The sequence below is a fragment of the Ptychodera flava genome, chromosome 1 (genome assembly GCF_041260155.1).
Source record: "Ptychodera flava strain L36383 chromosome 1, AS_Pfla_20210202, whole genome shotgun sequence".
Classification (NCBI taxonomy): Eukaryota; Metazoa; Hemichordata; class Enteropneusta; family Ptychoderidae; genus Ptychodera; species Ptychodera flava.
In genome coordinates, this window is record NC_091928.1 from 39,428,776 (window position 1) to 39,500,864 (window position 72,089).

At 37.5% G+C, this 72,089-nt stretch overlaps 2 protein-coding genes across 3 annotated transcripts; one reads left to right on the forward strand and one right to left on the reverse strand.

Moving 5' to 3' along the window:
* The first annotated feature begins 7,131 nt into the window (after positions 1-7,131).
* LOC139137292 (uncharacterized) lies at positions 7,132-59,534 on the forward strand. Its single transcript, XM_070705305.1, has 6 exons — positions 7,132-8,438; positions 9,266-9,762; positions 12,654-12,791; positions 15,396-15,500; positions 20,309-20,571; positions 58,852-59,534. Exons 2-5 carry the CDS (start codon positions 9,375-9,377, stop codon positions 20,359-20,361), a joined length of 684 nt encoding a protein of 227 aa, XP_070561406.1. The 5' UTR covers positions 7,132-8,438; positions 9,266-9,374; the 3' UTR covers positions 20,362-20,571; positions 58,852-59,534.
* Positions 29,985-34,698, reverse strand: LOC139136981 (uncharacterized). Of its 2 annotated transcripts, none has more exons than XM_070704864.1 (4): positions 34,448-34,698; positions 33,327-33,399; positions 32,396-32,456; positions 29,985-30,230 (listed from the first exon to the last, which is right to left on the reverse strand). In XM_070704864.1, exons 1-4 carry the CDS (start codon positions 34,578-34,580, stop codon positions 30,129-30,131), a joined length of 369 nt encoding a protein of 122 aa, XP_070560965.1. In that variant the 5' UTR covers positions 34,581-34,698; the 3' UTR covers positions 29,985-30,128. The 2 variants fall into 2 exon arrangements, with proteins under 2 accessions (XP_070560965.1, XP_070560971.1); XM_070704870.1 differs by having other exon boundaries at positions 30,042-30,230; positions 32,382-32,456.
* Positions 59,535-72,089: the final 12,555 nt, after the last annotated feature.

The following is a 72,089-nucleotide window of genomic DNA, read 5'->3' on the forward strand; positions in this document are numbered from 1 at the left end:
ATGCTTTAGCATCATCACCAGTTCTGGCGGTTCCGGACTATAATTAGCCGTTTGTGGTGCAGACAGACGCATCTGACCATGGTATTGGTGGGGATTTGTGTACAGTATGATGACCAGGGAGAAGAACATCCTTCAGTATATAAGCCAAGAACTCCTCTCCACGGAGAGAAAATACCCAACTATAGAAAGAGAGTGTTTTAGCCATTGTTTGGGCTGTGGAAGCCTTGAATCCTTACTGGAGAGAATTACGGTTCAAACAGATCACAATCTGTTGGTTTGGTTAGACAAATATGTAGCAAAATCGTAGGTTGTTGTGATGGAGTTTAATACTGCAAGAGCATCAATTTAAGATTGAGTACAAAAAGGGCAGCTAAATACAAATGCAGATTCATCGTCGCGAATGTGTAGCTTGGACGTACGGTAGTGTGTGAAGGTGCCTGAATGATGTTGTGAAAGGGCTGTAGTGACCTGATATACACAAGTTTTCAAAAACAGCATGTTGAATTTTCAACCTTTATAGTAATGGTGTTTGCCAAGGCTGCTGTACCCGACTTAGACAGTAGTTTTTTGTCATGTACTTTCTTTTAGATTCAGTAGTATAAGTATTGTATTATTTCATTTTAATTTTTGCTGATTTTCTGAATAATTTTGCTGTACTAGTGATTGTAGACTCCCTATCTCCATCAAATAAGGAGGAAGGAATGTGACAAAGTGTCATGTCATTATTATTCATGAGCTGTCATTACTATTCTTTAGGGCATGTTTTTCTGTCTTAAGGTAGTATGCACCTCGAAAGTAATAAACGACTTAAACTTCTGCTTAAACTTTCCTCAAGTGAACCTTAAATCATTCCCTTTTAAAATCAAGAATAAAAATCAGGGGTTCACGGTTCAAAATTCGGTACTAGAGAAACACATTAGCCAAGTTTTACCGATATTTGAAATTCAAAATGGCCGCCATTCCTGTGTTAACTCCATGAAGAAAAATAAAAATTTTCGAATTTCGAAAAACTAAGCCGGTGAAAAAGTTTTCTTTCACAAGAGCTTTAAAATGAACCCCCACATTGGTTATCAGAAGGGAATTGTAAAAGTTTGAGCGTCCGAATGTCTGTCCCCGAGGTGTGTTCTACCTTAAGGCCCATGTGTACTCAATTCAGTCTCCGGCCTAGCATCACTCTATGTGCGTAGCTTAGAGCTTAGTGTACCAAGTCATTGACAATGACATAGTCCCCACTTGTAATAGGAGTATTAGTCTTGATGGGACAGGGAATGTGGTCATTAAGAAGTATCACTGGAGTGTATATGTTGAGATCTATGGGCACATAGGTCTATGTCGTTGTACCCAATTTGAAACACATGGGGCATGGTCTAAGTTATGGTTCTAAATCGGGAAAAAAGATCAGGACCTCTAGCTGTATTGGCCAGTTAAGAAATACATATGGCATAATAAATGAGGTACAAAATGTGACATCTTAAGGCAGTGTTTCAGCCAGCGTGCGGCATTGCGACATTTGACGCAATTTTTTTTGTTTTGTCCGATAAATAACCGTTGTGGGTCACCATGACGCAATCTGCGTTGGCCATGGCCATATGTTAGTGGCTGTTGAATTTTTAGAATATGCCTCCTCAACAGAAAACTACAGCTAACAGTAAAATGTTGTAAGATGTTGAAACAGTTTAGCCTCTTTCCTACAAAGTTGCAATGTATTGAAAGAGTTTACTCTCGTTTCTACAAAGTTACAAATTCCCTGCTACGTAAAACAAACTTTATTTGTTGCTGTTCGATACTACAATACATCACGGACGCACAACGTCCATGAATACACTGAGCTTGGTTCTGCATAGTGCCGCGTACCGGTCGTCCTTGAGTTCAAGTTTTACCTACATTGCTTGCATCAAAATTTGGCCTGCAGCTACTCAGTTTGATAGTAAAAACCATAATTTCTAAGGAAACTTTCACAAACAGAGTCATTGTACAAGTGAAAAGGAGAAAAACTGAGGTTTTCTGAAAGGTCAAATCTGGGTCATTTCACGTGATGTCATGAATGAAGACCCTTTAAGTACACAATTATGGTTCAAAAGAAACCACCTAGGGAGGGCCAATAGGTACAATCGCATGTTAAAAAGAAATTTCTTGGTGCCTTCCATTTAAATGGCATTTAGCTTGACTGTAGTTTTAAATTCTACTTATTAGAAGAGTCATGGCAAAGGGAAATTGTCAACAGTACTTGAAGTAAGCATATTCATTTTCAAATCTTCACATTTGAGAGCTTCAATTTTGCATGGTAACTTAACATCAAAGCAACAATTCAAAAGTAGAGCTATTAAAATTGTCCATTTGGCATATTTCAAACTGCTATAACTTATACAAGAAATGGTGTGATTCTGAATGATTTTAATATTTCTGCAGATTCCAAAGTTTAATGATATAATAGTGAACATCACTAGACATTTCTTGATGATATCAAAATATAAATGAAAATATTTCTGGGCTAAAATGTTATCATAATCTTTGAAACAATGATTATTCTAAAACATTGGGAAATTAAATGAACAATATCAATATTGTGTATTGTTTTACAGGATTTGGGTTTGGCCAAACCATTTTGTCTCAAGAAAAATACTTACGCTTAAGACGCTATCGAGCCTCCTTGATCACAACTATGACACAACACCAGGGCCTTAAACACCACAATAATTGTATCTACATTGCCACTATGCTACCCAATGCTTTCTTCTGCATGGAAAATTTTTATGTGTGTGGCTCACAAAATTTTCATCATGACTTAAAAACTGCATAAATTTGCCACATTAGGAGCTTGTAGCTTAATGTATTAAGTTGTCATTCTGTGAACACTGACAGAATGCTACAGAAGTATTCTGTATCTTTGGTAATATACACTTCACATTGCTACCTGATTTTTAGAATTGCCACCTAATTTTATTTCTGGTGGTAAAAGTTTACCACCAGAAATGAAAAAATATTTCTATCACTTTAATGTCATAAAAACACAGATAATTAATGCAATAAAAACTGAACAAATATTTCTTTAATGTAAAATACAAAACATTTTGATTTGAAAAATGAAGAACTCCTGAATACCAAAAAGTTGTTGCCACACTTGAGATCATAAACTGCCTAAAATATGTTCAAAGGGCTACAAGATTTTTGATTTGGCTAATGAGTTGGCTAATCATCTTGGTGACTTAGGGGGAGCCCTACAGTTTATGTGGATACCACATGGTAGCAGTAAATTTAATGATACTGCAAGTTTCATGTTGGCACAATTTTGCACAACACCATTGGCCTACTATATATACTTACCGTTAATGCACTCACCTAACTTGCCTATTGAACATCAAATATAGTACCAGCTCATAATGACACATAATGACACTGTGCTGTGTTGTTTTATTGAAATACATTACATGTCCCCCAAAAATTTAATTTGTCCCCCATTCAGACCTACTATGGGTCACAGTGTCCCCATGCAAGCAAAAGCTGGCTGAAACACTGCTTAAGGTCTAATATCCTATCAAACTTGGAGGGTATAGAACTTGTGGTTACTGAGTTATGCATATACATGTATAATCAAGGTCAAAGGTCATCGAGGTCACGTGACATTTTGGAAAAAAATTGTATTGCTAATTAATCCCTATATGCCAAAAATCAGACCTCTAGCTCTATTCCCTTGCCCAGAATTAGATATGTGCATAATTAATGAGGTAAAGCGTGTGTTGTCATAAGGTCATAAGGTCGCCCATCCTACTAAATATAAAGAAAATAGCACTTGTGGTTACTTATTTATAGACATAAACGTACATTTTAGGTAAAAGGTCATCGAGGTCACATAACATTTGTCAAAAATTTCTATCCTATAATTATCCCTTTATACCAAAAACCAGACATCCAGCTCTATTGGCTTGCTCAGAATTAGATTATGCATAATTAATGAGGTACAGTATGTGGCGTCATAAGGTCTCCCATCATACTAAATATGAAGGGTGTAGCATTTGTGGTTACTGAGTTATAGACAAATATGTATATTTGAGGTCAAGGTCATTGAGGTCACATGATATTTTGTCAAAATGTCTGAGATATCTGCGTGAACAGATGGACATGACCCAATCTATAAGCCCCCTGGACTTCATCCGTTGGGACTAAAAACTGTGTCACTGCATCCTTTTTTGCAATATGAATAGGATGAGAAACTAATTTTTTATTTTTCTTGCCCTTATACATGGAAGTCTATGGAGATCTGACTTATACATGGGAGTCTGTGTTGAACTGCCTTATACATGGAAGTCTATGGAGAACTGCCTTATACATGGAAGTCTAATGAGGTGTAAACTGAAAAGTCCTCTAACACGGTTAAATTTGATCGCATTGTAAAACAAATCAAGGTGCATCGGTATGGGGTAGGATATTATCCTCGTGCAAAGTTTGAAAGAAATTGACCAAGGCATGTCTGAGATATCTGCCGTGAACAGACGGACGCAAGGATGGACGCACGGATGCACAGACGGACATGACCCAATCTATAAGTCCCCCGGACTTCGTCCATTGGGACTAATTAAGTAGCACCTTAGATTTTACAAGTACTCACTGCCTCAAGTCCTTCTTGTTTCAATAATATGGTTCACAATGATTTAAGTATAAGAAAGAATAAGAAAAATTAATTAGTAATTACTTTTAACATTAGTAAGACCACAACGCATTGCTTAAACAACAAATTCAACCACCAAATTTACAAGGTCATTTACTGTGTGAACAGTTCGCTGTGTCATATCAGAGAAGGTACAGATTTTCTGTTCCATTTGTGAAAACGTTGTATAAGACATAAATGGTACTTTTTGTATGTCACATTTTGCATAACCATAATAAAAACTCATTTTGTTCAATAATGGACTTTTGTCATAGCAACTGTACTGACCAAAGTCGAGTATGTAAGCTGAAAAACTTTCTCCGTTAAAACTTGCAATTTGCATCTAGTTATTGTCACAGCAGGCGCTTTTCTAAATGAAATGTAAAGTTAAACCCAGTATTCTTAGCATGAGTCCTTGTTCATATGGAGGACATAAATATCTTTTTCCATTATTTAATCGTGATGGCAACAATATCTTGTATCAATGGCAAGGTTGAAAATAATATTAAAAATAGCGTCACGGACACTGAAGCTCCTCAAGTGTGAGGCCAATTGAAGTACTTGGTTGTTGGTAAGTAGTAATTGACTTGGAGGCATGGGGTTGGAATATGGGATACACGAGATTTGTGTTACATACATAAATTTAATTGTATATACGGCATGATTCGGCTCATTAATATAAGTTGCATGCTTAACTCCAATCTGTCCTGATGGAGTACGTGGCGGTTTATTATCTGGTGAGTTGTAAAGTGAGTAAGCGCCATTTACTGCATTGGAATGCAGGTGAGCCACCGTAATTTCTCTGTCAGCACTCTAGTCAAAATTGCTTCATTGTGTTTTTCAACATTACATTTGTAGTATACAAGTGAATTGCATTTTCACATTGATCTGCTTGACTAGAAAATTCGTCAGCCTGAAGTAGGTTTATATCTTCTTGTGTATATTGGCCAACTCTGAGACGATAATAAGTAATTCTGCAAATGTTTATCATCTTTCTGTCACATAATATCTGTCAGTTCATGCACTGTAAAGTACTCTTTCCAGAGGTTATTGATAAAGTGCAATATCCCTGGTCTAGATCTTTAAAAATCCATCCATCCATGACAGGTTTGAGTTGCAACATATCACCTACAGAGACTATTGACACACCACCAAATATCTTTATTTCCTTTGATTTCTTGAAGACGGAGATTAATAAAATTGAATAAACTGTTACCAACCATGCTAAGTTCATCAATGATGACAACTGATAAATTCATATATTTTGTTTGTAGAGTGTTTAATTTGTCAGTGTGTAATGGTTTATAACGAAAACCATGACTTGCTGGTATTTTAAAAGCAGAATGAAATATAGCTGCAAAGCTGCGATGACCGGGTTTTGAGACATCTCGGTGCACAGGGGCACAGAAATAAATATGCAAAAAAGATGAAAGGCTACAGTTGTATTTGTGAAATCGAGCTCAAAGGTCATCGAAGTGATGTGACGTTTTGTCAAAAAAAATTGTACCCGATAGTTATCCAAGACTTCTAGCTCTATTGGCTTGCCCAGAATTAGATATGTGCATAATTCATAAGGTACTAGATATGGCACCAATCATACCAAATATGAAGGGTGTAGTACTTGTGGTTACTGAGTTATGGCCATTTATATTATGTACATTTTGGGTCAAAAGTCATCCAGGTCACATGATATTTTATGAAAAAAATTGTACCTCATAGTTATCCCTATATACCAAAAATCACACCTGCCAGCGGTCGGTGTGAACTTGCTGCCGATCAAACTCTGTGGTTTATATTCAAAGTTAACGCAACTAGAAGACAATTTTTTTTAGGAAATTCGAGCGTTTGTGGTAGGGAATCAATGACCGTTGGCAATTTGAACCGAGCGTCATTCAAAAGCTTGCATAAACTCTGTTTGCAGGATTAGAAATATCTGACAAAAGGTTGAGATCAGTTTGTGTAATTAATGTTATAGAAATCAAATATTATACATCATACTTGCCCTGTTTGACTGGGAGGAGAACTCCACTAATACGAGAACCTGGGATTGAAAAGTGCAGCTTTAAAAACGGAGCGGTATACTTCCGGCTACTCGCATCTTAGTATATATTGCACCTGCGCATATATAGTAAGTGAGCCATTGGCGCAAAAATTATCTGCACATATGGTCTCTCGTTTGCCAGTAAACAACTGAAGCATCCAAAATCGCCTGTGTCATATCTCTACCATTCAGTATTAAAGCACTTTGCAATTGGTAAGTCACACGTACTTCATTAAATTCAGTTAATGGTTCATTAAACAGGCCTCCCTCATTCTACTCGCTCACACTTCTGTCAAAATGAAGCCGCTTGTACTCGAAACCCATCAGTGAGTGCTCTCATGATCAAACTCATTCTTTCAGCAATTCTTCAACAAGACATGATCTTTTTTTCCAGACAACACTACAAGAAATCTTATCAGTTTTTCCTTTTGTCTTTTCATAGGAGGTATTGATGTAAGAATGCCAGAGACGACTTCATCATGATAATGGTTCCTGCACGGCTAAAACTTGGCTTCTTTCTTGTACTCAGCTGCTGCCGATTGTTTGGCAACATTAACTCAAGCAGTCAACCAGGAGTTTTGTTTGTTTTTGATTCTTGGTCTTGTGGCAAAGGGGGCCTTGTAGCATTTCACAGAGATACAGTTACAAAGCTTGCATCGCTGAAAAAATACACAGTTTATTCAACAGTTATTGATGTTGAAACTGAAGACCAGATTAGTTGTGCAGATGATTTCAGCATTAGTTTAATTGCTCCAAGAGTTAAAAGCGACTAAATGGAGATGCACCAAGTGTACATCGTTTGATTAACCACGAAAGTTATTTCCCTCAGCTTAAAAATCTGAACATACATAATGTATCGGTTATGCTCCTAGGACTGCTAGTGCTTCGCTGAAATTCGTGACAGTCTATTTCCAAGGCACGTTTGGTTTTGATCAACATTTCATACCAGAGCACGACCACCCTTCATCATATGATATCGATTTACTGGCAACACAAATGCTTAATTGGGCACAGGAAGCAGATGCATTATTTTCCATTGGTCCTCTCATTCATGACCATTTCAAAAATGATATCGCATCAACAAAACGTTGTTTGAAAAGCTTCACAAAGAATACCTTCCAAGACCAGGCGATTCTCTCTTTCTGAACGAAATGATTTTGCCTGACCCAGAAGTTAATAATGTTATACTGACTTATGGTAAAAGGAATCTTGGGAAATCTTGTGTGGACGACGTCCTATTAAAGGCCGTCAACGAAAATGGAGAATTGCAGAAACAGATGTATCGTAAATCTTTGGTCTTGAAAGTCCATTGCATAGAAGAATACAGTGAAATAGGGTCTCAGTTAGAAGACATTAGGAATTCAAGAGTTAAAGTAAGCCTTCCCATTCCTTATTAGTTGCAGACCTTGTGCACCATATTCAGCAATCATATTTATGTTTGATTTCAAGTTGCAATGAAGATTATAGTTTTTATGGCCTTGAAGCTGTTGCAGTTGGATTGCCACTTTTGGCTTCTGACGACTCACATGTCGGTAAATATCTGACAAAATACTTTAAAAATACAGAGATTGGTGCATAGTAGCGAACAATATAGATAGCTGGACAGAAAAATCACACATATATTAAGAGACCTCAAAATTGCTTTTGATAATGCCAAGAATCTAAAAAGACTTCAAGGAATCAGTGGAAGTATCTAATAGCCATGGAAAGTTTGCAGCAGTTCTAAACCAGATGAGGGATGCGTCCATGCAGGTAATAGAGCTTTTGCTAAATGTTAAAGTTGTATGTATCTTGTATGTTCTTTTTCTTTTGACGTCATTATTTATTGACTCACTACACTCCCGGGTACACGAAAGATAGGTCACTTTAGGTTCACTATTTCACAAATACGGTTCTGCTATTTTACAAATATATACGGTACATTAAAGTAACAGCACCTACTAGAGAAGGTTATACACATGAATTGGATATATTTCACAGCTAATATATACTACGAGCTGCTAGGTGAGCGACAGAGCGTGCAAATGGTAATCAAATCAAGTGTATACCCGCATGTGAAAAGGGTAATGCCATAATTTCAACATTTCTTTTTCTGGCATTTAAAAATGTTAATTACTCCATTGAAATTTAACTTAAAAAGAATTCTGAGTGATCGGCTTCGAGCGGAAATTCATGCCAAGGACCAAGCACTTTTTCATGAGAGAAATAGGTAATATGTATACTTGACTATAGCGATGCAAGTGATGCAGGCAACAAAAAGTGACACACTGGTACGGCAAAACGCAAGCTTTAAGTGCTGCTGAGGCAGTTCTGAAAGCAAATTTTCTAGATATTTACAATGTATCTTTACTTATTTCTATAAATTGAATCGTGTTTCCGTGCTAATTGCTAGTTAATCCCTGCTTTCTATACCAGCTTGCTCAGGAATTTGCCGTCAACGCCAGTTAAGGGGTCCGTCTTAGAACTGACATATTATATAAGAGTATTTTACCAAATGCAGTGTGAGCTCTCACCCAATTATATATTCCCATTGACAAACTCGTTAAACTGATATAATATGACCGGGGGTTTTTTCACAGTATTGCCTGTCAGCATTGAAGTCAAAAGAAAGAATGCCACAGTGAATCATTCAAAAATATAAATTGCATTGACGAGACGGACCAAAACACATGTAATGGTGGAACGACCATGGAGAAAAAAACGCTTCCTGGGACACACGACGAATTTGACATTCCCCAGGAGATTTTGAAATTTGCGAATGATCTTCTGAAGAAAAGGATAAATGAGAAAGACAAGCACCTGTTGGAGTTAATTCAAAGAGCAGTGGAAAAATGTGGTGCTATGGTAAAAGCTGTCGAAATAGGGTCGGTCCACATTATATTGAGATTTTCAAACTTGTATAACCTCTATACATTTGAAGGAAAATGTCGATCGGGAACATTTACAGAACTACTTGAACCAGCTATCATAACTGACGAGTTGCACAGGATGGCTGCAGCTATCAACATGACACTAGAGGTGAAAGCTCTGTATAGCTACAGGTATTTTGCAGACGCCGAAGCCTTCTTCATAGAGCGTAAGTTTACTAAAACCACTTTTCATACGCACAGTGACAAAGAAAATTTCCTTGGCTAAAAAGCTGTTGTGTAGATGTCAATCATGGTTTCTCAGCTATTGCGAATCACTGTGCCAGAATAGATATAACAGCATTTAACCAGCTTTAAAGAGTACAACCATATCAATGACCTTGTATATTAAAGTTACTACAGTTGTATCTTTGGATAGAAACATGTTGTTTTTATAATAATTGTAGATGTCTCTCTTGAAATACAAAATATTAGTATGCCAAATATAACACATCGCGTGCACAATAATCATGTTATTGTAGGCAAAAAGATAGTCATATGTACACAAATTGAAATGACGCCGGACACAGCCTGTTTGGCAGGTTAAACACCTAGCATTTTCCATCGAGTTGGCAGTGGGCAAAATAGCGTGAATGACACTTTGTAGGGTGTTTATTCGATGGCAAACATTGTCTACACTTCTGGTTTGTCATTCTAATGAGCGTCTAGCAACAGAGTGTGCTAAGGGATTTTCTCATGCATCAAAAGCAAGGCAAAGTAGTAACGGTTGGCATCACGTTGCAATGGATTCGACAATATACAATATCATGAAACCTTGTACATCAAATTTAAAGACACAATCTAACTTACCGAGTAAAGGTGTCCTCCAGCAATGTTGCATTGCAAGGAACTAATGTACGTATACAATATATAAGCAATAATGTACCCCCTCCACTATGGGCTGGGAGGGGTACTTTATTGTTATTATGTTATAGTTTGGCAATGGCAATGAATTTGTAGATGTAGAAAACGAATAAAAAAGGAAATTTTAAACTGAGTATGATAATCCTCCTTGGCGGGTAACTACAGACACCATAACTGGTTCACTCAATCTATAACTTACAACACTTATTTTTGTACGCTTAGATGCCTGTATCAATAACCAAAATATCCAGCAATGATTTGAAATTACATCCATTGCTTTACCAAACAGAACATCATGAAATACATTATCAAAGGCTCCCTCTACATCTAGAGAGAAAGTATAAAGTGTCGATCCTCATTTGTTATAGTATGAAATTACATCATTTGCTAAGGCTGTAGCAGTGGCAGTTCCTCTACCCGGAACAAAGCTAAACTGTAAATCGCTAAATTCATGTTGTCAAAAAAACATCCAGAATGTAAAGTTCATGATTTTGTATTTGATTAATGCTATTAAAGTTTGTTTTAGCATTGTATAAACATGTTCCAGAAAACACCACGTATGCATATATTATTTGACAATTTTATTTGTTTATCTATTTTTTTCGAACTTCGACAAATATATGATAGTTCACATACTTCTGCAGTAGCATTTATTTTATCTAAACAGATCAGAAGTTGTTTCAGGACATTATGACTTATGTGGGGAATATCATTGCGTATTAAAGATTGGCAGCTGAATAAATTATAATAATCAGATAAAATTAAATGTGGATGCCAAACTCTGATTTGGCTGAAGGCTGTCACAATTTTTTACAACGTACATGTTTGCGACATTGACAGGAAGCGCGCAAGGTCAGATCAAACTGATTACATTGAACTTTCCTTTCCTGCGACAAAACGATCGTTCTTTATATGTTCTTTAACTCGACCCATTGAAACAAGTCGCACTGGACAAAATGCTTGATATAAAACAATATACACAAATATGATTGCGACTACAGACTGCGAATATTTGTGAAATACGTTAAGAATACACGTACGTATACTTGTAAAATGCACAAATACAGTGTACACTTGGTGTGCAAAGATCTGCTTTACGTATACTCTTGTTCTGCATAGATATACGCTATGTATATCAACGTATTGATATGTTCCATATGCAAAGATATACGTAACGTATACAACTAATTTTGTGTTCCATATACGTAAATATACGTAAATATACCGAAACTATATCAAGCATTTTGCCCAGTGTTGCCCGCACAAATATTGTCCCGATTTAATGCATTCCTGGGCAAAGATAGATACTATAAGCTGCCAAGCCTAAAATAAAATAGGAAAATGAGATCTGTGGTAAATTGAAAATTCGGAAAACGGAGGCCAGAGGGAAACTTTGATGGCTGTAAAGTGCCATCATCACAGAAGTGTATACCAATTTCCTATATTTCAATCTCAGACCAAAGATTTTAAATTAAAATTTGGAAATATGGCTAAAAGTTAATTAGCAAGATAATAAACAAAATTGGAAATTAGCTCCATTTCTACTTTTTGAACGTGCAAATTGGTTTATTTGTTGGCCGAATTGTGCTAAGGATTCACATATCATAAGAATAATCATAAAACATAGCTTAAATATTTCACCAAAAAATACGTTGGATAGCTTCTAGCCTGAGGAGGGCATAACCAAACAACTGTTTTCCAAATTACTCAACATGTCACGTATCGGTCATTGAGTATCTGTTATTATGATAATAATATGAGTTGTAAGGATTGACTTAGTTATTAGTGTCATGCACAAATCATTATTATTGTTAAGCTATCTCCGAATCGGGTAAATTAATATTATTAATGTCAATTGACGATCTTTTCAAGAGAGACTAAGCTTAAGTGCCATGCATTTAGTATCTGAAAGACGCATTTCCACTTCCCAGATCACTTGTCATAATTTCAGTTGAATGTCAGTAAAATGTCCTGTTACACTGTAGCTTTGCTTTTCTAACAGGTATATGGCCTATTTTGAAAACATAGAAGGTATTTAATGCGCAGCATTTTATGGTAAAACATATGCAAATGCAATTTCTATTCTTTTTTGCATTACATGTCATATAAATACAATGCTATTGATCATTATTTACAAAGGTGCTTTTGAACCACACAAAGCGAAATGTAGGTGAAGAACATATGTTTTTCTTCATAGGGGATGGAACCTTTGGTAATGGGGTCAGCGCAAGTGAAGAAAGTTCAGGTGAAAATGACGAAGCTCGAGCATTTATAGGAGAGATTTGTTTAACTGAGAGAGTTACATGTAATACTGATCACATCCAGAAGAGTATTGGTAAGCCATTCTTTCCGTATATTGTGCCTGTTAATTGTTATTTTCAGTAGGCACTACAGAATAAAAGAGTAAAAGCTATGAAACATGGTATCATTCACATATATATTGAGACAAAAGAAAGTGTTCCCCTAATAGCAATTTTATCACTCTGGTGTTTTTAGTTCCCACGGACACCGTCCACGGGGACTTATAGGTTTGATCATGTCCGTGTGTCCGTCCGTCCGTGCTTGTGTGCGTGCATGCATGCCTGCGTCCATCCATCCCTTCACGCAAATATCTCAGAGATGCCTGGAGCGATTTCATTCAAACTTGGTACAAGGATTACTTCATATGTCATACATATGCACGTCGATTTGTTTTGTGATACGATCCAATATGGCCGCCATGCGGCCATTTTGTTACATTTTTTTTCATGTACGGAGCCATAACTCAGGCACATCTGAACCGATTTAATTCAAAGTTGGTACAAGGACATTGACCTATATCATACATATGCACGTCAATTGTTTCCACGATATGATCCAATATGGCTGCATGGCTGCAATTTTGTTACAATTTTTTCATGTACGGAGCCAAAAATCAGGCACATTTCAACAGATTTTATTCAAAATGAGTACAAGGACATTGATCTATGTCATGTATATCCACATTAATTTGTTTTGTGATACAATCCAATATGGCCGCACGGCGGCCATTTTGATACAATTTTTTCATGTACGGAGCCATAACTCATGCAAATTTGAACCGATTTTATTCACAGTTGGTACAAGGACATTGACCAACATCATACATATGCATGTGAATTTGTTTCACGATATGATCAAATATGGTTGCATGGCGGCCATTTTGTTACAATTTTTTCATGTACAGAGCCATAACTCAGGCATGTCTCAACCGATTAACTCAAAGTTGGTACAAGGACATTGACCTTTATCATACATACGCATGTCAATTTGTTTTACGATATGATCCAATATGGCTGCACGGGCCTTTGTTACAATTTTTTCATGTCCTTAGCCATAACTCAGGCATGTCTAAACCGATTTTATTCACAGTTGGTACAAGGACATTAACCTATGTCATGCATATCCACATTGATTTTTTTTGGTGATACGATCCAATATGGCTGCCGTGCAGCCATTTCGTTACGATTTTTTCATGTACGGAGCCATAACTCAGGCACATCTCAACCAATTTTATTCAAAGTTGGTACAAGGACATTGACCTATATCATACATATGCACGTCAATTTTTTTCACGATATGATCCAATATGGCCGCCGTACGGCCATTTTGTTATGATTTTTTCATGTATTGAGCCACAACTAAGACACATCTCAACCAACTTTATTCAAAGTTGGTACAATGACATTGATCTGTATCATACATATGCACGTCCATTTGTTTCACGATATGATACAATATGGCCGCATGCTCCATTGTTCGGATTTTATTCAAAGTTGGTACAAGGACATTGACCTATGTCATAAATATGCATGTCAATTGGTTTCACAATCTGATGCAATATGGCTGCCTTGAGGCCCTTTTGTTATGATTCTGTCTTGTCCTGAGCCATAATTTGGATATGTATCAACTGATTTTTTTCAAAGTTGGTACAAGGACATTGACCTATCATGTCATAAATATGCATGTCTATTGGTTTCACAGTCCAATGCAATATAATGGCTGCCTGGTGGCCATTTTGTTACGACTTTTTCATGTACAGAGCTATAACTCAGACATATTTCCACTAGTATCATTCAAAGTTGGCACAAGGACATTGACCTATGTCATACATGTGCACATCAATTTGTTTAAGGTATGTAGCAGTATCATGTCAATTATTGAATTTTCGTAATTAGTCTGATATGTCAAGAAATACTGCATCAAATTTCATGAAACTTGGTACAGATGACAGTGAAAATAGACTTTATCAGTGTGAAGTTAATTAATGTGTAATTGCATATGTAATGAACTTTCCTAATTAGAGTGATATATCCACAAATACTGCGTTAAATTTGATGAAACTTTGTACAGATTTTGATCTCATAGTGTTGTAAATGCAAATCAATGACACTTAATGGTGTCATTTATTAATTGCCAGTTTGCATTTACATAATGGGTTTTTGTTTTTAGGGTGAGTGTCCAAAGTACAGCATCAAACTTTATGCAATATGGTACCGTGATAATCTGCCAGTGTTAGGATACGATGCAAAAATGTTGGTAGCATCCTGTCGATTAATTACTAATTGATTCATTTTAATGACCTTTTGTAATTAGTATGGTGGCTTACATTGGTTTCATGTTTTCACCACCATGGAACTCATTTTTGGCCATTAAGCCCCATCTGCACAGCAGTATTTTTAATCACAGACCTAATTAATGAAGACGACTCTTTCCTCTTAGAGGACTTGTAATTAAAGTACAAGTGGGGACTGTGTCGTTGTCAATGACTTGTTCTTCCTTAAAGAATGATTGTGTCCTAGGAATGTAGTACCCTAAGAAGAAATATCTAGTCTTTGCTGAAGTTTTCAAAGCAGATGGTACATTAATTGACTATATCTCAACTCAAATGTAAACAATGCTTCCTTGGTTTAAATTTCAGAAGACTACTCTCATGAACCTGAATTACTCTTCATTTTGGTTGCTGTGATATTGTCAGTTGTCTTAGCAAGATATTTTTGGCATAAAACCAACGGATGTGCTCCAGGTAAATAGAACTTTGGTATCCATTTCCTTACCAATAAGTAAATTCCTTTACAGTTTAGCAAGAAATCGTGACTCTTTTTTCAACACATTGGTTCATACATGCTTATATATTTTAGGCTGCTAAACCAGTTTGCTCATGCAATATATATGTAATTGATCTATTTTTCTTGTTCTTTTTCATTTTTCTCGTTCTATTTTGCTGTTTATTATTATTATTATTATTATTATTATTATTATTATTATTATTACAAGTTTAGGGGCTATAAGTATTATATAGAAATCTAATAACAGTTCATTGAAGCTGTGGGAATTCTGAAAAAGAGGTGTTGTTTATTTTAATTTTGTCAATAGGGGTGACTTCTAATTGTCGTACATATATTCTCTCCGCCCAGTTAGGTGTTCCTTTTGACATCACTACCCTTATGAATATTCATATACTTGCAAAAACTGACAGTCGCTGTGTCTGGCAGCGCCTGCTCACAGCTGCTGAGCTGCACAGCGTAGGCTTCGAATGCAGGCCCATCGTGGCAGTCGTGGGCATGTAGAAAACAAGGCACAGCCACTGTGGAGAGTCTATGCCAGTGTAATTGGCCTTGTAAACGTACCTTCAGCGTGGCATTTGTAGTTGTGGCGAAAACCATAAACCCTCTCCCTATGCTGACGTTGTTGGTTTTATTTTGTTCATGTGCATTAACTGTAAGCAATCAAGGAAGTTTTGGGATGGAAATAGAGCAAAGGCATGAGCTTCCATGAGATCTGTGCTACAAATATAACTTTACGCATGCGCACTTTTTTGCCAGCGTAATCTGCCAATATGAGCGTGCGCAGTTGAGTGAACGTGCTCGTGAATGTGTAGTCTGCACACTACGTCTCGTGTCATTCAGCTTTGCATGTTGACAGAAACTGGAATTACTGCAGAGAATACTTTTCAGGACATCACATGTGAGTCTCTAAGGTAACAAGTAGGACGTTTAGGAAATCTTTTCAGAAAGTTCACGCCGCCTGTGGCCATTTTGTGGAGTATAAGCTTATAGTTATACATACCTGGAGCGTATACAGTATTTCTACTGTACAGTGTACATATTGCCGGATAATATGCGATGGAATTTTGCGTTTCACGTCGTTCAATCATTCAGATGGAAATGCTGCCCTTCTCCAAACTTTGAAAAAAACAGGGTGACAGATTTGGAATGCTAACAATTGTATATCAAGAATGACGTAATTTAATGAGAAGACATTTGTATTCGAGCACGGCTACAGTTTTTGATTCGAGAACTCTCATCATGATGGACCGTGGTTGTATTCAACAATCGAGAGGGCAAGGGTTAGTCGAACTTTTTCCTATGTCCATGTAGCACTTGTGCAAAAATAAGCGAATCCACAGGCCTTTGGCGAATCAATAAATGCGTTTTTCACCAAGCTGAAAGGTTGAAAGATCCGTCCGTCACTTTGGGACGAGCTAGATAAATGCAGTCAAACCCAGCTGGGCAAATAATGTGACTTTGTTCTGGAAATTACGAAGACGACGTGCGGTGGAACTTTGCAACAAAGTTTCAATATCTGTACTGACGTACTTGAATGACTGGCACAGGAAACAATGGCCATAAAAACGCATTCTCGTTGCATTTTGATAATGTATCAATCACAATGACACAGAAATTATGCCTCCTCCCGGCAGAAGGGCCATGGCCAATTTTTAGCCCTGCTACAGTATGTCTCAGTGCTGAAAAGGCCATGTTGTTGTCAGGTTGTCATGGCGACTTTCCAATTTACATACAACTCTGAGAGTGAAACGGGTTATAGGTCACAGAACTTTTGAGTCCCACTGTCGTCCATTATACCTGTTTCCTTGGGTATTAAAGGTGTGCAAGTATACACATCAAAAGACTAGAAAATTCACTTCATGGGCAGAATCTCGTAAAGTAGCCTTTTCTTGTCTGGTTAACGAAAAAAGATACCCCTGATCTAAAATATGCATGGTTTTAAATAAAAAGCTGTGGTTACTGAAATGGTTACTATGGTAACACTAAACAAAAATGAACATGGACTTCATACTGTTATAAATACACTTAGGAAAGCATTTGCATAGTAACTGGGATTACTTTTAATGGACTTTGGACAAAAATTGAAATTTAAAACGCAAATAGGGTACTATGGAAAAAGAGGGCAGTAAAATGGATATCATATTTTGTCTTTCTAACCCGAAACAACCCTTTGGTATAATATTTCTGTTGATTACTGGATTTTTACACTGGATATTTGGTCTTTCTAACCCAAAATATCCCTTTGATATAACACATTCTGTTGATTCCTGGATTTTAGGTGGAATCTTTGAAAAACTGGTAATTTAACTCCTGAATGGTTGCCATGGAAACATCTCACATTAAAATGAGTGTAATTCTTTTGGTGTTCTAACCAGAAAAACTCCTATTATCAATTTTTACATCAATCAATAGTTCTTTAATAGGAATTAGGGAAAAAGTAACGTTTTCAATCCAATAATAGTTACCATGGCAACTCAAAACATTAAAATAAGTCTGGTTTTTGTGTTCTCTGACCCCAACTCCCCCCGCTAGATAATTTTCATATCAATCAAAGTAACTTTTCATTGGATATTAGAAAAACTGAAAATTTAACCCCTAAAATGGTTACCATGGAAACATGGGGCAGTGAAATCGATATCATATTTGGCCTTTTCGACCCAAAATACCCTTATGGTGAAATTTTCACGGAAATTGAACCTATTATTATTCGCGTTATTATTTCTATATAATACTTATATTAATTATTATTATTATTATTATTATTATTATTATTATTATTTTATGTTTTATGTGCGTACATTCCAAATTAAGAGGTTAAAAGAGCTATATAATGCATACAACAGGCGGATATATTATTATATATTATATATATTATACATAAATGTAGGTCGCTTATATCATAGATTGATATAAGAGTTTGCTCAAACCCGTTCAATGGACTATTTGCTGTTTGTGGATGTCATTCTCCATTTGCTCATTCATATGACGGCCAATCTTAACTAAGTTTATTTATAATGCTAATTAAATATATTCACAATAACTTACTGCAAGACATTGTTTTGCAGTCATGGAGAGCATAATGCTTATAGAAACTAATTTGTTTTGTGTATGTTAATATACATTTTATTCGAACATCTGGTAACTAAATTTCTCTAGTGTCTAGTGTTTACGGGAGTCTGTAATAATCCTGCCAGAGATATAAACTCGTGTATGAACTCACATTTTTCAATGTGGAGAAGACGACGAGACATGATTCTCTTCTATAAATACTTGAATAATCCTACTTACTACGCCCAAATGATCACATTGTTCTCTGTTGAATCACATCATTGATAATAATGTCATCGTATGCGTATAATCAGCGACCTAGGCAGGAACTCGTTAGCATTTGACCCTGTTGAGCTTATGTAATGAGTTGATTCAAATGTCGTGGGTCGCATGTCTGCTGTGCAAATATAATCATCGTCAGTCACAGGATACTGGAGTTATCCAGAGTTTTATGAAAGTTTTACCAAAATGTAATAATTCAATACCAAAATCAAAAATGCAACTATGCTTTTCAGGATTTCGGGACGTCCTTTCACCCAACATTGCTTTCCATTCATTATGTCAACCTACAGTGAGTCCATGGGCCATCTAGGCGAATTCTCATTCCTTCTGAGACTGTAAAGGGGTATAATAATGCACAAAATTGTTTTGCCATCAGCATGATGAAGTTGCAGCTTAACCGCCACAGTGCTTGCATTTGTGTCCACATAAAGCCAAAGATTATAGTTAAATTTGACACTCATTTGCCTCTCACCCAACTGCAGCCATGGTGCCAACTTTCTTTTTAAATTATAAATCTTTTTCTGTTGTTCCTTTCAGTGTTTTGATAAATTGCTCAAGAGGCACACAACGGGTGTATGTCAGTCTGTATGTCTTTCTGTCCACCGTCATTTGTCTATGTACGAAATTTCTGGAGCTCATAATTCAAAAATGTCACAGATGTGGCTTGCAGAATTATAAATTATATGATTTTTCATAAATTTAAAAACAATGCCTTGAATGAAAGGGTTAGTTCTATAATAATTTGTATATATTTTGGAAGGCACGATGCGTGTAACATTTGTTGAAATTGGCATAACATTAGCGTATTTTTAAGTTCAATAATTATTTTGGTCATATCTGTCAGCAGTTGTTTTGGAAAAAAGCTTTACTTTGAATGGTTGATTAACATACATCCAAATGATGATAAAATTTAAATATGTAAATAATTGCCCTAATTTTATCATCTTTGTCAAAACATCATATTTTACGGAATTTATGGTGTAAATAGCTTTCAAAGATACTCCTATCAGTGATTCAATGTTGCCATATGTAAATTGTAAAGATATTTGTCAGAACATCGTATGTTTTGATTACATGTTTCCAGTCATGTCTGTTTCTTGTTTTGTGCAAACGAAGGTGAGATTTACACTATAACAGTTTCTTTTTTGGCTACACTGTCAGGATATAACACTTCAGTTCTATCAATATTTTGATTTTTATGCGCCAAGGACTGGTAAAATTCCTGGAAAATATTTTTCAATGATCGCGTATAATTTTGTCATTATCTATGCTATATAACACAGGGATAAACATCATTTTGATTACTTTTCACACTAACACAAAAATAACTTAGTGACAGACATGCATCAATGTCTCATTGGTATGATTTATCATACTATAGCAATCGAATCAGTTGCAACTTTACTCCTTATTTATATCAATTATTTTTGTGCAGAAAAGGATCAGACAAAATTGTGGTACTTGGGATTGATCCAGCACTGGAAATAAAGTCATCCACTGAGACTAGTGTACGTACGTGGTTCAAATCTGAGAAGTGTATCAGACTGAATGGGAGCCAGTGTGATATGCTGCAAGTACTGACAAAAAATACAGACACAGTTGACCATATCCTATCCTCCAGACAGGAAGTCTTGGCATTACTTGGTGTTACACGATATCTCTTGACTGATGAAGCAACTAAGGATCTGACTACTGAGGGTAAAAATCACCTTTATTAAAATTAATCGTAGAAGATAAAGTCTGCATTGTATTACTTAAAAGTTTTGTTAGCAAATCTAAGATTTTACAATGGCACCCATTGATAACTTTGTGACATGTGTTTCAGATTTGTACAAAACATATGACAACTATTTGCATTGACAGCCAACTCTGAGTGGAACTGTCGATATTAAATTAGTGTTCAGTTGCATATGCATCAATGATTTATCTGCAGATATGCCTACTACAAAATTGCCTATTTCATATTATACATCTAGTAGAAAGGTTCTTGGTAGAAGACATAATTTCAATTTTCTCTTGTGGACTCACCGAAAATACCTTTGATTGTCATACAAGCTATACTGTCTGCCATTCTCCTATTGTTCAGAGTCTATACTGATATGAACGCACATTTTAACATGTCAAAGTCAGGGCTCGAAATTAACTTTTTCTCCTGGTAGTCCACTTGGGCTACAATTTTCTGATGTTGGTACCCCAGTGACAATGGCTGGTAGCCCCTGCATATTTTAGCTAAGGGATGTTTTTTTACATTAACCAGACAAGAAAAGCAACTTTTTTTAGATTCTGCCCATGAAGTGATTATTTTAGTCATTTGATGTGAATACTTACACACCTAATACCCAGAGAAAATATGTTTAAGGCCCCTTAAAATGTTTCTGCTCCTTGACATTCAGCAAAAGTGATGTGGCGACGCGGTTTTCTCCCCCCCCCCCCCCCCTTCCTTTTTTATTCCTAACAATGCTGGTTTGGCACTATTGATGCAACAGTTATCACTAGCTGCATAATACTTCCGGTTTCTGTTTAGCATTTTTGGACATGCAAACAGGGATCTCAAGGATAGCTGTACTGGTCAGAAGGCGTGCGAAATTCACGCTAACTCGATGGTCCAAGAGCAGCAGTTTTCATGCCAGTGTACGACCAATGCATAGATATTCTAGTAATACAGTGCAATAAAAGATGTATGAAGGGATGTTACTTTGGGGATCTGGCATTGTCACTATGAAAAATATGCAAATGTCGCGCTTTCAAAGAGTTTATAGACAAATTTCCATCAACTATAGATATGTCCAATTCAAGAAATATAGCATGTTGAGCAAAATATGCCCACATTTCAATTCGAGCTCTGCAGGATAAATTTGCTCATACGATCTACCAAACACTCCACCATCATTAGGAGACCCCAATGAACAGTGCACATCCATGAAATTGCCGAGCACGAGCTTTATCGGTATGAATGAGTTTTGACATGAATGTATACTCATCTCTATGTAAGTATATACTTGCCCAGAATGGCGCTGGGCAATACCCATGTTATATATATATATATATATATATATATATATATATATATATATATATATATATATATATATATATATATATATATATATATATATATATATATATATATATATATAACCTTACTCTCTGTGCGCAAGTTCAGAGGTTGCCATAAAGCCATTATGGTGATAACCGGGAGGGCACATTGTATACATTTTGTATATATATATATATATATATATATATATATATATAATATATATATATATATAGATATATATATATATATATATATATATACAAAACAGCAAAGAATATATATATATATATATATATATATATATATATAATATATATATATATATATATATATATATATATATATATTATATAGTTGGAAATTTATTATACAAAAATCGAACCTGAGAAAAATGAATTCTGGGTCTTTTACATTGACTTTTGTTCTACAGTATGTTACTTGCTACGGATTAATATTGCCCGGTTCAGAGTGCATTGCTTTCTAAAAGTCACACAAGTCACAATTAAGATGTACTTTTGCACACTTTTGAATTCATACTAAATATGTCAATAGTGTCATCAACAACAGTTGGAAGCTTGATATCGAACAACTTTGAATAACAATTTAGGACCAGATAATCTATAAGTTATATGTAGTTTCCTCATAGCTAAAATGTATAGTGAATCAACATTTCAGTGAATTCCAAAATCAAATTTCTTGCACAACCATGGACTTGAAACAACCCTAGTCTAATCATGAACATTAATACTAATAATTAGGTGTACATAAATGCACAGATTTACCTAGTTTTGTATTGGAAAACAATTATTCATAGTTTCCTCATAGACTGCCATGTATAGTGAATCGACATTTCAGTAAAATTCCAAAATCAAATTTCTTGCACAACCATGGACTTGAAACAACTCTAGTCTAATCATGAAAATTAATACTAATAATTAGGTTTACCATATACCCATGCCGACATTGCTACATCCTAGTGACGTTCACCGTAAAATATCAGCCGTGATATTTCACGGTAAACGTCGAGATATGCACGATGAACTTCATCAGTTTTAGAGCTTTCCCGAACTACTTTAGCAGTTTGTTGGTAAACAACGTAAACAACAAAATGGCTGCCGCTCCCCGCCTGCGAAGCGATGTCGCCGACGTAAAAAGTTGAAGGGCTTCGAGGAACACGGTTATTTCTGGTTGCAAAATACGGAAATAGCATGTTGAGTCTTGAAATGTTTTCCATGATATTTTTTTGGTCAAGTTTTAGCAAACATTCTGCCGTTCGCACGGCGACGGCACTGTGCACGCGCACGGTCTTCCCCGAACAGGAAGTGAGCGCGTGGCGTGACAGCGATGTTGCGCGTGCGATGACTGTTGACATGGCAACTCTCAGGGTAACCTAACAAAATGGCGTCCCCTCTCCGCGCAAGCTCCATGCCGCCGTACGACGATCGAAATCAGGATAGATTTAAAGCTGAGCACAGATTTTGATCTGTTACAATTGTAATAGCATATTGCACCTTAAAAAGTTAATCTGTATGACAATTTTTGCATCCCGGTGTCTTTCTTCGTTGGTTTCATTGCGATATGGGCGACTTGCAGTTGTAGCGATGTCGCGCGTGATGTTGATAGCTTTATCGTATACTTTATGAATGAAGCCTGTTCACATAAACATTCTGATATTTATGCGCAAGGCGTAATAAAGTAAAGCCTCAAAATTTAAGATTTTTCGTTCTATTAGTAAAATTATGGGCATGGGTATATGATAAATCGGTTATTACCCAATATCACCTGTTCCTGTGTCGTATCAGCATGAGTGTCATTTGTGCTGCGTCAGACACGAGACGAAGTCGAGTGTCTGACGCAGCACAAATGGCACGAATATTTGGTAATAACCTCTAAGTATATAAATGCACAGATTTACCTAGTTTTGTATTGGAAAAAATTATTCATAGGTTCATCATAGACTGCCATTTATAGTGAATCTGCATTTCAGTGATATGTCAAAATCAAATTTCTTGCACACACATTGACTTGTAACCACTCTAGTCTAATCAAGAACATAAATATCAATAATCAAGCATACATAAATACACAGATTTGCCAAGTTTTGTATTTAAAAAAATATTTATAGTTTCGTCATAGACTACAATGTATAATAGATCAACATTTTATGCGAAATTCCAAAAACAAAGTTCTTGTACACAGATGCACGTGTTACCACCCTCTTCTAATCAAGTACAATTATGTCAATTATTCAGGGTCCATATATGCACAAATAGTGCATATTTTTAATTGTGAAAAAAAAATTTTGACAGTTTTGTCATAGACTCCCGTGTATAGTGGATCAACATTTTAAACGCCAAATTCCCCTACAAAAGGGGGATTATGGTAAGACTATGCAGATGTGAAAAAGCCACGCTACGGCTAAGACGCACTCGATTTGCTCCGAGATTTCCAGAAATTCGACGGGTGAACGGCGTTATTTCCGTCCAATCTCATACATGACACCTGTGAATGTATAGCGACTGCCTTTATGTCGAAAAAAACGTTGAAAAACACTGTTATTTAATACAGAGAACGCATATTTCACAAAGCGTGGGTGCAGAATGTCCAAATGACCTCTGTTCTAAATGTTAATGTATGCTGCCAATCATGATTACTAAAATTCAAATTGCGGACTGGGCGATCTTGATCCCTGCGAGCATAACTAACAAAGCGTAATGACTTATCACTAAAATCACCGTTATGTACCTAAACATACGCATACACAGCCACATACAACGTACACGATAAGACACATGTAATGAACACGCAAGAAACGGCATTTTCTTTTTGGAGTGATTGGTGGTCTTGAAAAAAACGTTTTGTATGTGTTCCTGTAAAAAGTTATGAACATTGAGAGTCTTCACACGTCGTTTTGAAGGCAATCAAAATTTCATTTCTTCCTTCAGGCATCGAAACTGAATCTTTTCACTCACATTTTGAGGAAGTACCTTTGGCATTGTGAAAAGTTTATATCAGTTGATTCAATTCAGTTGAGCTGAGTGGAATTGAAATTTCAGTGTCGATTACATCGTTACCACTGTTACTGGCTACGTCAACATTGCGTTGTAGATCGATCATCCATACTCGAGTACTCATCGACGACGACCACGGCCCTGCACAGCTGTCCTGGGGGACTCATCAGCGTCATTTACTTTCTTTACCAATGTATTTCAAAATACTTGGCTGACAATTGTCACAGATTACTAGTAGTTTCCTTATGTTGAAGTTGCTGGCTTATATATCGTGAACAGCAAGCAGCGTATATAATATTCAAATATGCAGGCTCATCTATGGAACTACGGACAACTTTTCCACTACATCTCAGTCACATGTCATTTGCATATTACGAACGGTCGTCGATGTTGTCCGAGGTTACCTATCCGAGGTAACCAGATATGCAACCTGCACTTACTATACTTCGGGTCATGCTGTTGCATACCAAACTCTAAACTGGGGATTGTAACGTTTTAAATCAGTTTTACTCAAAATTCCTTCACCCTTCTCTGTGATTTGTTCGAAATACCAAAATTACACTGAAAATAAGCTTACGAATGAGTGAAGATTTGTTTTTCAAATTCACAAGTTTTTTATTCCGTTGCAAGCTGCGTGTAACCCGGCCGCACGAGTCTTTTACCAGACGGCTATTTACATACCGGCTATTATCTACATCACTGCCAACCAAAAAGCCATAAAGTTGCAAACAGTAGAAGGTTCTAACTTACGATTGCTTACGATCACAATCTGCTGCCGTCCTTAGAGTCTTACGGTATAATCTATTTGCTAGACTTTCCCCTTATTGTTTATATGTCTAGTTTGCGCGCTTGTACCGAGCACGAGATGTTCAGGGCTAGATTTGAACTCAATACAGTGCAGGAAATTCTCTCCTGAACTAAGTCAAGACCTTCGTTTTCTATCTTCCTTCCGAAGCTCGTAATACTATGTCCATTTCAACTACTGGCTTCAATCACAGCGCCTTCACATTCAAATCACCCGCTGCTGTTGTGAGAAAGTATCCGTTCCATGTTGAAAGCCGGGGTTGAAACCAAAGGGTTGAAAACCGGGTCCCGTTTGAAATCGCAACGGAATATGCACACATCTACTTAGACGCAAAAAGGTTAGCAGAAATTCAGAGATGTATTGAAAGCCATACATCGTTGCTGTTTATTGAATAAATTGTATGATGGAAATTCGTCTCCGAACTCGGCGATACATGAGCGGCCATTCTGTTTCATAACTTCCTATACATGTATTTCTATTGCATACCACAGCGGTCATCGCATCGCTGTCTATCGAACCACAAAACGACTGTGATTTGAATTCAGTAAATTTTGATTGGATTCGAACTCATAACGTACGGCATACAGTCACCTTAGTAGCGAAGAAATCACAGTCAAGGAAGGTCTGTCGACCAGACCACAGCCCCTCGACCACTCCACAAACCCTAGTTATAATGTAGTCTCGAATTGTGTGAACCCTTAGGCTACACACTTCCGCAATATTCAGGCAGAGGTGATAATCGGTAGTTCATGGTGTAAAAATAGTTTATGTTTCTCTGATAAGCCAACGACTAAGCAAGTGTTCACCATCCCGCCCAGTGTTTGCCAACAACCAACGTCACTACGACGTTGCCTATTGTGCGCCCATGGCGCTGGACTTTCCTCTTTAAGCGAAATTCCAAAATGAAATATCATATTCACATGTGCACTTGTAAACAACCCATGCTAATCAAGTATATTTATATCAGTTATTAAACATCTATAGATGAACAGATATTGCTAGTTTTATATTGGAAAATACGTGTTCATAGTTTCCTTATAGTCAGCTACCTTGTATAGTGAAAAACATTATCGATGGAATCTAAAAAATTACATTTTTTGTACACGCATGCACTTTTTACCTGCCACCTCAAGCAAAGTACGTTTACATGAATTATCACACACATATTATTTGATATTTTTTGGAAAAAGCGTTATATCGGCCACATTTTGCTTTCCTTTTGGGAGAGGGACTTCAAAAGTATAGCAAGTCAGAAGGGGGACTTGAACATCTTGTATCGGGGAAGTGTTTAATTATGGAGGTATGTGAACTGGTGGGGCTTTATATTCCCAACATACTTGCTTCATCCTTCGATAAAAACAATATTGGTCTATATAGAGATGACGGTCTGGGTGTAACAAGAACGCCACTGGCAGAAAAGCAGATAGAATGAAAAAGGACTTATCAAAGACGTTCAATGACCTCGGCCTGAAAGTAATCATCGATGTAATCAGAAGTATCGTGAATTTCCTTGACATAACTCTAAACTTGAGCAACGGCCAATACTATCCATAAAGAAAACCTAACGACAACACAATATATGTCAATAAGAAATCCAACCACCCTCCCTCCATAATTAAACACATCCCCGATACAGTTGGAAAGCGCATCTCCTCCATATCCAGCGATGAGAGTCTGTTCAACAAGGCATGCAGTGATATTTACAGTGAAGCACTTAAGGCCAGTGGGTACGATGACAGCTAAATTACACACGTGTTGACAAGCCAGTAAAGAAAACAAGGAGCAGATAGCGTAGAATTACATGGTTCAACCCTCCCTACAGTAAGAGTGTGAAAACCAACGTCGGAAAGGAATTCTTCCATCTCCTTGAGAAAAAAATTCCTCGACGATTGTAATTACATAAAGTTCTTAACAAAAATACAGTCAAATTAAGCTACAACTGCATGAACAGTATTATAAAATCACACAACAAACGGGTCACCAAGCGCAATGATAGAAACTCACTGACGTATGTAAGTGCCGCATCAAGACCAATTGCCCACTCCAGGGGCTTGCCAGTCGAAATCCATAATCTATAAAGCTACTGTTACAAGCGATGCCAATGAGGCGAAACATTACATCGGTCTAACTGACAACACATTTAAAACACGCTATGCAAATCATGTCCGAACTTTCCGAAGTAAGGCATACGCCAGCAGCACAGAATTGTCAAAATATGTCTGTCACTTGAAATCTCCATTTAAACCATTTGATATATCATGGTCAATCCTATCAAAAGCAAGCAATTACTCAAATGTGTCAAAGAAATGCAACCTTTGCCTTACAGAGAAGCTATTCATAATCAATGCAGATAAATCTAGCCTTTTAAACAAGCGTTCCGAGTTGGTCTCTAAGTGCCGACACGAAAACAAATTTTAATTTACTTGTCATTTTTTAATCCAACCCTCAACACCAAATGGTTTGACCCAACTTGATTCGTTTGGTTTCTTCACCACTGACATTTTAACACGCTATGTTGCTGACTTTGTCTACCTCGTCAAAAGAGCCTATGTCGATGTCAATCAAACATAATAACCATAGACGATAACCTCAGAGAAGTAGACTTCCAGTCATCCCTGCAACAATAACAATGTTTTGTGAAGCAGCATTAACGGGTTTATAATAAGCATAGACGATAACCTTAGATAAGTACAGTACCAATCATCCCTGCAACCAAAAATGTTTTCCGAAGCAACATTGACGGGTTTAAAGTTTATTATATTACCATGCCCTGTCCATTACGTTTTAATTGGTTGAGCTGAACCACATAATTAGCCACAAATGCACAGTAATGGCTTCTTTTCATGCCCGTGAACATGAATAAAATCGTAAACATAGTAACTTTACGCCTAAAAGAGCTATGTGAGAGGTCAGAAATCGATAGTCTGCGCCCCCAATCGGCGCTAGCGCATTTCAATCTGCGCTATCAATCGGCGCTCCCATTCTGCTCTATCAATCTGCGCTCCCATTCTGCGCTCTCGAACTCTCAGGGTACAGATCATGTAGTGAGTAGAATTCAAAGAATATCCAAGGTAAAAGGGACAACACATTACATTATTGTTTTGAAAACTTGTATTTTTGTCCATTACTTTTTCCCGAACGACTTTGCTCAAACTGTCTATAGTTAACTTAGTGGTACACTGCAAATTTTTCTGGTTTGCCGGCCAGCTAAATTCAAGCCAAAAATAAACCGGCTTGTTTGTCAGTAAACGGATTGTTTCGAGTTGTGAATTTTGGCTTATATTTGGCTTTCTGGCATGCAAAGTCTGGTTTCTGTGCATGCCAGTTTGGGTTTTGATACGGCATATATACATGCCAAGTAGAGATCACTTCAGCTTGCCAGTAAGCCAGTTAGCACTGAACAATGGTTTACAGGCAATCCACTCTTATCTGAACTAGGCTTGCTAGCAAGCCATGTTTTAGATACTGTGGCTTGCCCATATACCAGATAATGCTGAACAGTGGCTTATTTGTAAACCAATACCACACTTCTCTGGCTCAACAGTAAGCCAATTCTGGTTCCATCTGGTTTGAAGATAAGCCAATATTACTGCAATGTGGCTTACCAACAAACCAATTTCTGACTAATTATGGTTTACATGCAAGCCACTATAAGGATTCCTCTGGTTTACCAACAAGCCATTACAAGCTGGCTTGCAGACATGCCACTCTAGGGCTTTCGTATGGCTTGCTGACAAACCAGTTCAATATTAGCCATATTGCCGGGGGAGGGTAGGGTGGGGAGGGATAATTATTTCTGACCATCCTTCAAATTCAAATTGGATTTCTTCAAATTTTGCAGACACAGGGGAGGATTATCATACCATGGAATGGCCTATTGGGTCCTCTATGTGATGGAGCTACACAAAACAGGACTGTAAAATATCTGAAACACAAACAACACCTGAAATAGTTAGAAATCCTGCATGCAAGCTACATTAAAAAACAACAACAACAATCATCAAAATTAATTTCAGATAAACATTTATTGCAATTTACAAGAAATGAAACATTAATTGTTGCAACATAATTAAATCTAATACTTACAAGGGTATACTCCCTGAAAATGACATTCTTATGAATGCTACTTGTAAGATCATACTGATAACATAATTTGATGTTATAAAGTTTACCTCATGCATCTGATGCAAAATTGCTAGCTGTTTCACCGGGAAATCCCCTGCGCATTACAGACCACTCATAATTGTCAGCACATTTAGTTCACATCCCAGCTTTGTCAAGCCTGAAGTACTCTACAAATTGACAAGTTCCTTTCAGACATCTGATGTAATTAAACTTTGAAACCCTAGATAACTAAGCAAACCCAGCATAACATTGTCTCTTTCCATGCTGCAGAATATTACACCTTCAAGAAACAACACAAACTGCTTGCTCCTTCATAGACGAGCATACCTAAACAGGGCTGCTGCTTTGCATCTCTTCCTCGGAGTTTTCCAGTATCCTGGAATATAAAGATGTAAACATTTAAAATTTGAGGCACAAGATTAGATCCTGGTAAAACACTCAGTGCCAAGCTACTAGTACAATCAGGGCAAGGCCTATCTACTGGTATGTTTAGGGAATTTGTACAAGTATATTGGAATGTTCATTGGCAGCATTCTAAATTACAGTCATGTTCTTAAACACATATTTGACTGCAGGTACACTATTATCAAGTCTTTCTTGGTGCACCAATAATCTGACATGACTACTCAGGGTAAAGTCTCTTAGCATGAAAAAGATAGCTCTTACAAGTTATTGTCAATGTCATAGGCCTTGCTGCATCACTGCACCGGCAAAAATGTGTAAAACTATGGTTTGAATATCATGATAATGAATTTCAAATCCAGAATATCAAAATGAATATATTACAAGGCAAGATATATTAGAGTCACAGTGCAATGTGCTTTTGAGACTTGCAAAGAAGTTGGAAAGACTTTGAGAAAGCATTTTATCACTCTGGCTATGCAACAGCAATCATTGATGATATACTTCACATGTATATAGTTTGAAATAAGTAAATGAGGCTCCATTAACTGTAACTTTTGGCTACTTCTTCAGTATTTCACTACTGTTTATCATCTACAATTTCTTGGCCTACTTTCCTCAGCATACTAAAATGCCAAGTATTATGTTTGTAAACACAGCCTGTATTTTTATCATTTTTATAATTGACAAATGAATTCTTGTCCACCCCTAAATGAAATTTCAACAATAACAATGCTACATGTACATACTGTACTGAGTAGCTAAACATTGAGGATTTCATCATGTTTCAATGACTTGAATGGGAAACTGCAGTTGATAAGCAGAACAAAATGCTGGCAGAAAGCCCCCAAGTTGTGGCTAATGGAGATCACAACAACAGAACTAAGCCATAATCTACCAAGTAAACATATGATTCATGTGAATGAGGGTGTGGTTGATGGTCATATCAGCCTTTTATCTTGAAATAAATTGACAAATGCATATTTGGCATGGCCATGTCCTTGTACAACATCCTAGCACAGCTTTGACACTCTGTGTACCACCCATGTACCTGACAACACTGTAGCAGGGGTAATTTTATACACATCCCTGATATATGAATGTGTGCTGTAGGTATGTGACATGCCTAGCACTATATGCATGTACCAGAAGTGCTGATCACCTCCCTGTACCAGGACCTGTGTTCAGCATTTGAGGCACAGTGATGAGCACATCCAAATACCAGCTGTGAAATTTTCAGCCCCTTTTTACCCTTGTCACATAAAAGCTTACCTCCCTGTACCAGCCTTATTGTAAACACACAGTGCAATTGTGCCTATGCAGACATTCATGTACAAGTTATGTTGCAATTTGCCTATTACAGAACTGTACACATTGCTTCCACAAGGTTGATTTGGAAGAAAATTTTCAAGCTCATTTTTTCAAACCCATGTTGCATGTACTATTTGCAAAACTATTGTACAGGACTGTTGACACACTAGGTACATGGATGTGAAATGCAGCTGTGCTACTTATTTTTCTGACTATACTATACTGAGGATATTATTTTAATAGCTGGTAGTCTCTGTAGCTTCTCAGAGCTGGTACAGGTATGTGCACATCCCTGAACCAGCCCTCAGAATGTAACAGGGCTGTGAGAGATTTCCAGTGTAGGGTTACACGGACATCGTTCTACTGAATCTGACAGAAATTATAAATCCAGCATGATGAAATTCCATCAGCTGTAGCCTTTGGCAATTTCCAAGTAGTTTTGTTGTGTGTATATACTGCAGTTTCTTGTTCTACTTCTTAAGGCATAATGAATGTCTAACATACATTATCAACCCAGTTCATATGTGTACAGCATGGTTATTGTTAAAAATCTAATTTCAGTCTGGAATAGAATTCATTTGTCAACAATAACAATGGTTGTTAAGCATGTACACAGTACATTGTCAAGCAGAACACTGGTATTCAAGAGACTGTTATATAGCTATCAAAACTGCAGTTTGTACACACAACAATGAAGATTGAAAATTGCTAAAACTTACAGCAAATGTCAGAGCAAACTAGTCAAGGCACATTATGTGCCTTGACTAGTTTGTACTGAATCACAGTTACAATTTTTTCAACAAGAAATACTTACGTCACAACTGTTACCATTTTTCCAACTGCAGTTTTTCCACCAAAGACACTCTTGAGAACCAAAAATGTTTGATGCCTGTTTAAAAATAAGGGAAATGGCTAATTATGTTTTGATACACCAGACTAAGATTCAATATCATAAACCAGGTGCAAGCAAGTGGCTCCCCTCATATGATTGATTATAACAATAAAATGTTTAAACATGTCTGTCTGTTGTGTGACCACGACAAAGATAATATGTCACAGATATGTAATAACAGCTGAAATTTAAACAAAACCCAAAGTATTAGTGTAATATGTGGAAAGATGAGGAACATTCATGCCTGATGTAATTATTATCAATGCACATAACGATACTTGATCACCTTTTATAATCCGCTCTTTGAATTCCATATCTGAGGGCAGAGTCTTCATTCTGCTTACACATTGTACTCAGAGAATCCATTGTTAATTTGTTGAGCTGAAGGCATTTTCTGTATCAAGTATGTTATGTCCTGGACAATCTGTTGAAAAAGAAACAAATAATTAGCTATTACCAGTAAGTGGAAGTCAATAGTCACATTTGTACAGGAAGTTATTTGCTGAAAATGAATCAGTTTAACATTACCCGTCTTGAGTGACAAGATGGCTCACAAAATTTGTGTAAGCAATGTTAAAGGACCCAAGTTCAAATCATGCTGTGGAAACATAAATTTGCCTTGAATAACAGAATCAACCATTACATCTTTTTGGCCAAAGGATTTGTGAGGTATGTGTCTGTATTAAATCATCTAAGTTGCCAGTTTGAGGTTATATTATCAACATAAACAAGAAATATCATCCATGAAACAGTATGTTTGTTATTGAAAGAATGGCATGAGGATACCTGCAAATAAGCTGTGGCAAGTCAGTTTGCCTGAAAATCATACAGAAAGGTAGCGTGAAACAAATGTGCAGTTTTACTCACTTTTTCTGGTAAAATGGGCATCTCTTTACTGTGGCAATAGCTCTTGTTGCAGCTATTTGTTGGTGTCTCCGTCCTATACAATAATGACAAAGGGTTATTAAATGCAATTTTCCTGTGAACTGATGGATGACAAAATTTAAATGATTGCCATCTTTCCGTTCAGGATGGACAATGGCAAGGGGTTATTAAATGCACAGCGGACTACGGACGACGTACACCGGACGACGCATCCATGATCCACCTCTCAGAATAGCCCTGCGTACAGGTCTGTGTGTTCCCAGCGTTATAACTTATCCGTCACAGCCCTGCAACGGTCTATGGACATACATGTAACTGGGGTCTCTGCAGTCCGGATGAGGACTGCAACGAAAACGCTGTCTTTTTGGCCGAAATTCTGCTCTATCGGGGCAAAATCCTTTCCTGCCTACCTTAACCTCCTTACTGACCCACGGAAAGATGCGATTAACTCTCCTAACATCCAAAACCGCTCGTTTTCTGAAACATAACGTACTCGACAAGTTGTTTACCCACGGGGATCGCCATTTTGAATCTCGCTGCAACAACCCCAGTTATGCATAGACCGTTGCAGGGCTAGCTAGTGGTGGAGGCCGTATAACGCCGGGAACACACATACCTGTACTCAGGGCTACTCTTAGAAAAGCTCCTCGTCGCCGACCCGCTGACACAGTGGAGCTAAGAAAACACATTTGATTATTCACCCAGCACGGACGATTTCGGGGAAACACATTCATTCGCGGTCGTGAAAAGCCATACAAACACGATAAACATACGAAAGGGACAAGCACACATCAGTTCAGCCTGATACAGTGAAATTGAAGGCTAATTTGTTACATCCTTGGCAATGATCATTGATAATGTCAATGAGTAGCAAGCAGTGCTATCAATATTTTCGCTGGTGCACCCGTCCATGGGTGGCGGTATGTCGAAGACAATGGCGAATAGTTGTGACAAGGAAATTTTCACTTTTTCCGACAATATTCAAACGCATGTATGTTACTAAAAATGGTTCAAGCTAATCGATATGCTTAGAGGAAAAAACAAGCCCGGTTTAAATCAATAACTTTGCAAATCTTCCACGGAATATGCAAAAACAAACTTACGTTTGATTTGTGGATGTTCATTCCAAGACGTCGGTTGCAACTTGCATCTGATCATGACCCGTGAATAGCTATCGTTGAGGTACATAACCAGTTCTTGCTTGCGAAGTAATTCTTCATCGGTGACGGAAGCCATTACTGTCGACTTGTGCCGGAGTACGGAATCGTAAGCGCTGATACGATCGTCAATAACGCCTCGGCTACGATGCGAAGGCCAGTGGAATTCGGAATTTTTGGCACGCAGTGCAGTATCTGTGCCACACAGGAATTAATACGCAACTGCCTAAAGTGAAGGGATGGGGATTCCACTAGCCAGCGGTCTCTTTAAGAGTACGTTTAATCAACAAGTACTATGATTCTTACATATGTCACGGATATATAATGTCTATAACGAAGTTTAAACATTGGCTTGGTGAATCATTTTGTAAAATTGAACTATTTTAAAGTGTAATGTTACAAAGGGTGAAATGACGGTCAAAGGTTAGGTTGTTTTGGTAATTTGAAACCCGTCTGAATATCAGTTGCGTTTGCTATGGCTTGTGTATACTTTTGGCACATTCAGGGGCATAGAACATCCATTTAAACATGTCCTTAATAATAAAATGCGTCAGACTTGTCCCAGGATCAAGGCTGTGGCCTGGCAAAAATTACGGATATGCCTACAATCCGGGCCTACAGAGAATAGCATTGATCGCGATTTCAGGTTTGCTACACGCGCGCATTCGGCCAAAGTTTGTTGTTGCATGCGTGACTCACGGTTGTGGTAGCATTAGTCTGAGCCATGAATTAGTTTTGGTTTTTACTTTCGTCGTTGTCTTGGAAAATGTTGACAATCCGACGTATAGGCCCTACATTTATTTTTGCATGTTAATGAAAGAAAAATGACGTCATTTGAGATCAACGCTTTTTATTGTCAATTAGGCTAATTCCTTCTTTTTGTTTTGATATTTAGGGCCTATGTGCCCACAGACTTGAAGCAAGTCCATGTCTTTTGTTCAATTGAAAACTTCACAAAATCGTATCGCCCAAAATTAAAGCTAATCAATCTGTTGCACTGAATGCGCATGGTCCTCACTATCGTGCGAAAGGCCTGTCAAGTCGTGACGTGATGTAAAATTCTGGTTTAGAAATTAACCAGTGACTGATGATGACAATGGCTTGAAAACAGGCCGATTAATTTCATAAACTTGAATGGTTTATACTCAAACCATGCCCACAAAGTTGCCACTTGTGGTTGGCTTAAAGATGAGCCAATGAATTTGTCGGTATATAAACAAACCAACGATGCCAGTGGCTCAAATTTATATTGTCACTGGCTTAAAAAGAAGCCATTCGGCTTAAATTTATACCATGACGGGCTTGATAATAAGCCACCAATGTATTGGTATGAATACACGCCATCTATACTCTGTGTGGTGGCGTGACTTCAAACCTTAAAAACCTTCGTTGATTTCGGGCAAACCGAAATATTTCAACTGGTTCACCCGCAAGCCACCTACAAACCAAGTGGTTATATTTCAAGCCAGAAGAATTTGCAGTGTAGATGGTTTGTTGCGTTATAAGCTTATGTGTCCGCACAGTAGGTCAACCTAATGTCCTCAAATAAAAGTGCATGGGTGAATGCAAGTGGTTTCACTGGCTAACTTATTTCTCTCACTAAGATCTGCTTTACCTCATTCAAAAAAGATCGGGCTGAACAGTTTCCGAGTTTGCCGAATCGGCATAACATCTTGCTGAGACACGCGAAGACCGAACTTGACTGTCGTGTCTGTTTTCAAAATATCTTAGCACGGACGTACGCATGAACTGTGTTCAGAAAGATAGAACACTGCGGGACTAAACTGTGGTCACTGAATCGGCGATGTTGGGACTCTAATACCGAGACTACACTTGTCAAATCGCTGGTAATTCTATCCGATCAATATCAGAGATTTCACCCATGAATAGATCTGGCTCAACCCGGCGTTGTCAGTCTAACTCTAACTCTAATACAAGCACTGTACGAAAAGTCACATTTGTCATATGCTTTACCTGGGTGATACGAGATTTGTCAAAACGCAGGTAAGTATATCCAATGTACGTGTTACCGGAGATTTCATGCCAGCCCGACGTCGTCAGTCTGATTTTATTTACAATACTAGACAATACTAAAGACTTGTCCAATCACGGGTAAATATCCGATATATTGGAGATTTCCCTCTCCTCATATCTGACTTAACAATCCTAATTTCCTGAAAATATCCGATATCACATAAAAGTGCAATGTCGCTGTATCCTAGTGTCTACTGTCTATACCATTGATCATGACGTCGTGTCTTGTAAGATATGATTCCAGGTTTCGATGGATTAAAGCATATACTGCTGCATATGCGGCTTTGTTTGACCAGGAAACATGACGAGATACGACAGTTCTAAATTACCATGAGGGATACCTCTTCTGTTTTTAGCTCCATGGTATTACGAAGCATCGTCTTTCCACAGTTTGTGGAGGGACAGTGTCAAAAGTTATGACAGAGGGACCGTGATACAAAGTGTAAAAATTCTTAGAAAATCATGTCGATGCGATGTGCAATGATGACCAGATGCTTTTACAGACCCAGCAAGCTAAAGAACTAAATTCGGGACTATCTCTATCAGTTTTAGGTTACTGATCTTCAGAGCAACAAGCGTTCGTAGCCAAATAAAGAACGTCAAAAAATTTTGGGATAGACGTTAGTCGACGTAGTCTTCTCGTGAACGTCCTTGAACCAGAACCGCGACCTTTACTTTTGATGCGTTCCGTTGTGAAAGGATTCATATATGTATCGAAATATACATATTCACGTGACTGAACTAGTTTCGTGGTCGGTACAATTTAGCTATTCGAGGTTTTGGGGTCAAAGATAAGCATTATGTAAATGATTCCATTTTGTGGAGATGGTGAAACATCGCCTGCTGTACGTTCTGTTCTGAATAGAACCGCCGGTTTCCATGGTAACCGGGACCATGCGACGTCTGGGCTGTTGCCTGATTTTCCCATCGGGTTTCTAATACATGTAGTAACCGACTCTCTTGCTCCATTGCTAGTATTGTTGAAAAGGGGGATCAGATGTACGAATGTACGAATCTCTCTTTTATAAAATCCTTGACAAAGACTACCAGCTGTTTTCTTGTATGTACGTTTCACTTCGCAAACGGGCTCAATTTGAAAATTAAAAGCTAAACACCAAGGGTGTAAAACATTTTACTGGGCACTCTATTAGCGGTAGCGAAGACAAATTACACGGCGTCCTTGTATGATTGACTCGTTACGTCGTGCGCACTGTTGACAGTACAGTGGTCATGACTTTCTCTACCGCGAGTACCACATATTGTCCATTTATATGTAATATTTCAGGCAGGAACCTGTCTGAAGGGGCTTCGCTAAACTTCAGCGATATTTTTCCAATCATAACTTAGTCAAAGGAGGTCTTTTTAAACCTCCATGTTTCGATCAAGTTTGCCTTCAAGTTGCTCTCTATTTTCGAATTGAACGTTCCCTGTCGCGCAACCGTTTTCCTTGCTATAAGTTGTAGCTAATATTGGTAAAAAGACGTCGAGTGCAACCGCCCAAAACGCAGAGTCATGTTTTGGCTAGAGTTGGATATTTCGTCTTCACATCTGTGGAAAAGTTTGCAGTAATCTCGAATGAATCTATTTAGTTTTCACCACTCAAATTAAATATTTTATTGGTTTAGCTACTGTAATAGTGATAGTTGGGTTGAAAATGAGCTGATAGAGATGCTCAGCTTGTGAAGTTATTGAGAAATTACAGGGACATGCTCATGAGGGATTGTGACTAGAGAAAGATTTACGGACTGACCATTGTTTACAAGAGCGGAACTTCAATCGCAATTTTTGTGCTTGTTAGTTCAATCGTTCCATATTAACATGGTTTAAACAATCGAAAGAGGAGTACATACATTTATGAGAGAGCGTGTGTCTATGGAATTATAGTACGTAATTTATTATCTTTGCAGACGTGACACCACCTTGCCTTGATTATATCGGGACAGGTTGATGCGGTGACAAGGGAGTACATTGTCGTTTCTGACCTCCTCGCATGATATAAACATAAAGCTAGAACGGATGTCATAATTTGTTGATCAATGCCATCTACGATCATACATGAAAACAAGGGAGCAGCATTGAAAGTGCCACAAAAGTTATGCAGTTTTAGTCGTGGATCGTCCTTGTGGACAATTGAAAAAATTATTTACAGTTCAAACCAACCACTGAAGTTGAAATGACTGGTAGAAATCAGAGCGTTCCAAGTTCACAGGCATTCACTTCTTGCATGATAGGACTACATGTAAATCGCCTTCCTGTTATCAAGTGCAAATCTTGAAAATCGAAAACATCTCGAGAAAATGTATCATTGTTTTTACTTGTCTTCTGCGATGTCTTACGGCATCAACTTACCTAATCTTCACCGTCATAGTATCAGTTTCTTCGACATCACATCTCTCAGATCAGTGATGTCATCTTAATTTGAGAAATTCATTGAATCCTCAATCGGAGTCAAACTCACAACGTCAGCACTCGGTCAGAGAAACAATATTTATAGTGACAGGCCATTGATTGTATTGCGTTATGTGAAACACAAAGACATGATTTACATTTCCCTTTACGATTTTCGCGAATTTGTGCACAATTACTGTGAATTACTTTGGCAAGTTTACTCCCAACCTACCTTCCTGATCAGTACATAGACAGATAGCCATTGTATAACGTCATCGACAGGTCACCGGCCGCACACGCGTGTATTCAGCTAGCTTGACGTCAATGGACGTAGACTTGTCAATCATCATCACGGACATTGCGAACTAGCGAACTGTCGGGCTCAAACGTTTCTCTGAACATGTACAGAAATGCTCAATATCGACAGAGAACTCTTAAAAAAAGGTTTAAATAGTGACGGTAACCCAAACCAAAAGTTTGTATCCACTTGCGCTTCCGTAGGCCATCCTACAAACTTCTTCAATCAATGTCGCAAGGTTGCTGCAGTGGCTGGTAGCAAGCCCTGCCACTCTCTTTTACTACATGTACTTGATCATTTCTCAACGTTTTTATATGAGAAAGAAAATTCATCGAATGTCTTCTTCATAGCCCTAGGATCCATGAGACTATAACTGTATGTCGCGCTTGATTCGGAATTGCATTCGATCGTACATTACTCAATAACCAGTCTTCCTGACACTCGGTATGGTGTACAAGTGTCGGTATGGTGTACAAAAATACAAATCTATTTCAACACTAAATCATGCCATGTCTTGTTATCAAGCGGGCAGCTATATCGCGGCAGTGTCACAAATGCCACCGTAATGACTAAAATCAAAACATTCATGGATCGAGAGCGCAGAATGGGAGCGCAGATTGATAGCGCAGAATGGGAGCGCAGATCAATAGCGCAGATTGAAATGCGCTAGCGCAGATTGGGGTGCAGACTGTCGATTTCTGATCCCCGAGCGAACGAAAATTGTGATTTGAACAAAGATCATAATCAACCACAAAATAAAATGGAGCATTTGTGGACCAAATCTCTGGATTTGCAAAATTTTTGCAGCGCGCACTACTCACTGACAGGTTCTGGGCCCGCTTGTCGTTCGCACGGGAAATTTTCGTAAATTTTGACGGTTTTTCGGGGTTTTATTTATTTATTTATTTATTTATACACTTTTATTGAGCGGCCGAATTACTTTACAGTAATTTTCATCGGGGCTCTTTCGGGGAAAAAAAAACTACATATCACAGACATGCGTACAAGAGACGGAACTACAGGGAAACATTCCTTCTTATGTAGTCTTTCAAGTTACGTTTGAAAGTATAAACAGTAGTATTCTGTCTAATATCTGTAGGTAAAGCATTCCATACTTTAGATCCTCGGAAATGAAACCTACGTTGACCAGATTTCGAAATACATCGTTGATAATATAATTGAAATAACAGACTCCGCGCTGACCATTAATATTTATTTGTGGGCGCGGGCTAGAGGAAAGCCAAATTAAACGGGCTCGGCAAGCCTCACCTGTTTATTTATGGCTTTCCTCTCGCCCTTGCCGTAAATAAACGTTAATGGTCAGCGCGTCATCCGTGCATGCGTGTACAAAAATGTAATTTTTTGATTTCATCGATAATGTTGATTCACTATACATGGTAGTCGACTATAAGAAAATTATGAACATGTATTTTCCAATATAAAACTAGCAATATCTGTTCATCTATACATGTTTAATAACTGATATAAATATACTTGATTAGCATGGGTTGTTTACAAGTGCACATGCAAATAAGATATTTCATTTTGGAATTTCGCTTAAAATTTTAATCCACTATACATAGGAGTCTATGACAAAACTGTAATTTTTTTACAATTAAAAATATGCACTATTTGTGCATATATGGACCCTGAATAATTGACATAATTGTACTTAATTAGACGAGGGGGTAACACGTGCATCTGTGTACAAGAACTTTGTTTTTGGAATTTCGCATAAAATGTTGATCTATTATACATTGTAGTCTATGACGAAACTGTAAATAACTTTTTGAAATACAAAACTTGGCAAATCTGTGTATTTATTTATGCTTGATTATTGATATTTATATTCTTAATTAGACTAGAGGGGTTACAAGTCAATGTGAGTGCAAGAAATGTCATTTTGGAATTTCACAGAAATGTTGATTCATTGGACATGGCAGTTTATGATGGTTATGATGGTTGTGCCAGAAATTTGATTTTGGCATATCACGGAAATGCCGATTCACTATACATAGCAGTCTATGATGAACCTATGAATAATTTTCCCAATACAAACTAGGTATTCTGTACATTTATGTACACCTAATTATTAGTATTAATGTTCATGATTAGACTAGAGTGGTTTCAAGTCCATGGTTGTGCAAGAAATTTGATTTGGAATTTCACTGAAATGTTGATTCACTATCATTGTACGCTATGTGGAATCTACAAATAACTCATAGGTTATCTTGCCCTAAATTGATATTCAAAAGTTGTTCGACCTGAAGCTTCCAGTTGTTATTAATGACATTATACACTATTCTGAATAGTTTGTATTCTGTCAATGTCCTCAAAAAATGAAAAAGGTACCGGTACATACGGCTTCATGAACGTTTGACACCGACCCATACCAATTGTGTTTTAAATGGAGAATGATATCAAATAAGTGATCGCCCAATTGTTATTGAAATAGTCATTATAGGGGACAGTTATGCACAATAAAGGGTTGGATAAGTAGAAATCATGACAATTAAATCAATGTGGCTGCTTGGATCATCAATACATTGTTTATTTTACCCTTAAACTTGCAACCGAAGGGCATGCCGAAAATTGAAATGGCAGAAAATGAAAGTGCCAGGAGGTATTTTTTCTTTTTTCAGTATTCTTATTCTTCAATACGTGCACATGCAATGTCAGCTTTGATGCATGAAAAAAGGTGACCCTCCCCCATAGGCTTGCTCAAAATTTTATGACCCTTCAAAAATGCTTGCGCAAAAAAGGTGACCCACCCCCAAATACACCGCCCCCCCTGTAATTTCTGTCCACTCCGTAAGAAACGAGTAAAATCGAGATCGAAAGAAAGTTATATGGCAAATGTTAAAAGTTTTTTGTTGCGCTTTGTTTAATGTGATTGTTTATGATTTTAGTTTAATTCATAATTACGACGAACGATGATACACTTTTCGTCTCATTTCAAACAGCGTCCAAGGCGCTGAGAATATATGCGAACGTACGATCTTTCATACGCATCGTACTCTTCCAGTCATCACCAGTTTCGAGCAATATAATTTCCAGGGTGCAGTATGGTTACATAAATGACCAACAAGAACGATGTGATAGTTCAATGGTGGTTTTATTTATATTTTATGATCACAGTCAGGAACTGACAGGATTTTTTGATAGCAGTAAAATGACAACTGCATCATTGCACAGTGTGTTCGGTCGTACAGTATAAACATTGTCAACGTATAAGCGCTGCTATGAACAGCAAGACAATAAGTAAATTCGATGCATTTTTTACATTATTACTTTACCTTCAAACAAAATAATGCATCTAAAGATACTATATCATCCTCTTTTCCCTTGTCCTCGATGATAACGGCTATATCCATTCAAGTATTGCGCGGAAAACCCGACATCGAGAGACTACATGAGAGAAACGTGCGTCTGAATGTGAATGGAATCAGCTGGAGCCATAGTACTCTTCATCCGCCATGCTGACATAATAAAGGTTCAAATTACATCGCATGGGAAAGTAAATTTTATTCGAATACAAAAGTTGGTCTGTGTATGTGATAAATATATAATTTCCCAGTGTTTCTCACTCATCTGACGTAATCGAAGACACGTGTTTCTCCCAACGTAGCTGTATCCCTCCTCGCCTACTGGCTCGGGATACTGCCGCTATGTTTGGGCAACCCTCATCTTCGATGACGTCACAATCGTTCGAAATATATATATATATTATATATATATATATATATATATATATATATATATATATTATATATATATATATATATATATATATATATATATATATATATATATATATATAAATGTGTGTGTGTGTGTGTTTGTGTGTGGTGTTTGTGTGTCACATTTTCCATCTTTTGTATCCCTTAAATAGGCGTGATGTGTGTCAGGAGTATTGTCAAAAGTAACTGATACAAATCTTGGGTACAAACTTAGCGTTAGCTGCTCCTGGCAGATGCTGTTTGCCTTCATTTCGACTTAAACTTTTGTGCCGGTTTGCATCATTTCCCTGCACTGTTTTTGCCATGTCATGAAGAATAGCATAATAATAGAAAGAATGGCAAATCTTGGCATTTCAGGGCGCCCTTGCGCACAATGAAAAAAATCATCCAGCGTCTTCAATACATTTTAAACTTTCTAAAAACTACGTTAGATGAACACAGCAATCTAGCATGTCCTAGAGCAGTCTGGCAACAGATGGTCAACATATCTTGATCAAAACCACGAACTCTAAGATTACAAAACTCGATCAATGAGAAGAAACAACAACATAAAACATACATAAGTGAAGGCAAGACTTCACAAACAAACAGACACGAAGGACGTGATGACAGCGTCTTCAACAAAAGCAAAAACAAATTTAGACAAAATCATTCTAACAATACTGTTAGAAATATAAGCAGCCGAACACAAACCAAAAACTTTACAAACTCAAGCAACAGATTAAGGAACAGCTCAGGGTTACGAAACGAAAGTGCCAAAGGATCACTTTGTCTCAGACATAACCGATCAGGCTTCGTCTCACCGTGGCACACTCCTTACACAATTGCCAAAACACTACATAAAACAAACAATCAAACAAACATCGATCGATCAATATAAAAAATGGCACAGAAAACAATACCAGACAAACATTCAACACAAACAAAACACTATAAACTAACACAATTAAGTTGTTGATGTGTGTAGCCACTTTCAGATCTGTGTCATTTGGGCTTTTTTATCGATTACAATTTTCTGTGCAAGTAGTAAAAAAACATAAAATCACGAGAAAATGCTTTTACGAGGGTTGTGGATTAGGCTCCCCTCACCTGAAGGGGCGGTATGGGCCTGATGGGCACTGCAAAGGCCTACCCCAATGTCAATCCCGGCGTACTGAAGTTCGCCAACAATGTTAACCGTGGTTGCGTACAGCCTCCGTGTGTTCCCAGCGTTACAGTGGCGAGCCGGCATGTGAGCATTTTTTCTGTTTGTCTGTGATTTAATAGGTGGTAAAGGGAAAGCAACTCCACACATCGTTCATATTTAGGTTGTTTGCGTTTTGTGCGTGATATTGTGTATAATATAAAAGTATATCATGTTTGGCTGTTTTATGTAAAATGTTGCTTAGTCATGGCGAGACGTACCCGTAATTTACGTGTCTTGTGTTAATCCGCACTGGAGTGGAGAGACTACTGTGACACTGCAATCCTTTGGTGCTACGTTTTGAAAACAGAGTTTTCTTCATCAGTCACTTAAAATTTATTTTTGATTGTTGAGACGTGTTGAATGGTTGATTGTTTTTATTTGGTAATATGTTGATCCATTTACGTTTGTTTTCAAGTAGGGAAGCTATAATGTCTACTGTTTGATCTTTTTGTGTTTGTATAGGTTCATGTGAACCTGAGTTTGGGCTGGCGCTTATAAGTGTGTCGCTTATATTTCTGTTCCTTCTGTATGCGATTATTGGTTGGTTTTGGAACAGGTTTTTAGTGTTTTGTTTTTTTTAAGTTCACTCCAGTTTCCTGTCAGGGCTTGCTTGATTTTTGTCGTTTCGATGTACGGGCTACATGTTGCTATAAAGACTACTGTATTGTCGGTGGTGTTATTTGTTTCTTTTTGTTTAAGTTGTCTTTTTTGCTTTCATGATCTGTTTCTCTGATGATTCGTTCGATTTCATTTTTTTGTATTATTGGTCTTGTAATTTTTCACTAAATTGTATGATTTTCTGTGTAAAATCGGCGTTCTTGTTGCATATAATGTATCGTTATGTTCGCCTTTGAGCAGGCCTTTGAATATTGCTGCCGGTTGGCATGAGTTTCTTTGTAAGAACTGAAAAGTATCTGTTGGCTGTGTGTGTTGCTTGATGTCGAGAATTTTCTCTTTGTTGTATCGACGACCTTTGTAGATAGTTAGGTCTAAATATGTGATTTCTTGTGAGGAGCTTTCAAACGAAAATTTGAAAGTAGGATGCATTTTTTGATGTTTGGTATGAATTCATTGAGTTCGTGTTGTGTTCCGATGAAATCAGAAAAACATCGTCCTGAACTTCAGCCAGGTCGGTATTTGCAGTTTGTGTTTCTGTATTACTCTAATTTCTGTCTCCTGAAATGTAATATCTGCTATTTCTGGAGAAGACGGGACCTCATCGAGCATCCCCATATTTGCCGGTAGAATTCATCATTGAATTCAAATGTGTTGTTTTTTAAGATTATTTCTAGCAGAGCTATCATGTATTTCGTTGGTGGTTGCTTGATTATGTAATTGTTTGATGATCTTTCCTGATTTAATGCTCTGCCGACTGATTCAATTGCCTCATCATGAGGTGTATTCGTGTACATGGAAATTACATCCAGTGTTACTAGTGTCGCTTTGGCCGGAACTTTGATTGTCTCAATTTTCCGTATAAAGTCTGTTGTGTCTTTGATGTATGTTGGTTGTTTCTTGACGATTTGTTTGAGAAAATGGTCAATGAATTCTGATATGTGAAATGTTGGACTGGAGCATCCACTTATGATTGGCCGTCCTACGAACATAGCTCCTGGTGGCGGTATTTTCTGTATTTTCGCTAGAAGGTACCAAAGTGATGTTCTCATTTTTCTATTGACGGGATTCAATATTAATATGTGTGATGGTCAATGTGTTTTCATTATACATATCTGTTGTGAGATTGTGTATGTCTTCTATTGTATTTTTTGTGTCACATGTTGCCAATTTTGTGTAGTATCGTTGATCGCTAAGTTGACGTTGGCATTCTCTTATGTAATCAGTGTTTAAAACTGCTGTCCTCCTTCCTTTATCAAACGGTTTGATGGTTATCTTCTTGTTTTCGATAGTTTTTCAGCGCTATTTGTTCTGCACGTGTCATGTTGTTTTTTATGTTTCGAATAGGTGTGTTAACAATAGCCAATCTTGTCGCTTCCAAATAATTTTCTAATTTTGAGTTCTCGGTTGTATTCGTGATCCATTTTGAGTTCATTTTGAATGGGTGTTGTACGGTCTGTGTCTCATGATATATCGGAGTCTCATTTTCCGAATGTATTTTTTTAATGTCATTTAACAGGTGGATTTTGTTAGGACGGTTTGGTGTTGGAATAAATTTTAAGCCTTTGCTAAGTACGCTGATTTCAATGTTAGTGAGTTTGTATGTCGATAGGTTTTAATAAATCTAACATTGTCGTTTGTTACAGTGCTCAATTTTGTTCTATTGAGACGTTTTGTTATTTTTTGTCATTCTATGATTCTTGTTTCTGTATTTGTTTTAGCTTTGTTCTGTTTCTTGTAATTTCTATTGTGTTTGGATTTGTGTCGTATGTGTTCTGGGTTTTTCATTATTTGTAACGTTGTTCTCTTTTCATATGTGTTATCCTTGAAAAAGGCCGTTTGTGATTTAGTTGTGTTAGGCAAGAGCCGTCACTTGTTGGTGTTCGTGAGACAGCTTGCTGTTTATATTGTATTTCGCCTTCTTCCTAGCCGATTTGATAGTCGAACTAAGACGTTGAAGTGCTTTCTCTCTCAGTCTTGGTGCGCGAATGACCGCAGCTTCCAGACGAAGACTTCTGATGAAGGCTTTTGTTCTGAGTTTTTGTTTATCCAGATGCACTGGAAGGTAGTTGTGGAGAAGAATGACGAATTGCTTACCACTGTGTCGTTCTAATTGTCGCCACTTTTGGATAAAATCGTTGTTTGGCTTGGTTCCCGCGATAAACGCTTTCAGACGGACTTGGAGGCTGCGAGGTATTGTGGATGTTCTGAGGAAGCGTTTGAGTGTGGCCTGCTGTTTGCATATCTTTTCCTCCGTCTCATATAGTGCCGTCAGTTCGTGTTTCGTCTTGTTAATTCTTTCTATGATATTGTGGTCTTCCTTTCTTTTAGACTTTGCGTGTTTTTTTTACCTTGAATGTCAGATCTGGAGTCCTGCTGCGTTGTAGCTGGCTTGGGGGTATGTGCAGATCTAAGTCGGAGAGAGCGAAGCTGTTGTCTGTCTCTGTGCCAGATAGTTGTTCTTTGTCTTGATGACTCGGATCTGGTTTACCACTGCGTATAGGTTGAGCTGATGGAAGGCTCTGATCGTTCTCAGAGAGACTAATGAAGCTCACGTCTTGTGTTGAGAGATTTGGGTTGCTATCGGTGTCACTCATTGTTAGGTAACATCTAAGTTAGAGTCTAATATTAGAACGATGGGGAAGATGCTGATGCCCAACATGTTGTTTTATCGGATAATATGGGATAAAAATCGATAATATCGTCTAACATCAAAGTTACAGTCTAATATTTAGACGATTGGGGAAGTGGCAGATGCCCGACATGCTGTTTTATTGGATAATATCCGATGAAATCGATAATATCGTCTAACATCTAAGTTAGAATCTAATATTAGAAGGATGGGGAAGAGGCAGATGCCCGACATGCAGTTTTATCGGATAATATAGACAAGTTTTGCATTAATGTAAGTATTAAAATGTTTTTGTTCAGCATAAAACAAGGTCTTCTATGTTTTGTTGCTGAATTTGTTTAATATGTGGATGTGAGGGAAATAGTGTAAGCTTGATCTCAGTAGTTGCTTGACTACGTTCACTTCTATGTCTTCAATTTTAAAAATTGCAATAACCCTTAAAGCAGAGTGTCGGGAATCGTCCATTTACATATCCTTCTAATATTAAACTCTAACTTGAAGTTAGACGATATTATCGATTTTATCCGATAATGTCCAATAAAACAGCATGTCAGGCATCAGCCATACCTCACTCGTCTAATGTTAGACACTAACATTTAAGTTAGAGTCTAATATTAGACGAGTGGGGGAGTGGTGGTTGCCCGACATTCAGTTTTATAGGATAATATCGGATAAAATCGATAATATCGTCTAACATCTAAGTTTGAGTCAGATATTAGACGACTGGGATGTGCCAGTTGCCCGACATGAAGTTTTATCGGATATTATCGGATAAAATCGATAATATCGTCTAACTTTTAGTCAGAGTCTAATTAGAAGTGGATGGCTGAAAAATTCTAAAAAAACACTGTTTTATCAGATAATATCGATAATATTGTCCATGTTAGACCACTTTGGTCTCATGTTCCTGGAACTCTCTCTAACTTAGGCATTTAAGATGATATTATCCTATAATAAAGAAAAAGCCTTTGCCGCACCTTCATGCTGGAATGGGTTATCTAGTTGCTTCCTGGCCTTGTCAACAAGTTCCTTTCGTACGTCTACATTCAGTCTTTTCACCCTGATCTCAGCACTGTCTTCATTTTTACGCTTTCTGTCTACTTCCCATTTTCCGATATTAAATCTTTACTTCTCTCTCAAAACTCTGACCTATCTATTATATCTTGTCCTGGACTTTCATTAACCAAAAGGTTGGTACCTTGCCAAGTTTTCAGTAGTTTATGTTCTTGTTTCTCGTTTCGAGCTTAAATATCATTTTCAACTGCCAACTGTCAAATTACTTTTTTCTCTTCTTATGAGGCATTCTTAAAAGTATTTCTATAGATGCATGATTATACAGCAGCCTGAAGCAAAAACAATGACAGACACGTACTTGTTTCTTAAAAACTTGTATTAGCTTAATATATTACACACTATGCAATGTGTTTGGCTCAAATCTCTGATATTTTATCAGAAGTCAAATGTTTTCTATAAGAGATATGATTGATTCCCAAAAATGAATTGCTTTCTAGCATTTATTATTGACATATTTAGTATGAATTCAAAAGTGTGCAAAAGTACATCTTAAATTGTGACTTGTGTGACTTTTAGAAAGCAATGTACTCTGAACCGGGCAACATATACCCATAGCAAGTAACATACTGTAGAACAAAAATCAATGTAAAAGACCAAGTGTTCATTTTTGTCTCAGGTTCGATATTTGTATCATAAATTTCCAACCATATATATATATATATATATATATATATATATATATATATATATATATATATATATATATATATATATATAATGGGTACTGCCCAGCGCCATTCTGGGCAAGTATATACTTACATAGAGATGAGTATACATTCATGTCAAACTCATTCATACCGATAAGCTCGTGCTCGGCAATTTCATGGATGCACACTGTTCACTGGACATATGTTTCCTAATGATGGTGGAGAGTTTGTTAGATCGTATGAGCAAATTTATCCTGCAGAGCTCGAGTTGAAATGTGGGCATATTATGCTCATCATGCTACATTTCTTGAATTGGACATATCCATAGTGGATAGAACATTTGTCTATAAACTCTTTGACAAGCGCGACAATTGCAAGTTTTTCATAGTGAGAATGCCAGATCCCGAAAGTAACATCCCTTCATACATCTTTTATGGCACTTTATTATCAGAATATCTCCGCATTACTCGTGCAATACTTCTAAAAGAAGACTTTCTTCTGAAAGTTGCCAGCCTGTACAACAGGATGCTGTCTCAATGGGGAGAATAACATAAAATCATCAGACAGTTTCATAAGCTATGTCAAGATATCCTCTGCTTTTTGAAAAAATTCAATACAACACCTAAAGACATCATACATAGCATCAGACTCCGAATAACGTGAGGTGTCGTGGTACCTGATCATTGCTGCTTGGGAAGCCAAGGCAGTTGACTGTATTATGTACTGTACTTGTTTATTTCGGACTACATTCGTCCATATAAATTACACAAAGGCAAGACAGATACTGTGATACAAAATACAACTGGTGTTGATAAACTATCCATATATAAATTCATTCACTAACACCGAAAGATCGACTTTCTCCGCAGTTTAAGCAAGTCAAGTCACAGAAAATAAAGCAGTCACAGAAAATAAAGAAAATTTCCTAAAGAGCATATTTGCAGATATATATAATGCTCTCTTTTGACGCTCAATATCTTCATTCACTAAACTGATCCGTCAACAAATACCAAGATGCATTTTCTATGCTACAAATGTAATTTTCATACGAATAAGATAAACAGATGCAGTGTATACAATCTGAGTGCGTTTTGAAATGACACACATGCATTGTGTTTTCTTCGTATTAAAAGTAATGTCATGCAGGTCGCCATGGTGGCTACATATGTCAACCAGTTTTTGAGTTCCCTTGAAAGAAGGGCTGATCAAACACATATCATCAGCCTACATTAAGTGATTTGCGAAAACACCACCTATGTTGCATCCCACTTTGGAATTAACTAGTCTGGTACTCAGATGATCAACATAGACATTGAAAAGCTACGGAGATAAAACTCCGCCCTGCTTAACAACATTGACTACTGTAAAATTGTCAGATAGGCAATGGCCAAATGAATAAAAATATTCTGAGTTCTGTACCAGATAAGGAGAAACCTTACGAAAAGAATTGGTACATTTCTAGAGATCAGCTTTTTAAACAGTGTCCGTAATTAACTCGATCGAATGCTTTAGAAGCATCCATAAACGTAATAATAACATTGCCACCACGTTTCCTATATATATATATATATATATATATATATATATATATATATATATATATATATATATATATATATATATATATATATATATATCCTTCAGGCCATCTATGGTCACGATATGTGTCGGTCTCATTTGACTGGGGGTTTCTTGTCATAAAAAATTGTATAAAATGGCCGATTTTTTCCCTCTACGCTAATCTGGTAGAAGGAATATTCTTAGGCAGATGGGACTATTAGTGTTAAATTGTAAATATCCTGTAACATAGTAATATAAAACTACATTAGCCCAGTTGGAACCAGTTGAAACCGGTTGAAACCGGCTCGGCTACCCAGCCTTCTGAAGGTTATGTTATCTACGAGTATCAAAGAGTAGGACAAACCAGTTGAAACCAGCTCAAACCAGTTTGATATCTGAGAGTAAAGTCTGGTGCCGAAACCCTGATTTTTGGTCGAACCCAAAAATTCGGCTCCACAACGGTTCTTGGTGGTATCTGTATCTTCAAAGCCTACTGAATCAGGATCTGCATGATGTCACCCTCGTACCCTTGGGAATTTTAATGTATTCAAGATGGCCGCCAAGATGGCCGCCAATTAAAACATGTAAATGGTAATATCTCAGCTCTATGTCTCGCCATAGCTTTCCCTAAACAAACAACACACGACTGAAATTTTATCAAACACAAATAATACAACCTTATAATGCAAACAAGGGGATAAAACAGAAAAATAACATTACCGGACATAAATACTCCCCTTATGTACGTCACTATTGACAAAGATCCATAATGGAGCCCACACTACTGCAGTACCACCATAAACAGTCAGATGTGCAACCTCTTTCCCCCTTATACACAATAGATGCTGACCAAATACTTAAAATACTCCAGTCACCTACAAATATCACTATAAGTGGCAAGAGAGTATTATATTATACTCTTCATGACTTTAATTAGACTTCTGATATAGAGAATTTGTGTTTAATATTGTCTGTTAAAACTGATAAAGAAGTTGCCCCTTTAAGTATTCAAATGTGTAGTGTCCGTGACGCTACTGAAATACAGATCACAATAATATGTTGGAAACCAAATGCCAAAGACTTCAACAATTGCAGTAAAAAATAACTTTAATGTACTACAGGGCAAATCTGCAAACTAGAGGAATCATAAGCTCATGGGGAGAAAAAAATGAAAAATTCTTTTTTTTTCGTAACAAATCATTTTGCAGGAAATCATGCAAAGCTGGGTAAAATCCTAATACATTCACCTTATTTTCTACAACAGATGTATATATTTTCTGGTTAAACTTTTAAAACGAATATTTGTACAAATTTTGTATAGTCTACTATGTTATTTCTCCATCAACTCATAATATTTTGTAGTGTCCGTGACGGTGTGTCAACACAATAAAGATCTGGTTGCCATGGAAATACTGAGAAAGTTTGGTTCACAATTTTTCAAGCAAATATGTACCAAACCTTAAGCTTTCTGAATTTAGTAGATTTAGATATGTGTCTACAAGATGAAATTTTGACAAAAGTTCTGTTCCTTTTTTTAAACCCCTATACCGTTATCTCATAGGACAGTTTTTTAACATTACAATCTTAAAGGATAGAAAAAACAACTTTCACTGGTTTAATATATTTCATTGGATGTCTTACTCTAAAACTAAGTAACTCTCTTATAAAAATATAACTTCAGCTGGTAAACGATATAATTACCAGCTTAAATCACTGTAACATGTAATGTATGGATTTTTGTGTCACGGACACTACGGCTGTCACGGACACTACATTCGGCCCCTTTTTGATATACTGAAACAATACAAGTGGTAAATGGATTATATTTTTATAACATATAAGGAAGGCAAACAGGGCCACTTTGGCTAATGATACCAGATCTCTACTATCTGAATATGGCAGAAAGTTATGAGGGTGTCATGGACACTACAAAATTTTGGGACAAAAAATGTGGGCAACTTTCATGATTTGTCATTCATAATCAATACATTGACCGTATCGACATTTAGTAACCAGATATGAACTGTAAATGCTCACGTTTTTCATTATTTATTGTAGTTATGTGTAAATTTGAACCTTTGCCACATGTTTGCAACTTCATTGAAAGTATTATGATCAACATAATGAACAATATTCACCACAGATTAACTCTATAGGTCATTAAGTATTCAAATACGCAATTAGCTGAAATAGAAATAATTAATTTCTTTGACTGCTGTCATTGTATCACCACGATATATAGCAAGTGTAATTGCCTTTGGTCAAGTCCTTCAAACTATATATTCCAAACTTTGAAAACTCATTAGATATGCAAACTATAAATTAGCTGACATGAAACTTAATTGCGAGATGACTTCCAATATTGGTATAACCTGGTATAATCATCAATGTACATAGCATGTTATGCCAACTGTGATCAAATAAATTAGGAACGTTCATTAAATAAAAAATTAGGAATTGGCTGAAGCAAAAATGCTTAATGCATTTCAATAATGTTAGCCTACCTAATAGTATCTTTAATGTATATAGCAAGTTTCATCAATTTTGGTCATGTAAATTCAAATATATATCCCTAATTTCATAAATTCATTAAATATGCAAATTAGGAGCTGAATGAAGTAAAACTGCTTAATGACTTTCAATAATGTTCTATCATAGTATCTTTAATGTACATAGCCAGTTTCGTCTACTTTTGTCTCGTCAATCAGATAAACACCCCTAATTAAGAAAGTTCATAAAATATGCAAATTAGGAATTGGCGGAAGTTAAAATGCTTAATTGCATTTAATAATGTTCTATCATAGTATCTTTAATGTACATAGCAAGTTTCATCAATTTCGGTTATGTAAATTCAAATATATATCTTTAATTTCAAAAGGTCATTAAATATGCAAATTAGGATTTGGATGAAGTAAAAATGCTTAATGACTTTCAATAATGTTAAATCATAGTATCTTCAATATGCATACCAAGTTTCATCAATTTGATCAAGTAAATTCAGATGTATACCCCTAATTAGGAAATTTCATTAAATATGCAATTTAGTAATTATCTTTCATGTCACCCCTTAATATCTTTCACAGCTGATATATCTTGATGTGATCAACATTTGCAGCAAATCTCATCACATTGTGTGCTGTTGTTCTCAGTGTATATCCGTTTTTTCTAAACTCATTAATTATGCAAATGAGCAAAAAGTAAGCAAGCCATATCAACCAAAAGCTAATCAGTTTTTCCATTTGCAAAGTAAATCTATGTACCAGATTTGATTCTGATCTGATGAGCAGTTTTGAGATATTGAGCACGCAGACAGACAGACACACAGACAGACACACAGACAGACACACAGACAGACAGACATCGCTGCGACATATGCTCACGTGTGTGAACACGTGAGCAAAAAACTAAACATAGTTGGTCTTCCAATCAAATAGATGTTTTAAGAAACATTCTAGGGTAATGTTTTCCAAGTGATAATAGAAAGATAAATGAAAGCTGTTGTCAAGATAGAAAAAGCGTAATGACACACCCATTTCACTTGTTATAACGCCATTTCCATTAAAATCCATGTATTCAGATGAAATAACGTGCAAAAGAAAGAAGAAATGCTATTTAATGTTTTAAATATACTGAACAATTGAAAAATTAATCTAACAATTTCAAAAAGTAAGTTAAAAAATGCGCTTTTTAAGATGAAACGCCGTAACGCTCATTTTGACCCATTTTTAGGGTATTTTTTTACTACACAGCTCAAAATCATCGAAAAAACACAATTTTTTCGATGCGGCCTTTTAGGTTCTACTGGTTGTTTCATTTTGAGAACAATGTTTCATTAAATGTTGCACAATATTAGTTTATATTAGAGTGTAACAAGTCAAAATCTGTCTAGAGCACCCTGATTGTGACTGACCCGAAGGCCTAATATCACCTATGCCATCAGCGATCATTTGTCGAAGAGAGATAAGAAGTTACAAAAGTAAGGAATTTTATCTCCTGCAAACGTTCATACAGTGCTACCTGTGGCAGGGGTCAAGAGGTCATCGTGTAGGCTTGTCCCATCCTCTTTTGCCCTGAGACGGTCCTCCAGGCAAGACTGCCATTTCGGCAGCTGGACCTCATCTGAACTTTAACAACGGTAACGGTATTTATATATTCCTTTCTTCACAAGAAACCATGCCCCTATCCGTTTAGTACTTTTGGGGCTTCTTTCACATGCCATCTAGGAAAATATACGCGCCGGAACTCACTCATTTTTTTCTGTTTGTCCGAAGCGTGTTTGTGAGGGGTATCAGCGCAGGTAACTTTCTCTGAGGACATCGTACGTGAGAGACGTATCGCCAGATTTTGTATTTTCGACATCGGTACAAACGATCTCTGCAGTGTGCATGATTCACCCGAGGCTATTGCTCAGAGGATTATTTTATTCATGCAGAATCTCCATCGGCATTCAACGTTCGAGTATTATCATTAGGTGTAAGCTAAGTTTTGCATCGTGCACGGTGTACAGAAAACATCCGGGACTTCAATGCACGTGTAGACGCCCTGTACAAAAACTTGAGGGAGGCTTTGGCGGGAAATCCCTTTGTGTTTTTCTGGTCACATGTCGGGTTATGGCGGTCATCGCTACAAGTATTCTACAGTGACGGGGTACACTTTAACGCGCCGGGTATGCGCCGGGATTATCGGAGTGTACAAGTGTACGAGGTGCTTTACTTCGTGCCTGTCGAGCATTGGCATCATTTTAATTTTTTTGGAGTTTTAGCTGTGGTCGAAGTGTCGACAGAGTGGCATCAAACCAGGTCATGGGAATCATGTGTGTGTACGTGTTTCTTGCTACTTCCTACTCCCCACGCGGCTTGTTGCTGTGCTTACAGCCCATTACAGGTCCCCAATGTCGGGTGTTGCTGTTTTTACAGCTTGTTCATTTTCCACTTCGGAGGAATGTCAGCAGCTCTTGCAGCGCTGTTTTTTCCACATTGTTGGATTCAGCTGTGTTCTTCAGCTTGTTTTTTCCCTCAGTTGTAGGGCCTCTTCATTGTTGGGACCGGCTGGGCATGCAACTTTGACATTTTGGCTGCGGAAGGGGTGGATGTATTTTCAGGGCAGCGTTCCTGAGTGGATTCTCCATGCCTTGGATCTTGCTACCACTCAACTAGAGCTTTTCTTTTCCTCATCACCTGTAGTCGTGCACATGTCCAATTGAGGGAGCATTGCAATTTCAGTTTTCTGTCTTAGATTTGCAATAGTGTAGCATGTGACCAGCTGTCGTAAGTTTAGAATGGTGTGGTTTATTGTAAACTATTTAGTGGAACTCAGGTAATTCCTTTTGCTGCCTAGTTTTCTTTTCTTAGCTCATAGCCATGGCTCGAACCAAAAAGGTAGCACAGAAGAAGGCAGCTAGCTCCAGTGCCTCAAGTAAAAGAGCAGTTACAGGTATGGTTCCTGCCAATGGTAGTTGTCTTCAGCAGCAGACAGCTAACAGCATCATTGTCATCAGCTTCTACAACAGTGGCAAGGGCTTCAACTCAGCTTCTTCACAGTCAAAACAGCCCATTATATTTATCTACCACCTTGCGATACCTGCCAAAAAAAAGCGTTTGAATGTAGAGACAAGTCTTGCTCTGGTGTAAACTTGATTTAACAGTTTGTAAGAGAGATGGCCATTTCTCTCTACAAATCACCATATGATGATCACCAAAATCACCATGTGATCAATTAAGGCTACATGCCTGTTTTGCAACTCTTTTTAGCTAGGGCATCGATGATGTTTTGACTTCACTTGATATATATGTTGGATTGTACAGTTTATATGCAATTGACCGTTCATGTGTATCCAAAGACACAAAAATTGGTGTCGCAAGCCACTCAGTAAATAGAAACATGATGTAATATTTTTTACACCATTATTAGCATTATCAGATAAACTCCCTCTTTTTGTAATGTTATTCAAAGTTTTTTTTCAGGTCAGATAACTAGAGATTCCAATTCTGCAATTAATTAAACATGACCATGCTCATCAAAATAAGTCTTAAGAATGCTTGATTGGTAAAGTTGCAACTCACACCTCACTTAATCTAACATTGGTGTTTGTAATGCAATTAAACTGCTCAAAATGCTCTGAATTGTGTCAATGCAAGAGGTTGGTATTCCTGCTGCCTATGAATGGCACTATAGCAGAAACTTGAGACTTGTTTTTTAGCATGACGGTTGTAAAGCTTAAGATACAACGTCTGACGGATGACATGAATCTTTGTTGTCAAAAGTGGTAAAAGACAAATATCTTCATTGTCAAATCAGAAATGCCATGGCTTCAGTGATAAAGGTAGTCATAGAAGTCCTCTGCTACCTCACTTGCGGTTATATATTTAAAGGGCAGCAATATAAAGCATCCTCCTGAAAATGATCTGAGCGACTAAGTTGGTGCAAAGATGAACGAGACAGATGACTCAGGTAGGCTCAAAGGTGACCAAACAAGTACAAATGCATGCTCAGCAAATTCGCCTTGAATAACTGAAGCTCATTTATTGTGGTTGATTGGCAAATGATAAAATGACCATTCATGTTGTATGGAAAGATACAGTTCATTATCATTTAATTTAAATGGATGGTTTGACAATTTATGTGGATGGAAATGTGAATTCCATGACCTCTCAGACCAAAACACATACAACCTTGTGTCAAAGATGCTGGATAAATTAAGATACGGTGTAATGTTTTAGGAAACCATTATAGCGGCAATGCGGGATAAAATCCTTCCATTAGAAGTAAGATTTTTTCCAGTTCAGAAAACAAGCAATGAAAACCCTGCGACCAAAACACCTGACGTAAAACAACAAAATAGACCTCAATAATGTTTTTGTGGCATTTATTTGTGTGGTCATAGTTGATATTGGGTGGTCATTTTGGCTTCAAAGGAAATACTTCACATTTAATATTACGAAAGAAACTTATCCTTCAGTCTGAACCTTAATGTATTAGTCTATAGTATGCAATCTCAGCTAATATATACCTTGATATTTGTTGTGGAAACCAGCTTAGCAGCCATCTTGGATTGTAAGTATCAATTTCAGATTTTCATGGTTGATTTTATAGCAAATATAACAAAAGATACCAATTTTTTGACCGTAAAACATGCCGAAAGACACCAAAATCAGTAGCATAGTGTATTGAGATATGACTCCTTACACACTGAAACAGGTATTTTGATTTTTATGCAATTTTTATGCAAATTAAGGGTTGTACATGTCAGCCAATGAAAGATATGAATTGCTTGACCAAATATACCTGGCAAAGGAGACCAAAATGACTCCAACAGCTTCTCATTGAGCTGAGATATGATATTTTACCTGTTTTTGGAGGTCGTTTTGGCAGCCACCTTGGCTTTTAATGCAAATTAAGGGTTGTACATGTCAGACTATGAAAGATATGAGTTCCTTAACGCCATTTACCTGGCAAAGGAGATCAAAATGACTTCAACACTTCTCATGGAGCTGAGATATGGCGTTTTACCTGTTTAGGAGGTCATTTTGGCAGACATCTTGGATTTTTATGCAAATTAAGGGTTATACATATTGGGCAATGAAAGAAGTGAATTCCTTGGCCCTGTTTACCTAGCAAAGGACACCAAAATCACTTTGATAGCATTTCATAGAGCTGAGATATTACCATTTACATGTTTTGGCGGCCATCTTGAATATATTAAAATGCCCAAGGGTGCCAGGGTGGCATCATGCAGATCCTGATTCAGTAGGCTTTGAAGATACAGAAACCACCAAGAACCATTGTGGGGCCGAAATTTTTGGGTTTTGTGCTTCGGCACCAGACTAGTAGGACTTATCCTTGTACTGTCTCTAAAACCTGCCTGTATTATAAAGGTTTATTGAACAAAGTGTGGTCGATATCACTTTGTATCCCCATGTTTCCACATTTTGACTCATTGCTGCACAAGCTGTCAAAATGCAGCCAGTATTCTCGTATGATGAGATATCGATCAAACATCTTGTAGTTACACTAAACATTATATAAGGGATTGTGAGTTATTTGAATATTTTAGAAAATGTAATCACTAGTGGCATACTTATCGCCTTCAGGTATGAAATGCTAGTTTGTCTTTTCCTGTACTTGCAAGACAATCTTAAATGGTATAATTTTAATCATTCTTTTTTATACAACACAGAAATGGAGTTACAACTCATTAGAGAGGGAACTGAAGTTCAAACTCTACTGGAAACTGATGAACATGTCAGTTTACTTGTTAAAAATTACTTTCATGTCAATCTAGTGAGATTCAAATTACAGAGTACATAGTTGTCCAGCTGTCAGCACAAAATGTGAAAAAGATTCTAAAATACATCTTGAAAGGTTAGTTCTGGAGCATCTGTTTGATGAAGCTATACAAAAAAGGGCCAGTTTGGCGGAGCAAATGTCAAAATTATCGATAAAAGACACAATTGGAAAGGAATTAACAAAACCTTTTAGCTACAGTCAGGTATGATGAACTTTCATCTAAAATGGAAGAGAAGAAAAGATCATCAGTGATCTGGACGCAAAACTGTCAAAAGAGAAACAATCTAATTCGAAAAAACAGTCTCTATTAAAGCTGCTACAAAATGAAGCCAGACAGGCAGGGGTCATTTTAGCAGATCGGATCAAACAATTGAATGAGACAAAAGTCAAGGCTGAAATAGAATTATCCAAACGTGTTAGCATAGAATCTAAGTATGAGGGACTTTTATCTGCAATGGAAAAAAGGAAAAGGTCATCAGTGATCTGCAGGAAAAACTGTCATGTCTGGAAGAGGAACTGTCTGAGTTGAAGATACAAGGAATATATTCTGGACATGAGGAAGGACAACAAGGTATTTAATTTTATGATCTACTGAGCATGTTTACTTATACCTCATATTAGTATGACATACATATCATGGTGCAAAGTTTGAATGGTTTACTACTTCGTATGAAACTTATGACTATGATCTTGATTACGGCTTGGTGTCATTGTTTTAATTGGCACAGCATATAGCGCAAAACAAATCATGATGGGAACATTGGCAAGGTGGTTGTTTGAATTGCACTATCGAGAATTAAGCTTTTAATTAGGGTCCCAAGCCAACCGAGCTTGGGCCCATTCATAAGAGGCGATTTTGGGGCTTGGCCACTATTGGATTTACTCGGGCTAAACTTTATTCTTCTTCCTCTACTTCTTCCTCTTCTTCTGATTCCCTTTGCAGAGGTGAATCTCCAAAATCATTGCGTGCAGCATTTTCAAACTTGAAGGGCTTTGGGGGCCACTGAGAATAAGTGCACCTTACATTTGAAATTTCGATGGGTCATGTGACCTGGCTGCCATCTTGTATGCAAATATTGCATTTCATCTAATTTGTCTAGAATCTGTCAATCAAAAATATTTCACAAACTTTATAGGCCATACACCTACATGCTACATACCAAATTTCAAGGTCATTGACCCTGTTGTTTTTTCAACCTGATTACACTGGACAAAAGGCAAACTGAAAGCAAGCTTAGCCGGGTGTCACACAGCTCAAATATACACAAAAATAGACTTGAGACTTGGAACAATAGGGGTATTTATTACTCATAAAATTGGTACTATGGTTTACCTCGTTCAATGCAAAGGCTTTCCGAAAAAGATGATACAATGAATGCTGGCTACGGGATAAAGCCTTGTAACCTAACTAAAACAAACTAACCAACCTAACTACAACTAACTACTTCAAGATGTGCACGCAATTGGCAAAAAGTTCACATAAACTCTCAAAATGTCAAACTTCCATTAAATTACAAACGTTCAGCATGAAATCACTGAAAAGATAATTTTACAATAAAATTGTCTTACTTAAGTGGGGCGCTGCACCAAACGTGTATTTTCCTCAAAAATCACTTTTTTGCAAATATTCATTGAATTAAAATTAATACTTTAACCCAAGATTAAAAATTGGTTGGGTTTACCTTTCAGCTTGTCATGCAGTCATGATGTTGCGTGATATAGAAGTGTTAATTTATGCAAATGTATGCAAATCACCCGATTTCCTGGCTTCTTTTTAGTCCCAATTTTAAAATTTCCAAAGAATTTAACTCCACTCTGGCTGGGTCAAATTTTCTGAAATTTTCACAATATGTTCTTTAAATGCTATCTAAAACCAGATATAAACTGAAGGTGCTCAAATGTTTTACAATAGGTTCATTAATAGTAGTTAGCTTCACAGAATGCTGGATATCCAGTAAATAGACTCAACAGTACTCAACAGAAGAACTTGACCTACTTATGTGACCCCTACACGGAAATGACTTTGAGTTTGACAAAATTACAAACTTAGTTATCAAGCATGGTAATTGACTGCTGAGGACTCGACATGTATTGATATTTATCAGACACTACAGTACGCATGAAATAATACAGTGTGACATGAATAACTGCATACTTTTTGACTGTTATGAAGTTGTGTCAAACAATTGTACCTTTGACCTATCTCATATTAAAGTGACTCACAAACAACGAGCAAGGAGATGTTACGCAACATTTGCACACCTCAGGATAATCACTAACCAAAACACAAGAACAAAGACAGACATTCTGACAGCAGTTCAATTGAGCACACGACGCAGAGTAGAAGACAGACTTCTAATAAGACTAGACGTGTATACGGTCTACTGCCAGAGTAAGCATCTCTGACGAGGATTTATTGTATTATTTTTTCAATATTCCTGTCAATAAACCGAATTCATACCAATATAATCGACACCCGTGTGAGGCATGTAATAAGAACAATCAGATATCTGTTATAACATTATATGTAGCAGGTTTCATCAACTTTCGCAGAGTACTCTCAGAGTAATCACTAATTACTAAACTGTATTGTATATGTAAATGAGCTTATTATTAACTTTAAATGCCCAATGCTTCCCAGTACAATTAAATATTTATCAGATCAATATCTGTAGCAAGTTTCATCAAATGTAATGCTGTATTTTTTGAGTAATATCACTAATTACAAAGTTCATTAAATATGCAAATGAGCCCTTAATTAACTCCACACATCTAAATGCTTTATACCACAATAAGATATCTGTCAGATCAGTATCTGCAGCAGATTTCATCACATTTGGTGCAGTTATTTGGAGTTATATGATTAATTACAAAACTTCATAAAATATGCAAATGAGCTATTTGTCAACTTGACACTGCCAAATGCTTTTCAGTACAATTAGATATTTATCAGATCAATATCTATACCAGATTACACTGACTTGGGTGCCGTAATTTCAGAGTTATATACCTAATTACAAAGTTCATTGAATATGCAAATGAACCCTTAATTAACTTGACACTACTAAGTGCTTTACACCACAGTTAGATGTCAGTCAGATCAGTATCTGCAGCAGAATTCATCAAATTTGGTGCAGTTATATCGGAGTTATATGACTAATTATAAAACATCATAATATATGCAAATAAGCTATTCACTTAAAACTGCCCAATGCTTCTAAGTATAATTAGTTATATATCAGATCAATATCTGTTGCACGTATCATCAAGTTGGTGCAGTTCATTAAATATGCAAATGAGCAGATAATTGACATGGCACTCACAGTATCACTATAATGTTCTGAGATTGTCATCTGTGAAAAGTTTCATGAAATTTTGTGCAGTATTTCTTGATATATGTCTACACTGTCATTACCGTCTCCATTGGGAAACCATTGTACGGAAAAAATGATATTGCATAACTTCATTAATATGCAAGCCACACTTACTAAAATCTAATCAGTTCTTGCAAGTAGCATATTGTGTACCAAATCTGACTTGAATCTGTTCTGGCGTTTTTGAGTTATCGTGTAAACAGACAGACAGACAGACACACACACACACAAACACAGGGACAGACAGACAGACATCGCTATGACATTAGCCCATGTGTGAACACGTGAGCTAAAAACGACTATTTTGTTTTGCACTAAACTTCTTACATTTTGAATGAGAGGCATTTTAAATTTGCTTATCATGATTTTATCAATTTTTCGAGTGTCAGTCTTTCAACCCTTGCCATTTTAGAATGAGGACAGATAATGCAAAATTAAATGGTCGTTTTTTGCTACATACACTCTTCTTTAAAGTGAAATATTACATGTCAGAAAATATGGTCAAGTTTCTGATTCAAATTAATTTTATCATTTATACCAAAATTGAGGTTCTTTGCCCCAAATATAGACCCACTTCATCCTTCGAGTAAACTACTGCTAAACTTTAGAGTCTCTGCTTTTTGAAAATAATAGTCTGATGGGGTTTTCTTGTCATCTTTGATGAGAAATATTGCTCAGGAAAAATATGTGTTGGCAACATGCAGCTCCACCTTAAGTCTAGAGTCGCAAACTTCTATCAATTACACAAAACAATTTGCTAAAATGTTTATTAGATAAAGGGTTTGGGGAGGGAAATTCGAGCAGGGCTGCTGCTTCTGGTACAGTGTAGCATCTGTACCTTGCTACTGGCAAAAGCTTGCTGAAATACTTCTATAAATGCCCTGTTTTTACAGCCTGATTGCATACCAATGCATATTTGTTTATGCATGCTAAGTGTCCGATTGGCTTGCAATATTGAATATTTAGCTTAACTTAAAAAATGGAAATGTGACTTTCCAGGATGACTGCTACAATCAGAAATGAGCTTTATGACCTTCAAAATGGAAATAAATGTAAATCTTTTGTGACCCCCACCCCAGGAAGCTACACCAAGATTTGAAACTAGTTAAATACTAACTATGCCTCAAATACTGATACACTTGATAAAAGTCAAAGTGATTATAAGCTCGGCTGGTGGTCACACAGCTCAAAGATACACAAAGATGGACTGGTGGTTTGGAACAGTAGGGTTATTTATTACTCAAAAAAGATGGCACTACAGAGGTCAAAGGTTTACCCAATTGAATGCAAAGGCTTTCTGAAAAAGATGATAAAATGAATGCTGGCTACGGGTTAAAACCTTGTGACCTAACTAAAACTAACTACTACAAAAGTACTAAACTTACAAGATCCAAGAAACTTGATGTAGGGTGTAGTTTAGGAGGTAGGTAAATGAGCAGCAAATTGAAACAGACACTTTTCCAAACACCTAATCATTTGATAAGCTCTGTTGGGATTCCACACTGAAAAGCCCAAGATGCACCACCTCGGCAAAAACTAGAATACTGGTGTTAATTAGCAACAATTGCGGACAGAATGCAAAGCAGACGTTAAGAGAACATGGATGGCAAGACGGGACGAGAAGGAGGTAGGACAAAGGCTGTATCTGAACCTAAGCAAGGAGTACGCACAAAGGCAGCAATGACAGCAGAAACGGGGTAAATGGGATGACCAGGAATGTTAGGAGGGGAATAACAAGCTCCCGGTCCTTGTTTGAATAGTTTTTGACCACGTTATCACAACAACAAAACCCCAAGGGAAGGCCATAAATCACCTTTGGTGAGGTGCTTAGAGGGTCAAAGAGCCTTTTTGAGGGGAACGACATTAGATCTCCTGAGAAAACCAAAAAACAAGACTAAGCAAATATCCCAGAAACACTTAATCTTCAGTATCAGTAAAGTTGAGTTGAGACTGAATGCAGAATATCTGGGGTGATGGGGAGTTTACGACATACTGGAGTCTCCTTTACCCTTGCTCTCCCTTTAAGCACTTTGGAAAGTAAGAAACTGTCCTCAAGAGGGTTGGGAAAACCGCACTCTGAATGCAAAATACCAACAATATTGGGATAGTGGCAGAATGATGTGACCTTAAGACGCTTTGCAAGATGTGCAATGTACCTTTATGATACAATGGGTTCAACAGGGGTAGTGCTATAGCCAACAGGCAAAATTCTAGCTAGGCTTGGTGGTGCGCAGTATATGATGATTTTGTTGATGGAGCAGAAGTCTGCCCCCTGTGGAAAGCAATGTCCCGTCGCTTTCTTTCTCAAGCTGTTTGAGTTGAGTATCTGAGGAATTAGGACAGTTGCAGTGGGATGAGACATGTGGCTAGGGAAGGAAGAGAGGAAATCGGTGGTCTGTTTATGGTATGGTAGGGACTGCTAGATGTGAGAAGGTTGTAGAAACGCAAAGGCTGACCAGATTGGCGTAATCTAGATATGCATCCGGAATATCATTGTTTTGTCCTGGGATATGTATAGCATTGATGTTAAAGTTAAAACGGACTGATAGCCAGAATAACTCTCGTAAGGCACCCATCACAGCTAGCTGGTGTTCGTGGCGTCCCATGATTTAAGCAAGCCATAGTTACAATGACATTAGTGAAGATGTGGACTGTACAGTCTCTCCAATTTTAGTCCAACGTCTGGCAGCCAAGATAACTGACAACACTTCCTTATGATTGATATGGAGACTGACCACCGCTAGCCAGTCATAAGACCTCGAAGTACATTGCCAATCGCCTCAATAGAAGATGCTGGATGCCAACTTTGATGCATCAATGTGAACATCAGTAATTGGATGGGGATCCAATGAATTGAGTACGGCCATTGAAAAAGGGGAGACACTTCAACCACCATCGTATATCCAAAGCAAAATCCTTAGACAGAAGAAATTTGTGCGAGGAGTTGCACAGTTTACTAAGTTGGTTGAGAATGCGCCGGAGGAAAGTTCTACCTCCTTTGATCACTCTGCATGCCCATGCAAGTTTCCCTGCAAGGTTCTCCAGCTGTCAGAGGCTTGCCCGCTTTTAAGCGGAAAAAGTTATAAGCAGATTGTACAAATCTTGAAGCTTCTGCTACGGCAATTTCAAACTAAGCATGACAGTATCTATTTTGATGCATAAGAAAACTAATCTTTGGGTCGGGCCTTCAACCTTTTTCTAAACAATGCGAAAACCCAAGCGTCTAAGCAAACCTAGAAGTGTGTTCAGAGCTTCCAAACACGTTTGATAATCACAAGCAATAATGAGGAAATCATCAAGAGCAAAAACACACTACAGCAAAGAAACCACGGCGAGCCATCATACGCTTAACACTTTGTGTTAATCAGTGGAAAAAGCTAAGAGACAACTTTGCCCCAGAAGGTAGGCGGGTATCATAAAGATAGTTGGGTATTTGCTGCCTTGAAAAGTCCACTCGAGGCCAGTGGCTTGGTAATTGGAGGGGTGAATCTTGTCAGAGCGGTAAGCAGACTTGAGGTCAACTTTAGCCAGATAGCTACCAGGGGAAATTAATTTCAAAGCATCATCAAGGGATTGATATTGGAAGTGTTGATCAGAAGCATAGTCATTTACTGCTCTACCTTGCGGCTGACTTCAGTCATGAATAAGTCTCACATCAGTGGAGTTAGGTTTAGGGATGGCCCCAAGGCACTAACTATAGTTGTTTTTTTGAGAGGTTACAACATGATGGCCCTCTGTTATCTCCCAAAGCAATTGGTTTCAACCTGTTGTTTAGCTGCACCCGTTGAAGAATGGTACTTTTTGGTGTGAGCTGGTTCTTAAGATGTATTTTTATCAATGATGTGGAAACCATTCTTAATGCCATCAAGTAAGAAGTCAGCATTGGAGTCATTTTGGAGCTCTGTTTTTCCAAACTGAATAATTAAATGCAAAATCATGTTTGGGTCTGGTTGGAAGGGAAAAGGTTGCGACTCATTTCCTAATTTTTTGAACTAGGTCCATTAGCAGTGTCATGAGAAGATTGTGGGTGGGCTTTACGGCAAGAGGCATCCAGACAAATGTGGGCATTACAAGTTGAACCAAATTTGCAGTGGCCCTTATTAAAACCTAAATATATGGGTTTACCAGACGTAGAATGTATGGGTGCTAGTGAACAACCAGTAGCTCTAGCCTAACCATACATGTACTTAGTGCTGTACCACTATGCTTGTCAGTGTGAGTATAGTAGAAGGACCCTTTTCTTTCAGGGAAACAGTTGATATGTGGGGAATATCACTTCCCCAAGGGAGCTTATATTTTGCCGGAAGTTGGTGATATTGCCGATCATATAGAAGAACGGAGGTCCAAGTAAATCTGTTCACCAAGAAAGATATTTTACGTTTGTAAGCTAGGTAACTATAAACTGACTCAAGTCTAGGTTTACTCGTACCTGCTTCATAAACAAATTTGTCACCATTTTGTCCAACACTTAACTCTTGTGGATCTTTGACAGTATCATTAATGAACAAATAGTCTACAATTTCAGCGTATTTTACCCATTTAATGCATGTGTCCATGTACACTTGGGGGTCTAAATCTGCCCGTGGTTGATTCAAAGAGTTCTGTGCAATAGCCTGGGTTGGAGGTTAGTGAGGTAAAGAGTTCAACAGACTTTGTAAGGGTATTGTACCTTGTGATTCGTCGATACTAGGCTGTTTCAGCGCTTGTAGAAGTTAATAAAGTTGAGAAGAGCTGGCTAATGAGGTGCCCTTGGTGCTGGTTGGGTTGATACCGTTAGTTTGGGCACATGTACCTGGTGCAGGCGTTGCTTTTCCATGTGGGGTGCCATGAAGTTGCTCGACTCTGTTGGAGGAACTTAAGAGGCTAGCTGGTCTATTGATTTTAGGAGTTATAGAAGTATCCGGTAGTTTACTTCTGGCACTGTTCCCACTAAGGCTTATTTGCGCGCTAGTTGTGCAATGCCTCCGACTGCTCGCGCAGTGAAATTTCATGTTTTGCGCAACTTTAGTCTCCGTCAGTTCGATCGGTATACTTTTTGAAACGATAAGTCAGGGCGAAATGTGAGATCTCAGCGCGGATTTTACTTCCGCGTTTCAAGTTTAGCGCCCGTTGGCGGCGCAGTTGCCACCAACGTTCATTGTACGTTGTAAATACTTACCTCACTCAATACATTAGCATATACATGAAAGGACCCTGTGAGGCAATCAGGCATATCTCATTAGGCGTTCAAAGGACCAAGATGAAGTTAAAAGTGTCGCGACAGAAAATTAAGTGATCCTGAATCCACTGCTAAACGAAGAGCTGGCACGGTAGGGTCGTTTTTTGACTTCATGACAGACAACAGTTGGAACATTTCACTTATGACGAAGTCAGCATCTCGGTAACTTGCGAGTGAGTATCGATTTTCACTGAATTTTCAAAACATTTCTGAGATACATCATTCATTATTCTTGCCAAACTTACACGTTTGAGATCGTTTAGTAGTAGTTGATTTGCACCTTTCGTAGCATATAATGGCACATCATCTGGTAGAATTCAGTTAAGCAGTTTGTGGTAGGATAAGACATACCTATGTGCTACAACGTAGTGACGTTACTGTTAGTTAGGCATAGCCCACCAGCTGGAGGCCACTAGCTTGTGATGAAGTAGTTGTCAAACTAAATTTCTGTCGCATGCAGAATATCAATTTTCGTACCCAAACATTTTGTTTTTTTGTTGCATAGAGTAACTAGGGTTTGAGTGGCTATTTTTGCACTGTTAAATAAATGTTATGTTTCAATCACTACATCTTTTTGTGCCAATGTTATTTGTGATTGATCTGTTTATTGTAGAACCGGTAGAAGATCTGGTGCAGAAGATGATTTTGCTGTTGGAAAAAATGTCCAGACAAAGGATGGAAGACGGAGTACCTCCAGCGATATAATAGGAAAGATACACATGTTGCTGCTACTGTTACTGTGTTTGTCTGCATCTGTAGCACTTTGAATTTGAAAATAAATTGATATTAAAGGGACAGTAGCTGTAACTTTTGATATACTTTAATCGTACTCCATCTGTGTATCTTCTCAAGCATGTTCAAACACTCAATATTCAGTTTGAATATGAGTCAATCACACTCAAGTGCGTTGTTAATATTGTTGTAGACAACTAATTTAAGTCCATTAAATTCAGTTTGGCTGTGTTGGATAAGTAGTAAACAGAAGGTTGTGAAGTGCCCTTTCCTTGCTCTAAAAGCAACTAAATAGTGTTTAAATCAAAGCACACATGAATGTAAATTTTTGCTTCTGGCCTTTGGCCGGAAGGGGATACCCCCATTCTGGACCATCCCCCCGCGGCCACCGGGGCGGGTGCCATGCCCTTGGGGCAACAAGTTGCTCACCCTTTCGAAACCTTAGAGGGAACATTGCTTCTGGGTGAGTCGCCTTGGTTTGGTCATTTCCACCGATGGGGAGCACCATTGGCACTGAGATCCCTGCTTGTCTCTGCATGTTGCTGCTGGCGGTTGTAGTGGTGATGTTAGCTGGAAACTACCTTGAGTAGATTGCATGGTAGTTTGGGCTGTGTCTGAGGTGGCCTGAGTTTGATCATTGGCAGTAGATTGGATGGACGGGTGCCCCTCTGTATTATGAAGTTTATGGATTGCCACTAGAAGGAACTTGCGCTGGGCCAGTGGCTTGATTTCCAAAGCATCGATGTTTCTTTGTCAAGAAGGTGCTTTGCTGTCATGGTGACAAACCCGGCAGTAGCTAGCTTTGTCAGTGTACAGTTCGTCAGATCATTCACTTCTGCCCATTGCTTGACTTCTAGAGATGTTTCTAGACCAACTTTGGAAATCAAAGTTCTCTGACGTGACGGAAGTTCAGCGAACCGGTGAACATTTCAGGTAACGTACCTGGAGTTAGGCAGGGTGGATTTATGGCCAATTTGAACAGGCTTGCTGCTTCTGGTACAGTATAACACCTGTACCTGTTGCTGGCATAAGCTTACTGAAATACTAGAAATGTCCTATTTTATACAGCCTGACTGCATATTAATACATATTGTTTATGTACGGGGGTCACACTAAAAAGAAGGGAAACAATCACAGTATACTTTTCCAGTTAGTTTTATAGACTTTTGAAAAAGAAACAATATGCAGTTTGAATGATGCCAATCGGACGAAGCGTTCTAAAGATATAGCTTTTCAAAGTTTCCGTATTTTGACAAATTTTCCCCAACAAAGTTGACAAAAATGGCAATTTGAACAATTTAATGATTTTGAAAAGCTATAAAACTGCATTCAAAATATTTTGAGGTATTTTAGAATGATTTTCTTTCAAAACTGAAACAGATTTTAATGAAAAAATAATACAAAGGTAAGTACCGTTGATTTCAGTTTAAAAACTCGGACCTGAAAAAAAATAATTGCAGTATAACAGTATAACAGTTGTCATCCAATGTTATGGGTTATTTGATCAATTTCTGGTCAAACATGACATCTCATGATTTTTTCCGGCCAAGGAAAGGTTCCCATGGCAACGCTTGGCAACAAAACAACTATAGCAACAGATGGCTTTTTTAGAAAAACTACCTATGCAACAGATTCCATGCTGGTTTTTCTGGGCGATAATTTCAATTTTTTTTTTCTATCTGCTATAGAAATGTGATTTCTTTCACAATGTAACAAAACTCCAAAGTTCAACTGGAAAAGAGTACCAAAAACTCATTTATCACGGCAATCATTATCATTCAAGTTTCATTGTTGGTAAATTATCTCAAAATTAGATTAAAAAGTTTAAGGAAACTGTTGACCGTATTCAGCAATACGTATTTTGTCATGTAGTAATAAACATACCTTGCAACCCTATTGTACTCACATCTTGACTTGTTTGTCATAATGTTTTAACATAGTACAAGTAAGCCAATTAAGGTTACTTGATATAAAGTCATTCTGCCAGTGACTAATAGGCTCCTTAGCGCTGTTTGCTGGCAAACCATTTGTTCCAGTATTTGTTATATTTTCGGGTAATAAGCAGCTCATTTTCAACTTTGAAATATCGAAGTGACGGGTCAGGAACAATTGTGATATCGCTACAAATTACAAACTTAAGGTTAGTCTCTTGAATGTCATGTGCGTCTGGCCAAATAAAGTTAGATGTACTGCCTCGTTTGCGCTGCATGTATGAAACCAATACTTTATTTGCAGAGACAACTTGCATCACATGTCCAGGATACCAGTCATCCTCATTTGCTGTTATTACTGTATCTCCAGTTTTAACTCTGATGTCCTCTGTTGAACATTGTCTGCTGTCATCTTTGCAACTACTTTTTCCTTTCTTTTCAGTGGCATCATTGGCATCATCATCACCATCACCATCATCATCATCATCATCATCATCATTGTTGATGTCACTGCCATCATCCTGATCACTCTCAGTGGTTAAATCTTCACTACTGTCCTCCCTATCACTCTCACTGTTGCTGCTATCATCTGCACTTCCATTACTGTTGTTTGACCCTCGTCTAGTACATGTATATGTGATTCCCTGATTTCCTGTTGCTGTTTTGCGAATTTAGCTTTCAAACCAGCAATGCCATCTGTCACAATCTCATGTATGTCATCGTGTGCAGCTGATGTGTTGATTGTGTCATCTTTATCCAGGAGTCCTTCAGCATCGTGGGGGCAGATGTTATACTGATATAGGTTAGTATTGCTGTGAGGTTTGACTGCAAATCACATACACCAAATGGTTTCCCCTTACTTGAAAACATCAGGATTTCTCTACCCAGATCTGAGATGGGATATTTGTCTTTGAGATAGGTAATGTGAGTTTTCAGTGCATTCATCTGCCCTCCTTTGGTATGGAACTGGTCTACATACTTCTGAACATCAGATACTGATGTGCATGGACCTCCATGTTCCTCAAGATACACCTTTCGTTCTTATCGTTGCTTTTGTTTTTCGCTATCGACTTCTCATGTGCAGATGCTGCCTGCTGCATGATTTCAGCTTTACGCATTCTGTTGACCTCTTCTAACCTCTTGTACACCGTCTCCAATTTGCTTCTTTCTTTTCTTGCTCTCTTGAGTATATTCGTATACTTGTCAGGATCATTTCGAGAGAGGGCTTGTAGCCATGCACCAGTGTTGTTGCATTTAAACATGGTGGTGCGTTCAGCAGCTATCATTCCCAAGGATGGCTTTGCTTGTTTTAGATATGCCCAATATCCGAAATCATTTTCACCCTGTTTGTTTGTTTTCTCCATTGTCTTGGTCTGCTCCCTCACATCTGCTGAGACATTGTTGCTATATTTGCCATGCAGTTGATCTGGACAGCGACGTTCAAATACTATGAGCAAACTACAGCATACAGTTTCCAGAGCTTGTTTGGTAAGGACTGTGAATTGCTGTGTAGTGTCTGTATACAGAGAAGCAAACACTTCATCCTTGATTGGCTGTATATTGCCATTTGGAAGCTGAAAGAGTGGTGGCATATGCACATCAAGCAATGGAGATGCATCTTTACTCCAGTCTTCCAATCTGTTGTAAGCTGTTTGCAGATGCTGAGAAAGGTCCATTATGTGAACAGTGTGCATTTCAACCAGCCGCCAGTAGGGTTCTGTGAACTGCTTGTGTAGTATTCCCAGGGCACGCGTTGCTGCTAACAAGGGTTCACTCTGCACGTCAGCAAGTACTGCACGCAAAAGCTTATTGCCTGCCTTTGCATAGCCATCATTAAACATCATGGCAACATGTTTCCTGTGGTAGTAGACAC

Coding starts and splice junctions, on each gene's coding strand:
- LOC139136981 (XM_070704864.1), bottom strand. CDS start 34,580: ATGGCTTCCGTCACCGATGAAGAATTACTTCGCAAGCAAGAACTGGTT. Junction 33,400..34,447: donor TGAACATCCACAAATCAAAC/GTAAGTTTGTTT, acceptor ATTATTGTATAG/GACGGAGACACCAACAAATA. Junction 30,231..32,395: donor AAACTGCAGTTGGAAAAATG/GTAACAGTTGTG, acceptor TTTATATTCCAG/GATACTGGAAAACTCCGAGG.
- LOC139137292 (XM_070705305.1), top strand. CDS start 9,375: ATGGAGAAAAAAACGCTTCCTGGGACACACGACGAATTTGACATTCCC. Junction 9,763..12,653: donor CGAAGCCTTCTTCATAGAGC/GTAAGTTTACTA, acceptor TTTTCTTCATAG/GGGATGGAACCTTTGGTAAT. Junction 15,501..20,308: donor AACCAACGGATGTGCTCCAG/GTAAATAGAACT, acceptor ATTTTTGTGCAG/AAAAGGATCAGACAAAATTG.